The 71,417-nt window shown below is 38.4% G+C and overlaps 6 protein-coding genes and 2 long non-coding RNA genes across 12 annotated transcripts; 2 read left to right on the top strand and 6 right to left on the bottom strand.

Annotated features, from left to right (window-relative positions):
- Positions 1–20,511: 20,511 nt before the first annotated feature.
- Positions 20,512–21,135, bottom strand: LOC142172852 (uncharacterized). Its single transcript, XR_012701815.1, has 2 exons — positions 20,998–21,135; positions 20,512–20,912 (listed from the first exon to the last, which is right to left on the bottom strand). It is a non-coding gene; the product is annotated as an uncharacterized LOC142172852 (long non-coding RNA).
- A 1,723-nt stretch (positions 21,136–22,858) lies between these two features.
- LOC142172778 (uncharacterized) lies at positions 22,859–23,614 on the top strand. Its single transcript, XM_075236461.1, has 2 exons — positions 22,859–23,294; positions 23,337–23,614. Exons 1-2 carry the CDS (start codon positions 22,859–22,861, stop codon positions 23,612–23,614), a joined length of 714 nt encoding a protein of 237 aa, XP_075092562.1.
- Positions 23,615–25,116: 1,502 nt separating this feature from the next.
- On the bottom strand, positions 25,117–25,740 carry LOC142172851 (uncharacterized). The gene is made up of 2 exons (XR_012701814.1): positions 25,603–25,740; positions 25,117–25,517 (listed from the first exon to the last, which is right to left on the bottom strand). It is a non-coding gene; the product is annotated as an uncharacterized LOC142172851 (long non-coding RNA).
- Positions 25,741–27,462: 1,722 nt separating this feature from the next.
- On the top strand, positions 27,463–28,218 carry LOC142172777 (uncharacterized). Its single transcript, XM_075236459.1, has 2 exons — positions 27,463–27,898; positions 27,941–28,218. Exons 1-2 carry the CDS (start codon positions 27,463–27,465, stop codon positions 28,216–28,218), a joined length of 714 nt encoding a protein of 237 aa, XP_075092560.1.
- Positions 28,219–29,722: 1,504 nt separating this feature from the next.
- LOC107825753 (metal tolerance protein 4) lies at positions 29,723–34,436 on the bottom strand. Of its 2 annotated transcripts, none has more exons than XM_075237555.1 (7): positions 34,080–34,436; positions 32,372–32,541; positions 31,559–31,757; positions 31,236–31,414; positions 31,004–31,154; positions 30,207–30,337; positions 29,723–30,121 (listed from the first exon to the last, which is right to left on the bottom strand). In XM_075237555.1, the coding sequence occupies exons 1-7, from the start codon at positions 34,312–34,314 to the stop codon at positions 29,942–29,944; spliced, it is 1,245 nt and encodes a 414-aa protein (XP_075093656.1). In that variant the 5' UTR covers positions 34,315–34,436; the 3' UTR covers positions 29,723–29,941. The 2 variants fall into 2 exon arrangements, with proteins under 2 accessions (XP_075093656.1, XP_075093657.1); XM_075237556.1 differs by having other exon boundaries at positions 31,236–31,309; positions 34,080–34,425.
- Positions 34,437–37,342: 2,906 nt separating this feature from the next.
- LOC107825752 (large ribosomal subunit protein P1-like) lies at positions 37,343–39,514 on the bottom strand. The gene is made up of 4 exons (XM_016652664.2): positions 39,377–39,514; positions 38,955–39,036; positions 38,140–38,355; positions 37,343–37,567 (listed from the first exon to the last, which is right to left on the bottom strand). Exons 2-4 carry the CDS (start codon positions 39,021–39,023, stop codon positions 37,514–37,516), a joined length of 339 nt encoding a protein of 112 aa, XP_016508150.2. The 5' UTR covers positions 39,024–39,036; positions 39,377–39,514; the 3' UTR covers positions 37,343–37,513.
- Positions 39,515–40,399: 885 nt separating this feature from the next.
- LOC107825751 (GTP-binding protein BRASSINAZOLE INSENSITIVE PALE GREEN 2, chloroplastic) lies at positions 40,400–45,525 on the bottom strand. Of its 2 annotated transcripts, none has more exons than XM_016652662.2 (3): positions 44,171–45,525; positions 43,305–43,472; positions 40,400–41,277 (listed from the first exon to the last, which is right to left on the bottom strand). In XM_016652662.2, exons 1-3 carry the CDS (start codon positions 45,386–45,388, stop codon positions 40,897–40,899), a joined length of 1,767 nt encoding a protein of 588 aa, XP_016508148.1. In that variant the 5' UTR covers positions 45,389–45,525; the 3' UTR covers positions 40,400–40,896. The 2 variants fall into 2 exon arrangements, with proteins under 2 accessions (XP_016508148.1, XP_016508149.1); XM_016652663.2 differs by having other exon boundaries at positions 40,400–41,027.
- A 1,768-nt stretch (positions 45,526–47,293) lies between these two features.
- LOC107825750 (putative E3 ubiquitin-protein ligase SINAT1) lies at positions 47,294–55,264 on the bottom strand. 3 transcript variants are annotated; one of them, XM_016652659.2, is made up of 4 exons: positions 54,671–55,264; positions 51,960–52,262; positions 49,921–50,304; positions 47,294–48,094 (listed from the first exon to the last, which is right to left on the bottom strand). In XM_016652659.2, the coding sequence occupies exons 2-4, from the start codon at positions 52,176–52,178 to the stop codon at positions 47,771–47,773; spliced, it is 927 nt and encodes a 308-aa protein (XP_016508145.1). In that variant the 5' UTR covers positions 52,179–52,262; positions 54,671–55,264; the 3' UTR covers positions 47,294–47,770. The 3 variants fall into 3 exon arrangements, with proteins under 3 accessions (XP_016508145.1, XP_016508147.1, XP_016508146.1); XM_016652661.2 differs by having other exon boundaries at positions 55,131–55,241; XM_016652660.2 differs by having other exon boundaries at positions 54,704–54,842.
- Positions 55,265–71,417: the final 16,153 nt, after the last annotated feature.

Here is a 71,417-nt window from a genome sequence, read left to right as displayed (position 1 = left end):
AAGACTATCACGAACGAATCCAAATAAGGCCTGAACACTCGGTTCATCAAATCCATAAAACCTGCTAGGGTATTTGTGAACCCGAATGACATAACCAAGAACTCATAATGCATGTACCGAATGCGGAAAGATGTCTTAGGGACATCAGATGCCCTAATCCTCAACTGATAGTGGCCAGATCTCAAGTCAATTGTCACGACCCAAACTGGAGGGCCATGACTAGCACCCGACCATACTTACCGAGCACCAACGTACATTTTACCTAACCTTCTTTATTATCTTTTACGGCTGACGAGATCAATATAAATGGTAGACATGGATCACGGACAACCAACAATAAAAACTGATGGCATGAACATATATAATATGGGATGACCAGATAATCAAGAAACTATATATAAGGTATGAGCTACCACGCTACCATGAAAGACTATACAACAAAAACTAGCCGACAAGGCATACCAAACTATACATGAGTCGACACCTGTCTATGAGCCTCTAAAGGAACATAAGTGCTGCAACATAGCCGGAACAGGGCCCCGACATACCCATAATGTCTATAACAAAAATGCATACCAAGACCAAGGCAAGTCCGGAGAAGGGATCTCGCCAATCACCGCTGAACTGGACAGCCTACTGTGGTGGGGGAGCTGCACCTGCCTGTCTATCAGGACCTGCAGCACGACATGCAGCGTCCACAAATAAAAGGACGTCAGTACGAATAAAGTACTGAGTATGTAAGGCAGGGAACAATAAATACGATCAGTAATGTAAGCAAGGATAGAGAATATACAACCTGTAACATCTTAGTACCTCTGAAGGCTACTGACATGAAATGCATGATACATATGTATAAATACATAAACCTTTAAAACATTTACCTCTGTGGGCATCATCATCATCATATCGTACCCGGCCATAATAGGCTCAGTAAAAAACGTACTCGGCCATCATAAGGATTGATAGAATCGTACCCGGCCACGTGGAGCTCGGTAAAACCCAACTGATCAGTGGTTGCACAATAGGTGTCGTACCCGGCCAACTATAGCGTGGCTCGGTAGAGTAAAATAGATACATATATATAATGCATGCTCGACTCATTGAATCACATTCTAAACCTTTCGGAGTGACGTAAGGTCGGTATCCTCTGTACACATTATTAGGACCAACTCTTCATTACGAACCTTATAAGAATCAGGAAGTACCAACAACATTGATAACATAAGAATAAGAGAAGCAACATTAACATCAATCATTCCATAAGAGGGAAAATAATGTAAGTACTGCTAGCTTCTAAGAGTAGAGTATCTTGGAAGCTCGTTCATTACATTATGTACAATCGGAGTCATGCAAAAGAAGGAAAGGGATAGCCTCACATACCTTGTATATACTTCCCCAATCTCAAGCTATGCAATTGTCAAAACTCCTTAGTCTACAATAAGAGAAACGATACTATCATTATCATTTAAGCGTCATAACTATTATGTATCGACCACAACCTATTTTACGATAAAATGGACAATACCTCCCCTATATATATGACTTCACATTATTCAAAACAATCACCAAACAGCGCAAACAACATCAATAATAAACATATTGAGCCTCCTAAAATAGTCCACGCACAGCCTAATCACTCCATACATACAACGACCACCGTAGTCGTGTCAAACGACCCAGAAATATTACGAATAACTATCATACCACAACCCTACATATATATTGTGTTTCTACACACCCTTCCTCCTCCAAAACTCCACAAAACAGTAGTAAAATACTCAGCCCAGCAGCAACGCAAAATAGTCCACAAAACAATAACATTACTACCAAGCTTTTCGATATATATTTCACAAGTTCTAGCTTCAATGGCTTAGCCGCAACTTGGATAATCTTAAATAAATATAGAGTAAGAGGTTCATTACCTTTATACAGAAATAACAACTCCAATATGACCTTAAATTTCCATGAAATATCCCTCCAATGCTGCAACAACAACAAAAAAGCGAAACTAGCGATCAATTAGTGTTTTTCGGCACTAGAATCACTTTAGAAGGCTTGAAATCACCTAGGATTGATATTAAGAACATGAGGGAGTATTTACAAAACATAAACCCTTTAAAACAACCTCCCACACGAGCTGGAACAACACAAAAATGAGCAACAATAAGAAGAACAAGAGACTTACTAGCGCCACGGAATTCCCGACACTTGATTTGTGTTGTTTGCCCTTTTTTGGGTCTTGAATCTTGAGAGAACCTTGAGAGGATGTTCCTAGGGTTCTAAGGTCTGAAAATAGTGAGAAGAAATGACTTAAAACGGGTTGGAGGCATCCTATATAGGTCCAAATATCTTAAACCGCCTTAGTGGGCTCCATAGAGAGGTGCTTGGCGCAGTCTCGCAAAAATGCGAATATCTCTCTACACCGAGATCGTATCGATGAACGGTTTAATGCGTTGGAAACTAGACTCATAGATCTTTAATTTTGTTGGTAGATCACCCCGTAATTCCTTGTAAATTAGGAGAAAAGATTATAAACATTTTACCTAATGTTTAAGTAAAATTATGAACCTAAGTTGCAACAACTTTTGTCGACTTTTGTTTCATAACTCGTTTGACTTCAAGACTTATGATACGGATATTATATGATTAAAATACCTTAATACATGACCTCTTGAGTGTATTAATCACCGCTAGATTTACCTGAAAATACGAGTCACAACATCCTTGATTCATTTAACTTCTAATACTTGTTAATCACCCTTATACACTCTTGTATCACTTAAGACCAATAGGATTGACTTCTTATCATCTCAAAGCTATTTCCTTATTGGATTTATGTTAACTAATATATGGCATGAACTAACACATGTGGATATGGGTTGTAACACCCTCCCCCTTTAGGAACATTCGTCCTCGAATGTAAGGGTTCATGGGGAGTTTAAATCATCGTGGATTCCAATGGAAATTTCCGATCAATTTTCCCCAATAAAATGGTCACTAGAAAAACTTGAAAGCAATTAAACCCAACATATGGCTTCACAAGGATACACAAATCATTATGCATATTTACATTATCTACATATCGCCATTTTGTATTAAGGAGGAGTATTCTCAAATTATTGCTTACCTCATAGAGCCGTTTCACCTTCCAATGTATCCTGTCTTCCACCAACATCCTTGTTATCTTCATTCTGGAATAGGTAAGAGTATTTAGACTTCATCTCCTCTTCTGCTTCCCGTGTCATTTCTTCCATATTTTTGTTCCTCCACAATACTTTGACGGAAGCTACATCTTTTGTTCTCAACTTGCGGACTTGTCGATCTAATATCGCCACTGGCACTTCTTCATATGATAGGTCCTCTGTAACTTGTACATCTTTGATAGGGACGACTCGAGAAGGGTCTCCAATACATTTCCTCAACATAGATACATGGAATACCGGGTGGACAAATTTCAATTCGGATGGCAATTCTAACTCATAAGCAACCTGTCCAATCCGTCGAAGAATTTAATATGGCCCGATATACCTTGGACTCAGCTTACCTTTCTTCCCAAAACGCATAATACCCTTCATTGGTGAGATCCTCAGGAAAACCCAATCACCAACCTCAAACTTCCAGATCACGACGTCGTACATCGGAATAAGATTTTTGCCTGATTTGTGTCGTCCTCAATCGCTCCTGTATCACTTTCACCTTCTCAATAGCTTGGTGAATCAATTCTGGCCCATATAATTCTGTTTCACCGACTTCGAACCATCCAACTGGTGATCTACATCTTCTCCCGTATAGTGCCTCGTATGGGGCCATTTTAATACTGGAATGGTAGTTATTATTGTAGGCGAATTCTATGAGTGGAAGATGGTCATCCCAATTTCCCTTAAAATCTAGAACACATGCTCGTAGCATATCTTCCAGTGTCTGAATGGTACGTTCAGCCTGTCCGTCAGTCTGCGAATGAAATGCAGTGCTGAGATTCACTTTTGTGCCTAAATCTTTCTGAAAAGACCTCCAAAAGTTATCTATAAATTGAGCTCCTCGGTCTGATATAATAGATACCGGCACACCATGAAGCCTAACAATCTCCTTGATATACAACTTCGCATAATCTTCAACTGTGTAAGTTGTCTTAACTGGCAGAAAATGGGCACATTTTGTAAGTCGATCAATTACCACCCAGATGGAGTCAAACTTATGATAATAACGAGGTAATCTAATAATGAAGTTCATATTAATCACCTCCCATTTCCAGGTCGGAATCTCTATATTCTGAAGCAATCCACCAGGTTTCTGATGTTCTATTTTTACTTGTTGACAATTGGGTCATTGGGCTACAAATTCTGCAATAAACTTCTTCATGTTATCCTACCAATACTGCTCCTTGACATCATGATACATCTTTGTCGAGCCGGGATGGATGGAATATCGGGATTGATGAATCTCATTCATAATCTTCTCTCGCAACCCTGCCACATTAGGCACACATAATCGGCCCTGGTATCTCAGTGCCTCATCTCTTCCGATCTTAAAAGCCATACTTTTACACTACTGAATGCTCTCTCTTAATCGTACTAAGATAGGATCTTCATATTGCCGTGCTTTTACCTCGGCTACCAAAGATGATTCTGATGTATTTTGTACAGTAACACCTCCATCATCAGGGTCTAACAATCTGATTCTCATATTGGCTAGCTGATGAAGCTCTTTAGTCAACCCCCATCTACCTGCCTCAATATGTACTAAGCTTTCCATTGATTTACGGCTGAGAGCGTCTGCCACAACATTGGCTTTACCGGGATGATACAATATCTCGACGTCGTAGTCTTTCAATAATTCAAGCCACCTATGCTGCCTCAAATTCAACTCTTTCTGCTTGAAGATGTATTGTAAACTCTTGTGATCTGTGTAGATGTCAACGTGGACGCCGTATAAGTAGTGCCGCCATATCTTCAAAGCATATATTACTGCAGCCAATTCCAAATCATGGGTTGGATAATTCTTTTCATGCTTCTTCAATTGTCTTGATGCATAAGCAATCACCTTCCCACGTTGCATCAATACGTACCCCAAACCTATACCTGAGGCATCACAATATACCACATAACCTTCTGTTCCTTCAGGGAGAGTGAGCACTGGTGCGGATATTAATCGATTCTTCAACTCCTGAAAACTACGTTCACAAGTGTCAGACCACTTGAACTTGGTAGCTTTCTGTGTTAACTTAGTCAATGGTGATGATATAGAGGAAAACCCTTCCACAAACCGCATATAATATCCTGCTAGCCCTAGGAAGCTACGGACTTCTGATGGTGTTGTAGGTCTCGGCCAATTCTTTACTGCGTCGATCTTTTGAGTGTCGACACTAATACCCTCATCAGATATCACATGGCCAAGGAATGCTACTGAGTTCAGCCAGAATTTACATTTGGAGAGCTTAGCATATAACTTACGATCCTGAAGCGTCTATAATACTATCCGCAAGTGGCCCGCATGTTCCGCCTCCGAACGAGAATATACTAGAATGTCATCAATGAATACAATCACGAACACATCAAGATATGGCCTAAATATAGTATTCATGAGATCCATAAAAGCTGTTGGGGCATTTGTTAGCCCGAACGACATCACCAAGAACTCAAAGTGCCCATATCTTGTCCGGAAGGCCGTCTTTGGAATATCCTTCTCCTTAACTCTCACCTGATGATACCCTGAACGTAAATCAATCTTGGAGAAATACTTGGCACCCTGGAGTTTGTCAAACAGGTCATCAATTTTTGGAAGTGGATACTTGTTCTTTATAGTAGACTTATTCAACTGTCGATAGTCGATACACATCCGTAACGACCCGTCTTTCTTCCGCACGAATAGGAATGGCACACCCCAAGGTGAAGTGTTAGGCCTAATGAAGCCCTTATCCAGCAAGTCCTTCAACTGCACCTTCAACTCTCGCAACTCTGCCGGGGCCATTCTGTATGGAGGGATAGAGATCGGTTGAGTGTCAGGCAACACATCAATGCTAAACTCAATCTCCCTTTCAGGAGGAAGGCCTGGGAGTTCATCTGGGAAAACATCTGGAAATTTGTTGACCACGGGGATTGATTGTAGAGTAGGCGGCTTCGCCTCCGCATCCCTAACGTGAACGAGATGATAAATGTAACCTTTTGAGATCATTTTCCTTGCCTTAAGATAGGAAATAAACCTACCTTTCAGTGTAGCAATGTTCCCTTTCCATTCAATGACGGGTTCACCGGGAAATTGGAACCTAACCATCTTCGTACGACAATCAACATTTGCATAGCATGAGGCCAACCAGTCCATTCCCATTATCACATCAAAATCAACCATTTCTAACTCAAATAAATTTGCCGAGGTTTGACGACTACAAATCATCACAGTGCAACCTCTATATACCCTTCTAGCAATCACAGAATCTCCTATCGGAGTAGATACCGCAAGGGGTTTACTTATCAATTCAGGTTCAATGCCAAACTTATTAGCCACAAAGGGCGTAACATATGATAATGTAGATCCCGGATCAATCAGCGCATATACATCATAAGAAAACACAGATATAATACCTATAACAACATCTGGAGACGACTCGAAATCCTGTCGACCTACTAGAGCATAGGTTCGATTTTGAGCACCACTCGAACTCGGCACTGCACATCTACCCCTACCACGACCTGTCGACTGCTGAAAACCCCGTGCTGGAGGTCGAACTGATGAGGAAGAACCAGACACAGATCCAGTTGGCTGAGCCATACCATCACCTCCTCTATTAGGACAATCCCACATCATATGGCCAGGCTGCCCGCACGAATAGCATGCATCAGAACCTCGACGACATAGTCCAAAGTGGGCCTTTCCGCACTGATCACAATGTGGTGTTGGGGGTCTCATCTGACTAGTATCCCTGTGATGTTGCGAGCCAGATGCCCGCGAACTCTGACCTGGACCATAATAGGATCGATCATATCGAGGCCTCTGAAACTGTAGAGGAGCACTAGCTACAGGTGGTGCCGAACTCCTCAAAAATTGTGGCCTGACGCTACCTCTGAAGTCATCAGAATACCCTGCAAATCTCGCCCTCTTATGCTGGCCCCTATCCTGCTTCCTAACTGCCCTTTGCTGGCACTTACGATCCTCTAGGGTCTGGGCATAAGCTTGAATACGGGAAATATCCATGCCCTCCATCAAGGAGGCTGTCGTACACTCATTTATCAGATGTGGTCCCAACCCATTCATGAACATATGCACCCTATCACTCATCTCGGCCACCATATGGGGAGCATACCTTGCCAAAGAATCAAACTGCATACTGTACTCTCGCACACTCATATTACCTTGTCTAAGGTTCAAGAACTTATCAGCTCTAGCTCGTTGTATCTCAACTGGCAAGTAGTGACGAAGAAAGGCCTCAGAAAATTCCTTCCACATAGCTGGATGAGCGTTCAAACCCCTGTATCTCTCCCAACTATCATACCAGAGAACCGCTAAATCCTGTAGCCAATAAGAAGCCAACTCTACTGCCTCTGTATCACTAACATGCATAACCCGAAGTGTACGATGAACCTGGTCAATAAAAGTCTGCGGGTCCTCCTTGGGGTCTGATCCGGTAAACACTGGAGGGTCTAAATTAATAAAATCACGAACTCTCGTACTAACTGGTTTCTCAGCAGCACCTGTATTCTGCCTCTGAGCCTGAGCAGCTACCAAGCTAGTCAATAACTGCAAAGCACTCCGCATATCCTGGTCTGTAGTGCCAGACGGAGGAACTGGAGGTGCTGGGTGCCTCCTAATATCCTCTGGAGGACACGGGGTAGATGAGGTATGAGACGGCATCTCACTCTGAGCCTCACTTTTGCCTGATCTAGCTTGGGGCACCTGACTGGTACCCTCTCCTGCAGCTGTATCAAGCCATCTACTAATTGTTTGCTTCCTAGTCGAAGGCATCGCTGAAAGAAAATAAGGTGAATATTAGAGACAAATACTTACGACTCAACTCTACACACGATCTAGATTCAGGAAGAAGGTAACAACCCTAGATGTCATGTAGCCTCCTAATTATAAATGTGGCGCGCTACACATCCATAATCAAGACTCTACTAGACATGGCTCATAGACAATCCCTAGGACAGACTTGCTCTGATACCAAGTTTGTCACGACCCAAAATGGAGGGCCATGACTAGCACCCGACCATACTTGCCGAGCACCAACGTACATTTTACCTAACCTTCTTTATTATATTTTACGACTGACGAGATCAATATAAATGGTAGACATTGATCATGGACAACCAACAATAAAAACTGATGGCATGAACATATATATATAGGATGACCAGACAATCAAGAAACTATATATAAGGTATGAGCTACCACGCTACCATGAAAGACTATACAATAAAAACTAGTCGACAAGGCATACCAAACTATACATGAGTCGACACCTGTGTATGAGCCACTAAAGGAACATAAGTGCTGCAATATAGCTGGAACAGGGCCCCAACATAGCAATAATGTCTATAACAAAAATGCATACCAAGACCAAGGCAAGTCCGGAGAAGGGATCTCGCCAATCACCGCTGAACTGGACAGCCTATTGTGGTGGGGGAGCTGCACCTGCCTGTCTATCAGGACCTGCAGCACGACATGCAGCGTCCACAAATAAAAGGACGTCAGTACGAATAAAGTACTGAGTATGTAAGGCAGGGAACAATAAATACGATCAGTAATGTAAGCAAGGATAGAGAACATACAACCTGTAACATCTTAGTACCTCTGAGGGCTACTGACATGAAATGCATGATACATATGTATAAATACATAAACCTTTAAAACATTCGCCTCTGTGGGCATCATCATCATCATATCGTACCCTGCCATAATAGGCTGGGTAAAAAATGTACTCGGCCATCATAAGGCTCGGTAGAATCGTACCCGGCCACGTGAAGCTCGGTAAAACCCAACTGATCAGTGGTTACACAATAGGTGCCGTACCCGGCCAACTATAGCGTGGCTCGGTAGAGTAAAATAGATACATATATATAATGCATGCTCGACTCATGGAATCACATTCTAAACCTTTTGGAGTGACATAAGGTCGGTATCCTCTGTACACGTTATTAGGACCAACTCTTCATTACGAACCTTATAAGAATCAGGAAGTACAAACAACATTGATAACATAAGAATAAGAGAAGCAACATTAACATCAATCGTTCCATAAGAGGGAAAACAATGTAAGTACTGCTAGCTTCTAAGAGTAGAGTATCTTGGAAGCTCGTTCATTACATTATGTACAATCGGAGTCGTGCAAAAGAAGGAAAGGGATAGCCTCACATACCTTGTATATACTGCCCCAATCTCAAGCTATGCAATTGTCAAAACTCCTTAGTCTACAATAAGAGAAACGATACTATCATTATCATTTAAGTGTCATAACTATTATGTATCGACCACAACCTATTTTACGATAAAACTGACAGCACATCCCCTATATATATGACTTCACACCATTCAAAACAATCACCAAACAACATCAATGATAAACATATTGAGCCTCCTAAAATAGTCCACGCACAGCCTAATCACTCCATACATACAACGACCACTGTAGTCGTGTCAAACGACCAGAAATATTACGAATAACTATCATCCCACAACCCTACATATATATGGTGTTTATCTACACCCTTCATCCTCCAAAACTCCACAAAACAGTAGTAAAATACGCAGCCCAAGCAACGCAAAACAGTCCACAAAACAATAACATTACTACCAAGCCTTTCGATATATATTTCACAAGTTCTAGCTTCAATGGCTTAGCCGCAACTTGGATAATCTTAAATGCATATAGAGTAAGAGGTTCCTTACCTTTATACAGAAAGAACAACTCCAATTTGACCTTAAAGTTCCATGAAATATCCCTCCATTGCTGCCACAACAACAAAAAAGCGAAACTAGCGATCAATTAGTGTTTTTCGGCACTAGAATCACTTTAGAAGGCTTGAAATCACCTAGGATTGATATTAAGAACATGAGGGAGTATTTACAGAACATAAACCCTTTAAAACAACCTCCCACACGAGCTGGAACAACACAAAAATGAGCAACAACAAGAAGAACAAGAGACTTACTAGCGCCACGGAATTCCCGACACTTGATTTGTGTTGTTTGCCCTTTTTTTGGGTCTTGAATCTTGAGAGAACCTTGAGAGGATGTTCCTAGGGTTCTAAGGTCTGAAAATAGTGGGAAGTAATGACTTAAAACGGGTTGGAGGCATCCTATATAGGTCCAAATATCTTAAACCGCCTTAGTGGGCCCCATAGAGAGGTGCTTGGCGCAGTCTCGCAAAAATGCGAATATCTCTCTACTACAAGATCGTATCGATGAACAGTTTAATGCGTTGGAAACTAGACTCATAGATCTTTAATTTTGTTGGTATATCACCCCGTAATTCCTTGTAAATTAGGAGAAAAGATTAGAAACATTTTACCTAATGTTTAAGTAAAATTATGAACCTAAGTTGCGATAACTTTTGTCGACTTTTGTTTCATAAATCGTTTGACTTCAAGACTTATGATACGGATATTATATGATTAAAATACCTTAATACATGAACTCTCGAGTGTATTAAGGACCGCTAGATTTACCTGAAAATACGAGTTACAACATCCTTGATTCATTTAACTTCTAAAACTTGCTAATCACCCTTATACACTCTTGTATCACTTAAGACCAATAGGATTGACTTCTTATCATCTCAAAGATAATTCCTTCTTGGATTTATGTTAACTAATATATGGCATGAACTAACACATGTGGATATGGGTTGTAACATCAATCTTCGAAAATACCTTAGCACCCTGAAGCTAATCAAAAAACTCATCAATCCTCGGCAATGGATACTTATTCTTGATTGTAACCTTGTTCAACTGCCGGTAATCAATACACATTCTCATTGATCCGTCCTTCTTCTTAATAAACAACACCGACGCACCCCAAGGCGAAACACTCGGCCTAATGAAACCCTTCTCAAGAAAGTCTTGCAACTGCTCATTCAACTCTTTCAACTCAGTCGGGGCCATACGATACGGCGGGATAGAAATGGGCTGAGTGCCCGGAGCCAAATCAATGCAAAAGTCAATATCCCTTTCGGGTGGCATACCCGGAAGGTCTGAAGTAAAAACCTCAGGAAACTCACGAATGGGCACATAATCAATAGAAGGAACCTCAGCACTAAAATCATGAACATATGCTAAATAGGCCAAAAACCCCTTCTCGGCCATATGCCGAGCCTTCACATAAGATATAACACTACGGGTAGAATGACCAGGAGTCCCTCTCCACTCTAAACGAGGTAAACCTGGTAAGGCTAAGGTCACAGTCTTGGCATGACAGTCCAAGATAGCGTGGTAAGGTGATAACCAATCCATCCCCAATATGACATCAAAATCAAATATATGTCCAGAAAAAGCAAATCTATACGAGTCTCAAGACCTCCAATAACCACTATACATGAACAATGGATGCGATCCACCACAATAGAATCACCCACCGGTGTAGACACATAAACAGGGGCACTCAAAGAATAACTATGTGTGGCTAGATACAGTGCAAAATAAAATTGAAGCTTCTCTACCACAAACTAGAACAGTACCTGTACCTCCACCTCTAATACCTCCACCTCCACCTCCAGCTAACTGAGCGAGCTGGACGAGTCCCTCAATGAACCTCCACACTCTCTCTCACAGTGGGAAGTATGATAAGAGCATGACAAGCCAAGTCGATGAATCTGATCTCGTACTGAGTAATAGTCATAGAACCCTGCTGGAGACACTCAAACTGCGTCCGATAGACCTCTCCCAGAGTGATGGGGAGAAACTTCTCCAGAAATAGCTGAGTAAATTGCTTCCAAGTCAAAGCTGGCGATCCGACTGGTCTAGCCAAACAGAAATCCCTCCACCAAGTCTTGGCGGATCTAGACAAGCAAAAAGTGGCAAAATCAACCCTATTGGTCTCATCTATCCCCATGTTTCTGAGAACCTCGTGACATCGGTCTAGAAAATCCTGGAAATCCTCAGAAGATGCACCGCCAAAAGTAGTAGTGAAGAGCTTGGTGAAACCCATCCAACCTCCACAAAGCCTCCGAAGACGTAGCTGATCTATCACCGGTTTGTGCTGCTGTTCGGCTAAAAAAATGGTATGTGACCTCACCATTCACGAAAGGACAAGAGTAGGGGTTTCAATTTAGCATTGAGAGAACAAAATCGCACGATAGGAAAGAATGAACGTGAAATTTTTCCTAAATCTGTAGCCTCTGGGGATAAATACAGACGTCTCTGTACCGATCCCTCAAACTCTACTAAGCTTGTTAGTGAACTGTGAGACCCGTGTAACCTAGAGCTATGATACCAACTTGTCATGACCCAGATTCCCCACACTCAGGAGTCGTGATGGCGCCTACTAATATGAGCTAGGCAAGCCAATTATTGAACCATCTACCTTTTCACCAATTTTATTCTCTTTAACAATTACGAAGAAATAACGTTTAAACAACGAAATATAACATAAGCGGAAGAAAAACAATAACCTATCTGAACATGACTATCTGGTACAACTATTTGAGTCTCGACTACCCAGAACTGGTGTCATAGTTTCACAGACGGTCTAAGAATACTACAATTAAAGGTCTGAAAGAATTAAATACGACACTGTCTCTAGAAATACATGTAAGAAATAGGAAAATGGATAGAAGGAGATGCCAAGGCCTACGGACACCTGCAGGGCTACCTCGGGTCGCCTGATGAACAAGGATCAGCAATCTTACTACGGTCCAAAGTCTACAACACTAGGGTCTGCACAAAAGAGCGCATAGTGTAGTATCAGCGCAATCGACCCCATGTGCTGGTAAGTGCCTAGCCTAACCTCGGTGAAGTAGTGATGAGGCTAGGGCCAGACTACCAAATAAACTTGTGCAGTTCAAATATGTATATATACAGCGGAAAGGAAATACATAAATGAACAAATAAAGATAGGAGGGGGAAACATGTTTCAGGGAATAACAGGTAAAAACAGAATAACAAGAGAATTATAAAGGAATCAAAATCAACTGCTACAAGAATAAGGAAAAACAAAGGCAGATTTCACTTTCTTTTCACATCTTGTGGTAGTCATTCCACTCGCTCCCATTACATTATATCTTGTGGTAGGCGTACCACCCGCTCCCATTTCATTATATCCTGTGATAGGCATACCACCCGCTCCCATTTCATTATATCTTGTGGTAGGCATACCACCCGCTCCCATTTTATTATATCTTGTGGTAGGCGTACCACCCGCTCCCCTTTCAATATATCTGTGTTGCGCCGTGCAACCCGATCCATATATAATATTGTTGTGACGTGCAACCCAATCCATATATAATATTGTTGCGGCGTGCAACCCAATCCATATATAATATTGTTACGGCGTGCAACCCGATCCATATATAATATTGTTACGATGTGTAACCCGATCCATATATAATATTTATAATTATAACGAGAGTCCCAACAAGGGATCAATAAGGTTTACACTATCCCGGCAAGGGATTCGAGAGCATAAGTAAATACGTCCCGGCAAGGGAGAAACAGCTATAACCAAACTGATTACAACATCCAACTACCTTAGTTATAATCAAACTCGTTACCACACCTAACTACCTCCGCTACAACCAAACTTGTTACAATACCTAACTGCCTCAGCTATAACCAAACTTGTTACAACACCTAACTGCCTCAGCTATAACCAAACTTGTTCCGACACCTAACTACCTCAATTATAACTATAATCCCTACCCAACACAAAGAATCATCAACCTAAGCATCTATAATATCCATTAAGAACACAATGCAAGGGAACCACAACCCAACAGTAGCCCGGCAAGGGGGCAACATAATGATCTCTTCTCTTTCTCACTTTTACTTCACAATTTACTTCACAACTAGAGCCAATACTCTAGAGTTTCAATTATCACTTATACTTTCACAATTCGTTATACAACTGGAGCCAACGCTCTTCAATGTTCATAGGTCACAATTCTTTCCACAACTTTACACAACAACTAGAAATCTTTACCAAGGCATGAATAACACAACAAAATTATGAAAATCACAATATAAGACTCACGGTCATGCTTGACACCAACGTATAGATACTCGTCACCATGCCTATATGTCGTACTCAATAAGAAACAAATAGCAAATAGGTAAGGTTAGACCAAACACTTACCTCGATGCCACAAACACAATTCACGATTCAATTATAGCTTTATCATTTGATTCCACCACCAATTCGCTCGTATCTAGTCACAAATTATTTAATTACATCAATAAATGCTAAATGAATCAACCCCAATGCATGAAAATAAATTTTCTAAAGTTTTACCCAAAAAGTCAAAAATCGCCCCCGGGCCCACATGGTCAAAACCCGAGGTTCGAACCAAAACCCGATTACCCATTCTCCCACAAACTCAACTATATAATTTGTTTTAAAATCGGACCTCAAATCGAGGTCCAAACCCCCAATTTTTGAAAAACCTAGGTTCTACCCAAAACACCCAATTTCCCCCATGAAAATCATTGATTTTGAGTTGAAATCATGTGAAAAGATGTTAATGATTGAAGAAAAACGAGTTAGAAATCACTTACCAATATTTTGGAGAAGGAAGGTTATTTGAATAATCGCCTCTTATATTTTTGGGGTTTTGAAAAATGAAAAATAACTGAAAATCCCGTTTTAATATACCCCTCTCTGACCCCCTGTGCGGACCGCACAAAATGGAGTGCGGCCGCACAGCTCTTCCTGTGGACTGCAGTGACATGCTTTAGTATTTTGGTCATAACGTTCTCTACAGATGTCCAAATTGTGATTTCTTTATCTTTCTAGAAACTAAACACGAAGGGCTACAACTTTCGTTTTTGAATCATCCTAAAATTCCAAGTAAATCAAACGATATAGGCTTCCGAAGTCGAACCAGTGAAATGCTCTTCACCGAGAACCGCACAGAATCTAGTGCGGCCGCAAAGCCCTCACCGCGGTCTGCAAAAAATTCAGTGCGGCCGCACAAGCCCCTCCGCGGCAGCATTCCTCTTTTTGCGGACCACACTGGTCTGTTCAGAGGCCTTCCACTTCTCTGAACCTGCAACAACTATGTTTTTAAGCCTAACACATCCCGGAACCTACCTGAAACTCACCCGAGCCCTCGGAACTCCAAACCAAGTGTGCATACTAACTCAAAAACATCATATGAACATACTCGTGCGATCACATCATCAAAATAACATGTAAAATCATGAATTAAACCTCAAAACTCAACATTTTCATCAAGAACTCTCAAATTTCATAACTCTTCAACCGGAAGTCCAACTTGCGTCAAATAAATTCCATTTTTCACCAAATTTCACAGTTATCTTTAAAATACTATAACAAATTTGTACCGCGCTCCGAAACCAAAATACGGGCCCGATAATAATGTTTTCAAACATTAACTCTTTTCTTTATTTCTTAGATAATTCAGTAAAATAATTTCTTTCAAAAATTGATTTCTAAGGCTTGGGACATCGGAATTCATTTCCGGGCATACGCCCAAGTCCCATATTTTATTGCGGACCTCCCGGGATTGTCAGAACACGGATCCGGGTCCGTTTTCTCAAAATGTTAACCAAAGTCAACCATAATTAGATTTTAACTCTGGAATTTCTATTTCTCATATTTTCACATAAAAGGCTTTTCAGATATAGGTACGGACTACGCACGTAAATCAAAGTGATGCTAAATGAGGTTTTCAAGGCCTCGGAATGTAGAATTTTATCACACATTTGAAGTTTTTATCTGCTGGTGGAAGAGCAGTCCTCATAAGGCATGTACTACAAGCTATTAATATTCACACTTTAGCAGCTGGTCACCCTCCTAAGGGGACTCTTGAGCAAATTCAAAAATTTATAGTTAGATTTTTCTGGTCAGGTAATGAAACTGGTGATAAACACCACTGGGTTTCCTGGAAGAATCTTTGTTATCCATACGAAGAAGGAGGCTCTATATTCAGAAGCCTGGAGGACACTTGCAAAACCTTCAATGCTAAGCAACGGTGGAAATTCAGAACCACCAATTCACTGTGGTCTCAATTTTTAAAGGACAAATATTGCACAAATGTGCACCCTACCAATGTCCAATGGAGACCTGGTAAATCACATTGTTGGAAAGCTATGTGTGAGGTGAGGCATAAAATGGAAGAACATATTTGGTGGAAGGTAGGAAGAGGGGATGCTAATTTTTGGTTTGATAATTGGACTAAACAAGGCCCTTTATGCAATAAATTGGAAGGTGTGATGGTTCAGCAAAATATTCAAGTTTTTGAGGTGTATAGAGATGGACAATGGGAATGGTCCAAACTCATACCTCATCCTCCCAATTTTATCAAAGAGATGGTATTCAATACCACATTGAATGTTTCCCAGCAAGCACATGATATACCAATTTGGACTTGCTCAGAGAATGGAAAATTTTCTACTGTTTTTGCATGGAACCTTTTTAGACAAAAAAGACATATATCCCAATTTGATAAAAGAATATGGAATAATGATATTCCATATAAGATGGCATTTCTTACATGGAAAGCATCCCATGGCAGAATCCCAACTGATGACAAGATTTCAAAATTTGGTATTCATATTGTTTCTAAGTGTTGTTGTTGTATTGGTGCAGGTATGGTTCCTGAAGTGGAGACAGTTGAACACCTCTTTTCCAATGGCCGATATGCTCAACAAGTATGGGGCTTCTTTGCAGGAAATATTGGTATCCCATACAAAAATACATCCCTCAGAACTTTGTTGTTCAATTGTTGGAATTTCAGAACCAGCAACTCCATCACCTCTTATGTCACTAAAATTATGCCTCCAATTATTCTATGGGAGCTGTGGAGATCAAGATGCAGCTCCAAGTATGAATCAGAAAATTCAGCACTCAATAGATCCATCTCATTGATTACTTTCAACATTAGCAGCCTTGTTAAATCATGCTTTAGAAAACTACTTGTGCAAACTACTAGAGCACCGATTTTCGGAAAGATCAACTATTCTGGTAAATTGGAGCAAGCCTCCACCCTCTATATGTGAAACTTAGTACTGATGGATCGTGCATTCATGGTACATGTGGAGGAGGAGGAGGAGTTGTTAGAGATGCACTTGGCAGATTTATTATGGCTTTCACTATGCCATTGGAACAAGGTACCAGTAATAGTGCTGAAGCTTCCTCATTTCTGTTTGGACTAGAATGGCGCATAAGGATGGGGTACAATTTAGTCATTGGAGAGGCTGACTCAATGCTCCTTCAAAATTGCATCAACGATACAGTTTCTACACCATGGAGATTGGAAGAGACGGTGAATAATATTAAGAAAATTGTGGAAGATCATGGTATCCAAACTAGACACTGTTTTAGAGAAGCCAATAAAGTTGCTGATAGATTGGCCTCTCTAAGTCACACCACTGATGAAGTACACATATACACTCACTTTAATAGCTTACCAAGACAAATTAGAGGTTTCTTGAACATTGATAGATGGCAGCTACCATCCTTTCGAGTCAAGAAGAGAAAGCCCAGTGGACTTATCTACGAGCCACCTTGAAGTACCCGCTTTATTTTTATTTTTATTGGCATTTTTGGGAACATGTAATTTGCTCATAGGTCATTAACCTGGTTCCCCAGGTTAACATTGTTATAATGAAGGCAAGGCCTAGCCCTCTTTCAACAAATATAATTTGTCTTCAAGTGGCAATAAAATCGTTATAAAAAAAGAATAGTTGAGCAAAAAAAACGCGCAGTTTTATCGAAAGATGATTCGACGTCATGATGCAAAGGCTGACCGATTCTGGATTTGTTACGCGCGATATGCCGATGACTTACTACTGGGAATCGTGGGTTCCGTCGATCTTCTCATAGAAACACAAAAACGGCCTTCTATATCGAAATCCCAGTTGAACAAATAATAGGAAAATTCCTGGATCACCCATAGAGAAGAACCAAAACAGAATGGTTCCGCCTACTCAAAACTAAGAGGGGATGCACTGTGGCCTTACCCAAGTCTAGTTTCGATTCTAGTCTGCTGCAGTAAGTAGTCTTGTCCGAAAGCCTCAAGCTGCACCGTCTACTGTAACACTCCTAAAACATATAAAAGTTTCAAGACACGCGAAATATGGAATTTAATTATTTATTTTTTTATAATCTTAAATTCTACTTCTATTACGGACTAAAACCCTTGTGATTAAATTTGAGTTACTCCTCTATTTATAAATAATTGGATGTACAGTTAGGGAAATATTAATAATTTTAATGTTATTAATTATTAAAAGTATGTATAAGTTAATACTAATTAAGTCAAAACCAAAAAAAAATGAAAAACAAAACAAAAATAAGGCTCACATGCCTTAGCCCATAAAGGGCTGGGTAAACTAATAAGAAGCACATTGCTTAGCCCTTATACAAGAAACAGAGAGCTATTCTGTTTACGCAGCAAGCGCAAGGCAGCAGGAGCGAAAAGAAAATTTTAGGGTTCTTTACAAACAACTAATTCTTGAACTTAGGTATATAAAATTTTCTTTGTCAATTACCCTAAAGTAGTAGTATGTAAGAATTAGATAGTTAATTCCCTTCTTTCTCTATAACAACAATAAATTTCATGTTTAGGTGTGAAACTTTAAAATTGATTAAAATGCACTGGTTATTGTAGAATCGATTGTTTAACTGGTGTCAATTGGACTGAGGCCTACGTATTGGCTTGAGAAGTTTTGAGGTGAGTTGATATAACCCTTTACTAAAGTGGTTTAACTCACAAAAGCACACACACAAAGTGTTTGATGAATTGCATAAAAGAGTTAATATATACTTAATGGGAGTAGTAAGTACCTATTAGCTTAGAACTATTTTCTAGCTAAAGTTTAGATGATTATTTGGATATATGCGCATAAATTTCAGATTTTCATGTTATTCTTATATGCCATTTTCATGTTGAAAATTCATGAAGGACCAAGAACCTTTATAAATATTTTTTGAATGTTTATTTCATTCTTATGTCATGTCTTACATTTAAGGATACCAGTATAAGTATGTATAAAAGATTTAGACTTGAAAAGTCACAAGAAAAAGTTTTAGAAACAAAAGATTTTTGGGGAGTATCCTTTATTCTGAGAAGGGGTCATCGTCCAGGCCTAGAGTCCTGATCAAGGCGTTGACTTCCTGAAACTACTTGTGCCAAAGTAGGGAGCACACGAGCCGAGGGTCTCGTTGCTGAGAATTTACTTATCCATGCTAAGGTATGAGACATGAGCGCTGAGAACTATGAAGCGAGTGGCACCTCATGGATTGGGCCTATTCGATCAGGTTGGGATCGAACCTGTGCCGATCACATGGTGACTGAGATAGAATTAAGTCAGGATAGTTGGAATTCCCAAAGTATAAAGTGAAGTATTTTTTTTATAAGTAAGAAAAAGAAAAGAGTTTCTTTTAGAATATTCATGAACTGCTATTATGCAATTATTTTAGAATTATTCTTATAAGCTTTATGTTTTACATGCATTTAGAACCTTTGTTCATAATGTATATGTTATTAAAGTTTCGCCCCTATTGTTGAGACTCACTGAATACAATGGATGGTACTGACGTTCTCTTTTGGGAACCTACGTTGGTCGGTACAACGTAGGAACCGGATTTGCAGGCGAGCAGGCTACGAGTTAGGACTTCCTTCTCTTCCAGTGCTATTGGTGAGCTCCGTTTTTGTTCGTGGAGTATTCCTTAGAGTCATCTTTATTTAGTTATTTCTTTGTTACTTAGAGAACTGGCCAGGAAAATTTCATGTCCTGAGCAGTGCGTCAGTTTATCAATAGAGGCTTCGTAGACATAGTCGTTGGGCTAAGATTCAGATATTTTTGATAATAACTTTGCAGCATTTTATTAGTTACTACGAATAAAGTTTTGAAGTTGGCTTATTTTAGATATTTAAATTATTTAAAAGTGTTTGGTTACAGTAGCGCCTTGTGGCATATAAAGTTTGAGGTTATAATAGATTTGATAAGCAGAGATGGTCCGCTCGGTCATGTTTAGTGATCGAGTGTCGGTCCCGGCTTGTTCAGAAAATGGGTCGTGACATCTACTCAGACTGTCACACCGGCAACGAGAGCTGAGCAGCTAGTGGAACAGAACTAGCAGCAGATAGGCATTCAGTTAGCTTGAAAACGGTAATACTATTTTCCTGTCTTATCTTCATCACTAACTACTCATTCCCCATATTACTTCCCAAGAGTTTTGGAAATGCTATCATTATTATAGGTAAAATTTTAAAATACATATCTCATTTTTGTTTCTTAATGGGCGTGAAAAGTCTAAAGTGGACAACTAAAAGTGAACGGAGGGAGTATTACAAAAGGATCTACAAGATGATCAATAGGGGTGAACCTGCAACCTTACATAAATGACACAAATACTTCTCGCACTGAAATTAAAATCAAGTTCACTATATCTCTTTCAAGAATCCACTGTGCTGAATCATATGAATATACACTTACACCACCAGTTAAATGATTGTGTCCACAGCAACTGAACCGGAAACCAATATCATTCCAACTCTCCTCTGTATATCCACATCTCTTAGTACTTCGTACACGTTTTTCTGGAATAACATCACTGTAAAGCTAAGTTTCAGTGTTCGGTAGCCTGCTGAGGACGGAATGCTCTGGTTTGTGTTCACATTCAAAATCAAGATGAACGAATGCTCGTTCAACATCAGGGAGTTTCTCGAGGTTTATTTGTAGAGTTTCTCCAATAGTATGTGCTTCTTTCAATGGCAAATCTTCTGGAAGTTCGATATCAACCTGTTGTGAGAGAAGCTGAAAACTTTTAAATTTGACTGACAGAAATATCATTATATATGCTACTAGAGATATTCAGGAGACTGACCTCTACGAAGTACAAAACACCAAATGTGTATGCCCGAACTGTATCAACGCGCTTCACTTGGGGGTGTCTTATAACAAGATATGTTAGCTTTTGCAAATATTCCGGAGGCGCTGACTGTCCCACCAATGACGCTACATGAGAAAACCTTGTTCAGGTTAGCATCGGACATTCTTCGGTCCATAACAACATTTTGACAATATTTTGTGAAATTCTTTAGTAATAGAATTTCACGATGGAAAGAACGAACTTCTTCAGTAAATTCGAGCTCCAATATCTCAACTGGGCTATCAAACAATAGGATTGCAAGCATAAAATTTTGCAGCACTTACTATCATTTGGTGATATTTCCTTATTTATGTTAGTAATAGTTTATGGATTCGATTAAGAAAAACAACTTATACAAGATATTGAAGGGGAGCCTTGGCGTAACTGGTAAAGTTGTTGCCATGTGACCAGAAGGTCACGGGTTCAAACCGTGGAAACAGCCTCTGGCAGAAATATAGGATAAGGCTGTGTGCAATAGACCCTTGAATCATCTCAAAATTACTAGTAGATCAAAAGATATAGGCTTTAGAAGTCGGACCAGTGAAATGTTCTTCACCGCGGACCGCACAGAATCTAGTGCGGCCGCAGAGCCCTCACCGCGGTCCGCATAAAATCCAGTGCGGCCGCACAAACCCCTCCATGGCAGCATTCCTCTTTGTGCGGACCGCACTGGTCTGTTCAGAGGCCTTCCACTTCTCTGAACCTGCAACAACTATGTTTCTAAGCCTAAGACATCCCGGAACCTATCTGAAACTCACCCGAGCCCTCGGAACTCCAAACCAAGTGTGCATACTAACTCAAAAACATCATATGAATATACTCGTGCGATCACATCATCAAAATAACATGTAAAATTATGAATTAAACCTCAAAACTCAATATTTTCATCAAGAACTCTCAAATTTCATAACTCTTCAACCGGAAGTCCAACTCACGTCAAATAAATCCCGTTTTTCACCAAATTTCAAAGTTATCTTCCAAATACTAGAACAAGTTTGTACCGGGATCCGAAACCAAAATACGGGCCTGATAATAATGGTTTCAAACATTAACTCTTTTCTTTATTTCTTAGATAATTCAGTAAAATAATTTCTTTCAAAAATTGATTTCTAAGGCTTGGGACCTCGAAATTCATTTCCGGGCATACGCCCAAATTCCATATTTTATTGTGGACCTCCCGGGATTGTCAGAACATGGATCCGGGTCCGTTTGCTCAAAATATTGACCAAAGTCAACCATAATCAGATTTTAACTCTAGAATTTCTATTTCTCATATTTTCACATAGAAGGCTTTCCGGATATAGGTCCGGACCACGCACGCAAATCAAGGTGATGCTAAATGAGGTTTTCAAGGCCTCGGAAAGTAGAATTTTATTTTAAAACAAGTGATGACCTTTTGGGTCTCACACATTTGAAATTTTTATCTGCTGGTGGAAGAGCAGTCCTCATAAGATATGTACTACAAGCTATTAATATTCACACTTTAGCAGCTGTTCACCCTCCTAAGGGGACTCTTGAGCAAATTCAAAAATTTATAGTTAGATTTTTTTGGTTAGGTAATGAAACAGGTGATAAACACCATTGTATTTCCTGGAAGAATCTTTGTTATCCATACGAAGGAGGCTCTATGTTCAGAAGCCTGGAGGACACTTGCAAAGCCTTCAATGCTAAGCAACGATGGAAATTCAGAACCACCAATTCACTGTGGTCTCAATTTTTAAAGGCCAAATATTGCACAAATGTGCACCCTACCAATGTCCGATGGAGACCTGGTCAATCACATTGTTGGAAAGCCATGTGTGAGGTGAGGCATAAAATGGAAGAACATATCTGGTGGAAGGTAGGAAGAGGGGGTGTTAATTTTTGGTTTGATAATTGGACTAAACAAGGCCCTTTATGCAGCAAATTGGAAGGTGTGATGGTTCAGCAAAATATTCAAGTTTTTGAGGTGTATAGAAATGGACAATGGGACTGGTCCAAACTCATACCTCACCCTCCCAATTTTATCAAAGAGATGGTATTCAGTACCACATTGAATGTTTCCCAGCAAGCACATGATACACCAATCTGGACTTGCTCAGAGAATGGAAAATTTTCTACTGTTTTTGCATGGAACCTTTTTAGACAAAAAAGACATATATCCCAATTTGATAAAAGAATATGGCATAATGATGTTCCATATAATATGGCCTTTCTTACATGGAAAGCAACCCATGGCAGAATCCCAACTGATGACAAGGTTTCAAAATTTGGTATTCATATTGTTTCTAAATGTTGTTGTTGTATTGGTGCAGGTATGGTTCCTGAAGTGGAGACAGTTGAACACCTCTTTTCCAATGGCCGATATGCTCAACAAGTATGGGGCTTCTTTGCAGGAAAGATTGGTATCCCATACAAAAATACATCCCTCGGAACTTTGTTGTCAACTGTTGGAATTTCAGAACCAGCAACTCCATCACCTCTTATGTCACTAAAATTATGCCTCCAATTATTCTATGGGAGTTGTGGAGATCAAGATGCAGCTCCAAGTATGAATCAGAAAATCCAGCACTCAATAGATCCATCTCATTGATTACTTTCAACATTAGCAACCTTGTTAAATCATGCTTTAGAAAAGTTAAAGTACCAGATGATTGGGACAACTTGTGCAAACTACTAGAGCACCGATTTTCGGAAAGATCAACTATTCTGGTAAATTGGAGCAAGCCTCCACCTCCTATATGTGAAACTTAATATTGATGGATCGTGCATTCATGGTACATGTGGAGGAGGAGGAAGAGTTGTTAGAGATGCACTTGGCAGATTTATTATGGCTTTCACTATGCCATTGGGACAAGGTACCAGTAATAGTGTTGAAGCTTCCTCATTTCTGTTTGGACTAGAATGGTGCATAAGGATGGGGTACAATCTAGTCATTGGAGAGACTGGCTCAATGCTCCTTCAAAATTGCGTCAACGATACAGTTTCTACACCATGGAGATTGGAAGGGACGGTGAATAATATCAAGAAAATTGTGGAAGATCATGATATCCAAACTAGACACTATTTTAGAGAAGCCAATAAAGTTGCTGATAGATTGGCCTCTCTAAGTCACACCACTGATGAAGTACACATATACACTCACTTTAATAGCTTACCAAGACAAATTAGAGGTTTCTTGAACATTGATAGATGGCAGCTACCATCCTTTCGAGTCAAGAAGAGAAAGCCTAGTGGACTTATCTATGAGCCACCTTGAAGTACCCGCTTTATTTTTATTGGCATTTTTGGGAACATGTAATTTGCTCATAGGTCATTAACCTGGTTCCCCAGGTTAACATTGTTATAATGAAGGCGAGGCCTAGCCCTCCTTCAACAAATGTAATTTGTTTTCAAGTGGCAATAAAATCATTATAAAAAAAAAAAGTTGAGCAAAAAAAACGCGCAGTTTCATCGAAAGATGATTCGGCGTCATGATGCAAAGGCTGACCGATTCTGGATTTGTTACGCGCGATATGCCGACGACTTACTACTGAGAATCGTGGGTTCCGTCGATCTTCTCATAGAAACACAAAAACGGCCTTCTATATCGAAATCTCAGTTGAAAAAATAATAGGAAAATTCCTGGATCACCCATGGAGAAGAACCAAAACAGAATGGTTCCGCCTACTCAAAACTAAGAGGGGATGCCCTGTGGCCTTACCTAAGTCTAGTTTCGAATCTAGTCTACTGCAGTAAGTAGTCTTGTCCGAAAGCCTCAAACTGCACCGTCTACTCAGACTGTCACACCGGCAACGAGAGCAGTAAGAGCAGATAGTGGAACAGAACTAGCAGCAGATAGGCATTCAGTTAGCTTGAAAACGGTAATACTATTTTTCTGTCTTATCTTCATCATTAACTACTTATTCCCCAGATTACTTCCCAAGAGTTTTGGAAATGCTATCATTATTATAGGTAAAATTTTAAAATACATATCTCATTTTTGTTTCTTAATGGGCGTGAAAAGTCTAAAGTGGACAACTAAAAGTGAACGGAGGGAGTATTACAAAAGGATCTACAAGATGATCAATAGGGGTGAACCTGCAACCTTACATAAATGACACAAATACTTCTCGCACTGAAATTAAAATCAAGTTCACTATATCTCTTTCAAGAATCCACTGTGCTGAATCATATGAATATACACTTACACCACCAGTTAAATGATTGTGTCCACAGCAACTGAACCGGAAACCAATATCATTCCAACTCTCCTCTGTATATCCACATCTCTTAGTACTTCGTACACGTTTTTCTGGAATAACATCACTGTAAAGCTAAGTTTCAGTGTTCGGTAGCCTGCTGAGGACGGAATGCTCTGGTTTGTGTTCACATTCAAAATCAAGATGAACGAATGCTCGTTCAACATCAGGGAGTTTCTCGAGGTTTATTTGTAGAGTTTCTCCAATAGTATGTGCTTCTTTCAATGGCAAATCTTCTGGAAGTTCGATATCAACCTGTTGTGAGAGAAGCTGAAAACTTTTAAATTTGACTGACAGAAATATCATTATATATGCTACTAGAGATATTCAGGAGACTGACCTCTACGAAGTACAAAACACCAAATGTGTATGCCCGAACTGTATCAACGCGCTTCACTTGGGGGTGTCTTATAACAAGATATGTTAGCTTTTGCAAATATTCCGGAGGCGCTGACTGTCCCACCAATGACGCTACATGAGAAAACCTTGTTCAGGTTAGCATCGGACATTCTTCGGTCCATAACAACATTTTGACAATATTTTGTGAAATTCTTTAGTAATAGAATTTCACGATGGAAAGAACGAACTTCTTCAGTAAATTCGAGCTCCAATATCTCAACTGGGCTATCAAACAATAGGATTGCAAGCATAAAATTTTGCAGCACTTACTATCATTTGGTGATATTTCCTTATTTATGTTAGTAATAGTTTATGGATTCGATTAAGAAAAACAACTTATACAAGATATTGAAGGGGAGCCTTGGCGTAACTGGTAAAGTTGTTGCCATGTGACCAGAAGGTCACGGGTTCAAACCGTGGAAACAGCCTCTGGCAGAAATATAGGATAAGGCTGTGTGCAATAGACCCTTGAATCATCTCAAAATTACTAGTAGATCAAAAGATATAGGCTTTAGAAGTCGGACCAGTGAAATGTTCTTCACCGCGGACCGCACAGAATCTAGTGCGGCCGCAGAGCCCTCACCGCGGTCCGCATAAAATCCAGTGCGGCCGCACAAACCCCTCCATGGCAGCATTCCTCTTTGTGCGGACCGCACTGGTCTGTTCAGAGGCCTTCCACTTCTCTGAACCTGCAACAACTATGTTTCTAAGCCTAAGACATCCCGGAACCTATCTGAAACTCACCCGAGCCCTCGGAACTCCAAACCAAGTGTGCATACTAACTCAAAAACATCATATGAATATACTCGTGCGATCACATCATCAAAATAACATGTAAAATTATGAATTAAACCTCAAAACTCAATATTTTCATCAAGAACTCTCAAATTTCATAACTCTTCAACCGGAAGTCCAACTCACGTCAAATAAATCCCGTTTTTCACCAAATTTCAAAGTTATCTTCCAAATACTAGAACAAGTTTGTACCGGGATCCGAAACCAAAATACGGGCCTGATAATAATGGTTTCAAACATTAACTCTTTTCTTATTTCTTAGATAATTCAGTAAAATAATTTCTTTCAAAAATTGATTTCTAAGGCTTGGGACCTCGAAATTCATTTCCGGGCATACGCCCAAATTCCATATTTTATTGTGGACCTCCCGGGATTGTCAGAACATGGATCCGGGTCCGTTTGCTCAAAATATTGACCAAAGTCAACCATAATCAGATTTTAACTCTAGAATTTCTATTTCTCATATTTTCACATAGAAGGCTTTCCGGATATAGGTCCGGACCACGCACGCAAATCAAGGTGATGCTAAATGAGGTTTTCAAGGCCTCGGAAAGTAGAATTTTATTTTAAAACAAGTGATGACCTTTTGGGTCTCACACATTTGAAATTTTTATCTGCTGGTGGAAGAGCAGTCCTCATAAGATATGTACTACAAGCTATTAATATTCACACTTTAGCAGCTGTTCACCCTCCTAAGGGGACTCTTGAGCAAATTCAAAAATTTATAGTTAGATTTTTTTGGTTAGGTAATGAAACAGGTGATAAACACCATTGTATTTCCTGGAAGAATCTTTGTTATCCATACGAAGGAGGCTCTATGTTCAGAAGCCTGGAGGACACTTGCAAAGCCTTCAATGCTAAGCAACGATGGAAATTCAGAACCACCAATTCACTGTGGTCTCAATTTTTAAAGGCCAAATATTGCACAAATGTGCACCCTACCAATGTCCGATGGAGACCTGGTCAATCACATTGTTGGAAAGCCATGTGTGAGGTGAGGCATAAAATGGAAGAACATATCTGGTGGAAGGTAGGAAGAGGGGGTGTTAATTTTTGGTTTGATAATTGGACTAAACAAGGCCCTTTATGCAGCAAATTGGAAGGTGTGATGGTTCAGCAAAATATTCAAGTTTTTGAGGTGTATAGAAATGGACAATGGGACTGGTCCAAACTCATACCTCACCCTCCCAATTTTATCAAAGAGATGGTATTCAGTACCACATTGAATGTTTCCCAGCAAGCACATGATACACCAATCTGGACTTGCTCAGAGAATGGAAAATTTTCTACTGTTTTTGCATGGAACCTTTTTAGACAAAAAAGACATATATCCCAATTTGATAAAAGAATATGGCATAATGATGTTCCATATAATATGGCCTTTCTTACATGGAAAGCAACCCATGGCAGAATCCCAACTGATGACAAGGTTTCAAAATTTGGTATTCATATTGTTTCTAAATGTTGTTGTTGTATTGGTGCAGGTATGGTTCCTGAAGTGGAGACAGTTGAACACCTCTTTTCCAATGGCCGATATGCTCAACAAGTATGGGGATTCTTTGCAGGAAGGATTGGTATCCCATACAAAAATACATCCCTCGGAACTTTGTTGTCAACTGTTGGAATTTCAGAACCAGCAACTCCATCACCTCTTATGTCACTAAAATTATGCCTCCAATTATTCTATGGGAGTTGTGGAGATCAAGATGCAGCTCCAAGTATGAATCAGAAAATCCAGCACTCAATAGATCCATCTCATTGATTACTTTCAACATTAGCAACCTTGTTAAATCATGCTTTAGAAAAGTTAAAGTACCAGATGATTGGGACAACTTGTGCAAACTACTAGAGCACCGATTTTCGGAAAGATCAACTATTCTGGTAAATTGGAGCAAGCCTCCACCTCCTATATGTGAAACTTAATATTGATGGATCGTGCATTCATGGTACATGTGGAGGAGGAGGAAGAGTTGTTAGAGATGCACTTGGCAGATTTATTATGGCTTTCACTATGCCATTGGGACAAGGTACCAGTAATAGTGTTGAAGCTTCCTCATTTCTGTTTGGACTAGAATGGTGCATAAGGATGGGGTACAATCTAGTCATTGGAGAGACTGGCTCAATGCTCCTTCAAAATTGCGTCAACGATACAGTTTCTACACCATGGAGATTGGAAGGGACGGTGAATAATATCAAGAAAATTGTGGAAGATCATGATATCCAAACTAGACACTATTTTAGAGAAGCCAATAAAGTTGCTGATAGATTGGCCTCTCTAAGTCACACCACTGATGAAGTACACATATACACTCACTTTAATAGCTTACCAAGACAAATTAGAGGTTTCTTGAACATTGATAGATGGCAGCTACCATCCTTTCGAGTCAAGAAGAGAAAGCCTAGTGGACTTATCTATGAGCCACCTTGAAGTACCCGCTTTATTTTTATTGGCATTTTTGGGAACATGTAATTTGCTCATAGGTCATTAACCTGGTTCCCCAGGTTAACATTGTTATAATGAAGGCGAGGCCTAGCCCTCCTTCAACAAATGTAATTTGTTTTCAAGTGGCAATAAAATCATTATAAAAAAAAAAAGTTGAGCAAAAAAAACGCGCAGTTTCATCGAAAGATGATTCGGCGTCATGATGCAAAGGCTGACCGATTCTGGATTTGTTACGCGCGATATGCCGACGACTTACTACTGAGAATCGTGGGTTCCGTCGATCTTCTCATAGAAACACAAAAACGGCCTTCTATATCGAAATCTCAGTTGAAAAAATAATAGGAAAATTCCTGGATCACCCATGGAGAAGAACCAAAACAGAATGGTTCCGCCTACTCAAAACTAAGAGGGGATGCCCTGTGGCCTTACCTAAGTCTAGTTTCGAATCTAGTCTACTGCAGTAAGTAGTCTTGTCCGAAAGCCTCAAACTGCACCGTCTACTCAGACTGTCACACCGGCAACGAGAGCAGTAAGAGCAGATAGTGGAACAGAACTAGCAGCAGATAGGCATTCAGTTAGCTTGAAAACGGTAATACTATTTTTCTGTCTTATCTTCATCATTAACTACTTATTCCCCAGATTACTTCCCAAGAGTTTTGGAAATGCTATCATTATTATAGGTAAAATTTTAAAATACATATCTCATTTTTGTTTCTTAATGGGCGTGAAAAGTCTAAAGTGGACAACTAAAAGTGAACGGAGGGAGTATTACAAAAGGATCTACAAGATGATCAATAGGGGTGAACCTGCAACCTTACATAAATGACACAAATACTTCTCGCACTGAAATTAAAATCAAGTTCACTATATCTCTTTCAAGAATCCACTGTGCTGAATCATATGAATATACACTTACACCACCAGTTAAATGATTGTGTCCACAGCAACTGAACCGGAAACCAATATCATTCCAACTCTCCTCTGTATATCCACATCTCTTAGTACTTCGTACACGTTTTTCTGGAATAACATCACTGTAAAGCTAAGTTTCAGTGTTCGGTAGCCTGCTGAGGACGGAATGCTCTGGTTTGTGTTCACATTCAAAATCAAGATGAACGAATGCTCGTTCAACATCAGGGAGTTTCTCGAGGTTTATTTGTAGAGTTTCTCCAATAGTATGTGCTTCTTTCAATGGCAAATCTTCTGGAAGTTCGATATCAACCTGTTGTGAGAGAAGCTGAAAACTTTTAAATTTGACTGACAGAAATATCATTATATATGCTACTAGAGATATTCAGGAGACTGACCTCTACGAAGTACAAAACACCAAATGTGTATGCCCGAACTGTATCAACGCGCTTCACTTGGGGGTGTCTTATAACAAGATATGTTAGCTTTTGCAAATATTCCGGAGGCGCTGACTGTCCCACCAATGACGCTACATGAGAAAACCTTGTTCAGGTTAGCATCGGACATTCTTCGGTCCATAACAACATTTTGACAATATTTTGTGAAATTCTTTAGTAATAGAATTTCACGATGGAAAGAACGAACTTCTTCAGTAAATTCGAGCTCCAATATCTCAACTGGGCTATCAAACAATAGGATTGCAAGCATAAAATTTTGCAGCACTTACTATCATTTGGTGATATTTCCTTATTTATGTTAGTAATAGTTTATGGATTCGATTAAGAAAAACAACTTATACAAGATATTGAAGGGGAGCCTTGGCGTAACTGGTAAAGTTGTTGCCATGTGACCAGAAGGTCACGGGTTCAAACCGTGGAAACAGCCTCTGGCAGAAATATAGGATAAGGCTGTGTGCAATAGACCCTTGTGGTCCGGCCCTTCCCCAGACCCCACGCATAGCAGAAGCTTAGTGCGTCGGCTGCCCTTTAAACTTATACAAGATATATACAGAAAGAAAAGAGTTCTTCATAACTGTGATTCACTATGATGAAGTGATGTTCCATCAGGTGAGAAGGGCAGCAGAAGCCCGCCCTCATTACCAATTTTTCTTCTTCTTTCACTCTCGCCATTAACTAACTAATATGTGTGTCCCGAATAACCAGAAAACCACCGCGTTGAAAGGAACAAGAATTACCTGCATTCTCTAAAACAGTTCCTGACCAATTGGAGATTGTATAAATTGCAAGGATAAGGGCACCAACGGGATCGATCCACCAGTAGAACTTATCACCAAGGACAGCTGCTACCAATCCGACTACATTAGTAACCACGTCAAAATAGTGATCCTGACAAAGGTATCTTCAAGTTAGACAAGTAGACAATCAGGATAAGGACGCAAAGCTAGAATGCGAAGATACTACACACACCTTTGCATAGGCACGTACAATGTTGTTTCCTGAGCTTCTACAGTAGAGCCAAAGAGCAAGTTTTACCACTGTGGCTGTTATCATGATAGCATACAACCAGACAAGCTCATCAGAGGTCATCTTTTCGGGAGATTTATTTTCAACTAGTTGTTCTACAGCCTGAACCAACACCTGAAAGCCTAAAATGGACGTAACTTGAGCACAATATCAATAGAATTCTCACGGATAATTTTCTTAACATAGCTCCCCCAAAAAATCTAACGACTCAATAGATTCTAATGCAAATAGGATGAAATGGTTAGCATGTCAAAGAGATCGCATACCAAGTGTAGCCATAACAGCAGCAAATATAATAATTCCTACTGGCTGCACTCGCAACTTCCCTATAGGATATTTGTAGATGTTGATATTTTTCATTGATAGGTGAGTCAACCACAGTATGGCACCAGCCATGAGATCAAGTAAGGAATCCAATGTAGATGCAGCAATAGCCAGAGAACCACTCTTCACCGTGGCATAGATCTGCAAGGTGCAAGATGGTTATTACTGCCATTATAGAAAAATACATAAAACATCACTAATACTGGCTTTGATATCCAAGGTGCAAAATGTGTTACCAGAGCCATTATATGAAATTGCATAATCACCATTTTTGCAAACTAATTTCTTCTGGAGTGCAAGTAGTAGCGAACCTAAGTTCAATTGAATCCCCTTCGTCAAAAAATTGCTCTGTACAGACTGGATAAAAACTTTTTCTATATATATTCAAATCTGCTTGACATAAGAAAGTTTTAAATTTAATGGTAAGGGGGTTCAAAACTTGCTATAGGTCACAAGTTTGAATCCTAGGTGCGGCATTCGTACATTCTTTTTAATCCAATTCCAAGAAATGCACCAATGTCGCACCTAAGATTCGAACTTGTGACCTATAGCAATTTTTGAACCCCTTTACCATTAAATTTAAAACTTCTCGTTATGTCTAGGGGATTCAAAAACTAATATATATATATATATATATATATACAAAAAATTATCTTTATCCTATTTGTACAGAGCAACTTTTTGACGAAGGGGATTTAATTGAACCCCCTTCATTGTACTTAGGTCCGCCACTATAAGTATGTAATTGTTATTACCTTGAGAGCTAGCAATACAACATTTGCATAATTGGAGATCTTCATCGCCCTCTCATGTTGAGCTTGTTCTTCAAGATCCTCAGCATCAATGCAATTAGATGCCACAATGGAATCAACTTCTTCAAATGACTTCAATGTCTCAAATTGTTTTTCATAGTAGTCCTTTTCTCCTATGGTAAAAAAAAAAAAAAAAAAACCGCAAAAATGAAAGAGGGAATGAACAATTCAACAAAGAAAGGGAAACAAGCTAGCTTCATTGTAGGCGGGGTGCAATTTGATATCCTTTCAAACCCTTCAGAGTCTTAATGAAGTTAATGTGCAAGGAATAACAGAAAGAATTTTATCAAGCAGTTGTTCTTGATATACCTACATATCATCAAGACTTATAATCTCCATTTCCAACCACGCACTCAAGTTTGATACTAAAGGAGGAAAGGGAATGGGACGAGAGGTGTAACCAAACACCATACAGGTTTTGAGAGTCCTTAAGATCTAATGGAACATGGTCAAAACACCAAATTTAGCCTAGGATCAGCATCTTCCACTAAATTTCATCATCGCATTATCTCTACCACATAACATAATGTTTCCCCACCCTTCAACAACAACTTGTAAACAAAATTGCAGGTTTCAGCTTGACAAATAGTCGACTAGTATCCTTAATTGTGCTAAAACATCGTCATGTGGACTATGAAAATGCATGCTCAACCATTACCACAAACAATTAAGACAAAAGCCCATTCCACAAAATATTGCAACCCAAAAAACCAAAATAAATGAAACAAAATAGAAAATGACCCAATCAATTTCACAAGGTCTTCTCTACTTCATTCACACAACAGCGTAGCCACATACATTGAAGGATGGTCAACTGAACACCCTTCATCGAAAAATTATACTGTATATATAGAAACATATATTATATATAGGTCAAAAAGTATTTTTTATATGTATATATTAAATTTTGAACACCCTTCACGAAATTCCAGGCTTCGCCCTTGCCTTCACAAATAGAACACATGTATACTTTATGCTAGTCCATATACTTGAAATGTGCTAGGAAGTAGTAGCTTAGACAGCAATTTCAACACAACATATATTTCCAATCTCCTCATACTTTCTCCAATAAACACAACAGATAGACACAAAAAATATACATGTCAGCTGCTTGATATACACAGAATATCAAAGATAGAACTAAAAAAAAAAAAAACAGAAAACCAGTCCCTCTCTGTAACAGAAGTTTGGCACTTTTCTTTCTCAAGACTCAAACTAAGAAACTTTTACTAACATTGTGTTCTTTCACCATTTTGTGATTAAAGATGATATAACCTAGTTCAATATAATACCAAAAGTTAGCAAAAATGACTCGTTTTTGTTTTCTTTAAAATTGACTCTTGACAAGCAAAAGGGGAAAGGGAGCCTTAGCGTAGTTACTGCCATGTGATCTCATGTGACCAGGGTGCAAACCGCGGAAATAGCACGGTAAGACCGCGTACGATAGATCTTTGTGGTCGGCCCTTCCCGGACCCAGTGCATAGCGGAAGCTTAGTACACCGAGCTGCCCGCCCCTTCTCGGACGCCGCATAAAACGGGAGCTTAGTGCACCGAGCTGTCCAGCCCTTTCCCAAACCATGCATAGCGAAAGCTTAGTACACCGCTTTCTCTTATAAGCAAAAGGGGAATTGAGGGAGGAGAAAGAGAGAACCTTTAGTTAAGCAAGAGGATTTGGAAAGGTCAATATTGGAGCAAGATTCAACATCACCATTATCATTAACACAAGACTTGACCTTTTCAGGTAATCTTGCCAAGAAATCACCCCTCAGAGATGTTACTGAGTTCCGGCGACTTATCCGGTGGCTGCTCCGCCGTCCACTTCCACTAAGCTTCCACCCTTCTAACAATGGCGTTTTGTTTTCATTCTCTACTTCTTCTCCCTCCATTTTTTCACCACACCCCACAATTCAAAGCTTAAGTTTCAATTCTGTTACAACACCATTGACATATATATAGCTGCTCTCTATATAGAGGTTTTGGTCTTTTGTCTTTATTTTAGTTTGATTTTAATATGTGATGAGAATTTGTCTGGTGACAAAAAATAGTTGGACTTTTCCAGAAAAATGTTTTTTTTACATTTGGATAAAAGAATTTCTTTTTTATATTTTAAAAGTAGTGAATCTTTTTGACAAGATTTTCTAGAAAAATTTTTTTTTGCGCGTCACGTGACAAACACTAATTGTGTGAGGCCTTTTTTTTTGTCTCTCAATTTCGTGGACCCAAAATTTTATGGAGCAAAAATATAAAATATGGGTCCATAAATTTATGAAAATACCTTACACAACTAATTTTATTTGTGTTAGACACACCCATAAAACTTTTCATCATTGTGACCTTCCCCGGTAGTTCTCGTACTTCCTAAATTTAGCTGGTACAGGCTTGTTTATATTTGGCAACTTCAGCTTCTTCTTTTTTCTAAATTGTCTTTTTTTTTTAATACTTTTTCTTTTGCTTTTTTCCTTTTGTATTGAGAAATAACAAAATTTCCCAAGTAATAATACATTTCTCTTCCAATACTTTACGGTTTTATTTAATAACTCCTATTTGTTGCAATATCAGCATAATTCACTCAAAAATAAAATGCGTGGCAGTATACTTAGGGTGTGTTTGGTACGAAGAAAAATATTTTTTCATGAAAAATAAATGGTTTTATCACTTATTTTTTCTTGTTTGGTTGGTAGTGAAAAACTTTTTTTTTTTTTAATATTTTCTAGTGTTTGGTTAGAGAGTATAAAATATTTTTAGGAAAATAATTTTTTATGTTACTCTCCTCAACCCACCTTTCCCAAAATCCTCATATTTGTTTTACTCCCCCTCCCCAACCCGGACTCCATTTTATTCAAGAATTTAATTTTTTTCAAAATTTACACAAACCCAAAGGAACTAATGTGCTATTTTACTTTTTCACATAAACGTTGAAATTTGAGCTCAATAACTAAAAAGAAAATACTTTTTTGTTGAAAAAGAAAGAATGCTTTCTACAAATGAAAAGAAATTACTTGTTTTGTTGGATGAAAGAAAATATTTTTTCTACATCATGAAACGAAACAAAATACGTTTTCTATGTCATGAAAAGAAAGTACTAGTTTTGTTAAAATGAAAGAAAATATTTTTTTCTATATCAGGAAAAGAAAAACCCACTTAATTTGTTGAAATGAAAGAAAATTTCTTTTTTATATCATGAAAAGAAAGTACTCATTTTGTTGTAATAATAGAAAATACTTTTCTACATCATAAAAAAAAGTACTCTTAATAATATTTCTATTTAGGGTGGGTGATGGGCGAGGTTGGGGTAGATAGGGTGTGGTTGGGGTAGTTGGGGGTGGGTTGGGTTGCTTTGGGGATGGGATGGATGGGGTGGGTTAGTGGGGTTGATGGGGATATGGAAGATAGCGGAGAAGGTTGAAAAAGAGTTTTGGAAAAGGTTCTCCCTTCTTTTGATAGAGAAAATAATTGAAAGAAAATAAGTTCATGAGAAAAAGTATTTTCCAAAACATTTAAGTCAGCGTACCAAACACACCCTTAGTTCAGTACTTTCTCTTTGTTCTTGAAAATGTTGGCTTTTGACCTTTTAGCTGTTCAGTAATTTAATCATTTAAATATTGAAACTAGAAATTTTTTAAGCTTACTTATTAATTTAATGTTGATAAACTTAGTTTATGTGTTTTCCTAAGGGAGGGACAAGAAGGCTTCGTTCGAAATACCAAGTTCATGCCACTGAGAGAATATTGATTGGTTGAGGAAAAACATAATTAATATAAATTCATGATTTATAATGGCTCTTTTTCTCATGAGCAGTTGTTTATATGTACAGTGTTTTTGACATTTTCATGCCTTAGACAAACAATGATAATGCCACTATCATTGAAAATGAACAACCAAATGAACATAAACTTGGACTGGTTGGTTTACGACATATTGTTTAGTTCATTTTACAATTTTATCACATTGAAATGTATGCTTATGAATAACCTTGACTTGCCACTTCTATCGTACTAATTTCTTTCCACTTTGAGACGTTTGGCTCTTCTGTTTCAACAAAATAATTAACAAGTGCTATAATAGGAGATCGAAATCCAAAACCTCAAGGGTTAAAAACTCATCAAATGTTGTCTAATTCCACGAATACTAATATGGCTATAGATAGCATGAATCTGTTCTTATCTTAAGCTGCTAGAGCAGGAGTAAGCAGAGGACACAAGTAAAACATATGTAACCTGTTCTCAGGATATGTACAGAGATGTTTTGATCACGAAAATGTATACAGAGATGTTATAATGTCCAATAGCAAAAGTTGACAATTAGATTAAGATCTATATCAGCTCCTTACATCCTGCCTACATCACGAAACATAACCCGGTTGGAAGTAGAGATAAGCATTGGCTAGAGCGCACACTGGAGATATCAATCCAAACATGTAGGTGTCGTTTGGTTGGAAAACAAGTCATCACATGATTATCCTGGGATTAGTTATCCCACCCTCCCATAGGGATAAAAAACACTACAATCCTGGGATAACTAATCCCAGGGTTAGTTATACCACTATTTTATCCCAAACCAAACATTGGATAAACTCATCAAGCACATACAGTAAATAGTGCTGTTAAAATGCTGAGCGGCAGAAGATAGTAACAGAAAACTTTAGCTTCTGGTGTAGATATCACAAGTCTAATCACGGCAAGTGATATCAAGTAACTATCTCCCATGAGTTCCAGATAAACTAGTCATGAATGAACTCATTCCCAACCACATATCCTACCATCCAGCTATACAATACAGGACCACACAAATAGGGGGATTGAAGTTTGGGAAAAGGGTAGGAATGGTTTTCTCCTCGCCAGTACTTACTATAAGAATACAGTAATACAAATGCACATGGAAACTTCAAAATGTCACAGCAATAAAGGGACATAATTGGAGACAGCAATAAGTAACAATTACTGACATAACAGATGTTCATAAATCGTAACCTCAAGATTACATTTAACTGTGACAAACAGATCAAAAATCTCCTTAACAAGGGTGCTATTACCAAGTTTCATCAATTCTCTAAAAAAGAACCAAATATCATACTGAAAGGAGCTCCTAATCAAACAGACTGAATCCCATGTCGTCATCACTTTCTTCCTTGGGCTCTTCCTGTTCCACATTTCAACAAAATCAAACAAAAAGGTTAGAGAAAGGCCATGAAAATAATCTACTCTTACTTTTAGAAAAGAAAGAATAAAACTTATACAAGTTTAACTTCATGGTTGAGAGAATCCAACCAACCATTAATTATTCTTTTGCTTAGATAATTTCTACTGTCGTAATTCATGATTAAGAAAATGTTACCATTTTTCTAAAACTATTATTCATTACAGAAGCATGTTAGAATTCCCAATTAAGGAGATTATACCAATTCCACATGCAACAATACCAAATCACCCTTTTCATAATAAGTTCAATATCCAACCATAACATAAGATGATATTCATCATTAAAAGTATCCCAATAACTTTTCTAAATCAATTATTTCACAACCTCTCTGCCAAAACGTATAATTCTTTTCATTGTTTTATGTTTTTCATATTGTTTCCATCAACCAGTGTAGATAACAACCAAACATATGTTTGAAAGAAGATTGCAGGATCTACTCAATCACTTTTTCAACAAAATCAGTTTTTCTTCATTTTTATTGTCGCAGAAGTAACTACAAAACATTCCATTACCTTCTTTTCCTCCGCAGCAGGGGCAGCAGCTGCAGCACCGGCACTGGCACCACCAGTGGGAGCAGCAACAGCAACTGCAGCACCACCGCCACCAGTACCAACATTCATGATGAGATCCCCAAGGTTTCTCTTCTCAGCAAGCTTAGCAAACAGCAGAGGCCAGTAAGGCTCGACTGTCACATTAGCTGCTTTCACTAAAGCAGAAATTTTCTCTGCCTATTACCACATAAACACAACAAAAATACAATCAATACAACAACAAAACCCAAATATTAGAAAATGTTACACATCAAACAAAATACCATTTTTTAAGACAAAATACACATCAAAACCCTGGGATTAGAAATCCTACTCACGCAAAGCACAATCAAAATACATCGAGATAATAGAACTAGAAAAATATCACATATTAATGTGTATGTTACAAGGGAAAATGACTTCCAAGAAAATGTTTTCCATGACAGAGTCATTTTGCGATGTTCGGTAAACAGAAGTATTTTCCATAGAAACATTTACAAACATAACGTTATGCGCCCCCTTGTGCTCAAATCCCGGGTCCGCCTCTGATGGGCATAAGTCATTTTCCGTACAATAATCTTCACTTTTACGTTATTATTAATCTTTAGCATTTGATAATTTCATCAAAACACTCTCCGATTGCTAATATTATTAAAAATCTTTTGTATTTATTTCACTCCCAATCAAACCCCGGAAAATATTTCCAAGAAAAATGACTTCTGTCACACCAAATACATTTAAACACACAATCATGGTACAATAAATACAACATCGATAACCGTACAAGAGACTCTTACAGTGATTGGAATGTCCTCATCGTTGAGGATCAAACAAGCGTAAGTGCAAGCTATTTCTCCGATCGACATTTTATTAACGTTACTGTAATTTCAAAGAATACGAGTCAGAAAGTGATGAAAATGCTCAATCGTTTTGAAAACATCAGAAATAAATGAAAATGCTAAAGAAATGGTGAAAATATATGGAAATGTTTAATCGCACTCAGAAAAAATGGCGAAAATATATGAATATGCTTATTAACTATGAAAATGGAAAAAATAAATGAACATGCTAATACACGGTGAAAATTACAAGTAAATGTTTAATCGTAATCAGAAATGAAGAAATAAATTGATGAAAAAGCTCAGAAAATGGTAAAAACTATATGAATATGCTTAATTGCATTCAAAATTGGAGAAGATTGATGAAAATATTCTCATACCTTCGAGAAGACGGCGAAGGAGTTTACGGAGGTTCGGGAGCGATTGCAAGTCTTCTCTACTAGGGTTAGGGTTTGGAAAATGGTGGTGGTTATAAGGGGATAGACTTATGAGTGAGAAGAAGTTATGGACCCAATTTTGTTAATGAAGCCCAATAAAGATCAAATCCCATGCCATGAAGAGAATAATACTGGAATTTTACACAAATAGCCGGCTAGATTCACTATTTACTTTTTCTAGCCGGTATACATAAATAATAAGAAAAATGATACTTTATAATCGTTCTCAAAATAATAGTCAAAAAATATATAGTATTTGTATATATATATACATTCTGTATGTTATATACAAAAATTATATAAATTTTATACACTTTGTCGGCTACCCAATGTACATAGCGTCTGGTGCGGGCTAAAAGTGAAAAAAATCCTAAATTATATACTGATTATACATAGTTATGCATATATAATACATGAATTACACATATATTATATATTCGCCGGCTATTTTTAGTTTAAGCGATTATGTGAACGGCTATTTGGGTCAATTCTTCAAAAATCCTCTACCTCAATGGCTAGAAAATGGCAAAAATGAGATGCAATAAGGGGTAGTCTTTAACTTTTGACCTTTGGGGCAAGTCATCTACCAATCGGCAAAACTTTAAGTTTGGCTAAGCTTGTTAAACTTGAAGTTTTATCCATATGGACAAATGACTCGTCCAAAAGGTCAAAAGTTTAAGATCAGCTCCTTTTTAAAATGCAATTCAAAATTGGTCAAGTTCACCCGCTTGATACCATAAGAGAGTCAAGTTTCATATTAAAACTGTAGTCAAGTTTCATATTAAAACTGTAGCATATTCAACTCTCCCAAACTTAAGTTGATCAAGTTTCAGAAAGAAAAATTTTAAGTTATCAAGTTGGAGTGTGACTTGTTGTTCAACTCATTTTGATCCAAGCAAACGTTAAATACGAACTTGCACATAACGATTAACTATGTCCCAATTCCAAATTAATTAAGATCGACTATATGAAACTTTTATGTTAATAGGTATAAATAACACTTGAAATGTTCTTGTTTTGTAGTTACACAATCTTTGAACAAAATGATTGCAATAATGCCTATTTATACAACTCATTATCAGCCAGAGAGAGCCTCCATGCAAACAACTTCTAACCTGGAGAGCTAAACATGACATCTATAGCAGTACAAAATTGATCATATGGTAGAGCAGAAATCATATAGTATATGGTTTGTGCTACATGCATATATCAGTTACCATTGAACTTCATTTACGTAACAGAGACATTTTGGCATCAAAGAACACCCGGTTTGTAGGCTGCAACCACCGTCAGAAAACGGGTTCCCAATGCAATTGTCAACCCTGAATGCCTCTGGTTAATGCATTTCTCTGGTTTTGATGCTCTATTTCTTCTTTGAGAGGTAACACGGGTGATTCTTCCCACATTCGATCTGCCTTCAAGCGATGGGACAAGATTCCGCCAGATAGTAAATGCTTCCAGTATTAGCAAGTAGTTGATACCACATCGACAGTTGATGGTTCTGCAATTTTTTCTGCAGTAGAGTCGTTTAATTTCCTCTTCTTCTCACTATGGCGCTGCTTATTTGAAGAACGGTCAGCTTTGGAAACAATTTCTGAAACAGTAAAGCCAGCAACTTCAAAATTATATGATTTGTTTGGAAGTAATGCATTACGAACTATGACATCAACGCCATCATATGTCCAGACACCTATTTTAGCCTCTCCCTTAAGTCCAATGGCAAACCAACCAAGACCTGAAGCAGCAACATCAACAGAACTTGAATCCCATGAGTTCCCGCTCACATGAAATTCCCTCTTCAACCATTTCCCTAGCTCCTCAAGTCGCCCCTCTCCAATCGGCGGCTGACAAAACAGAAGAGACAATGGAATGTTTAATCATATCATATCAATCAGCCAAAAGGTCAAAGCACGAAAGTAAGTACATGAGGTTGCTGCATGTACAGAAGAGTTTTGAATTTTACAAATAGGAGGTGTCATGGTGTATGTTATTTGCTAATGACATAGTTCTGATTGACGAGACGTGGGGTGATGTTAATGAGAGGCTGGAGGTTTGGAGGCAGACCCTAAAGTCTAAGGGTTTCAAGTTGAGCAGGACCAAGACAGAATACTTGGAGTGCAAGTTCAACAACGTTACCCAGGAAGCGGACATGGAGGTGAAGCTTGATACACAAGTCATCCCCAAGAGAGGTAGTTTCAAGTACCTTGAATCTATAATACAAGGTTATGGGGAGATTGATGAAGATGTCACGCACAGTATCAGAGCTGGATGGATAAAGTGGAGGCTCGCTTCCGATGTCTTGTGTGATAAAAATGTGCCACTGAGACTAAAAGGTAGGTTCTACAAGGTTGTAGTTAGACCGACTATGTTGTATGGCGCAGAGTGTTGGCCTGTCAAGAACACTCATGACCAGAAGATAAAAGTAGTTGAGATGAGGATGTTAAGGTGGATGTGTGGGCATACCAGGTTCGATAAGATTAGGAATGAAGTTATTCGGGATACGGTGGGAGTGGCTTCCGTGGAGGAAAAGATGCGGGAGGCGAGGTTGAGATGATTCGGACATGTTAAGAGGAGAAGTATAGAAGCCCGAGTCAGAAGATGCGAGAGGTTAGCCTCAGTGGGTATCAGGAGGGCTAAAGGTAGGCCTAAAAAGTCTTGGGGCGAGGTTATTAGGGGGGACATGGCGCAGCTGGAGCTGACTGAGGACATGGCCCTAGATAGGAGGGTGTGGAGGTCGAGGATTAGGGTAGAAGGCTAGTAGGTAGTCAAACGTATCTCTTTGTCTTTCCCAATTCGCTAGCATTAGTGTTAGTATGATATCCTTTTATTCATAGATTGCTATTACTACCAAGAGTTTAACTGCTTTTTTGGCTTCGGTATTTTTTTATCTTGCTGTTATTCCTTCTTGTTGCCATTACTTTTGTCATCCGTTCTCCCGCCGAGGGTCTATCGGAAATCGTCTTTCTTTCCTTCTAGGCTAAGGGTAAGGCTGCGTACATCTTACCCTCCCCAAACCCCATTTGTGTTGTTGTTGTTGTCGTTGTTGTTATATTGAAGTATGTGAAGAACCAGACAACTAAATGAAGGATTCAGCAGATAAATCTGGAGAAACCATGATAGTTCAACTCTGATTCCATATACTTTGACACCTCGAAAAGATTTAACACACAGAGCGGAAATGATGTAGAAACAGAGATGCATGTGGAATTTTAAAATTTTGCTAATGTTGATTATTGTTCATTTAATTACTGGTCAAGAAATGTTATCCCATATTTTCTTGCCTCACAGTCTCACACAGTTCCAAATATAGCATCAGTGTGAAGAAGCGCAGAAAGTTGACCTAAGTTCTAAAAATGTTGACACCCTGAATTCCTGACCAGGGTACGTTTCGGTACCTAAGATTTCTATTACAAAGAGCATAGCTTTAATGCCATCACCCAAGAGCCCCACACAGTTCCAAACGTAGCGTCAGACTGTTGCACTTTTACTTCAAACTCAAGAGCCCATTTCCATAACCCCCCCCCCCCCCCAAAAAAATACTGCTATTGGGTTGCCCAGACCTTCAGCAAAACTTTCAAGTTCTTTCACCCTATCACTCAAAATCGGGGACAGAATCCAGGTTGCTTCAAGCTTTAGGTGATACCGCACACTCTCAAAATCAGAAACACAACAAATTTACCATCTGCTGTTGACAATAGTATTTTTTTCTACTTAACTAAATTTACAATATTAGTATCAAACTGCTTGCAAACAAAACAAAAAATAAAAATTGCAATACCGAAAGCTTCAGCCAAAATAATAATGTTAGAAATAAAGATTTGAAATTAGAAAGAGACATAGGAGGAAATTCAATTCCTAAAGCAAATAATACCTGCAGCTGACGCCCAAAATGTTCTTCCAGCATTGTGCTGACATTCTCTGTCCTCCCCATATGAAGTGGAATCAGCGGAGATGCCCAAACTGTAACATACACAGAATCAACAGATAATTCTTCCACATCCAACCGCATGAGCCCGCCTATATGAACTGAATGTCCTCCCTGTCCACAGAAAGTAATGAAATCATTAGATTTCAAAGTGGATGGCGCAAGCTAAACTAGAGAAAGCAGGTCTTCAAGTAAAGTTCTGACTATAAGCATAGGCAGACACATCTGATGGAGGTAGGTAAAAAGAAATGATAAATGTCACATATCCACGTGCATTTCAAAGGTTAATAATCTAATCTCGGTTAATATCTTTCCTGAGCATACCTGCCATTAGATTCTTTTTTCAATGCAGTGAAGCTTCAGACAGAGCATTTCCGTTGAACAAATTCTTTTACAAAAGGGAAAAGAGAAACAAACATTTTTGTTAAGTAAGTTTAGAAGAAACGATCATAAGGCAATCATAAATATTCGACTGAAACATATTACAAGTACTGAAATGCATTATGCAGGAGAGAAATTGAGCCACTATACCTGCTCAAAAATGAGAAAGAAATAGGAGTAACAAATTTTAGCAAATGTTGATTCCTTTTTAACTACGCAAGGAAAACTAAAGGAGCTTTAAGTGATAAAGATCCAAGTTCCTCTTCCAATACTTGTATGATAGAAGTCTCAGGAAGAAGGATCCACACAAAGTCAACAAATTGCAGAGGAGATATTTGCAATTAGACACTCAAATTGAAGATGAAGTGCAATAGAAAGCTTTTGCAGAAAAATAACACATTTTTTATGGAGCCAGGAAAAGAATTATGAACCTTGATCCTATATGTCCTTGGCCTCAACTCTTTACTTATATGAACTAGCTTCTGCTCATCCCTCGTCAACCTCGTCGAAATCTGATGAGGATGTAAAAGCCCCGGGGTATCGAACAACTTGGCATTCCCTGGAAGTACCCCTTCCACTCTCAAAATCCCCAATGTAGTCCCTGGCACCGGAGCCTCCGTTAAATGAGTTACCTTCCCACCAAAACACTTTCCTATTGCATTAATCAATGTACTTTTCCCAGCATTTTGTGCCCCTACTGCCCAAATATGCCCTCTTGGCCCAGCCAATCCCACTACGTCATCGACCAAATTCTTCACTCCCCAATCCCTCACTGCACTAACCATATGCACACTCGTCAACTTAACCGCCCCGCCCTCTCTCGCCCTTGTTCTAACCCAATGTTCAAGCCTAGTAGGTGACAATGAGCTAGGTAAAAGATCAATCTTTGTAACTACCAACACCATTCTAGGTACATTCCCTGATTTTCCCTCCTTCCACGCCCGGGAATTCTCTTCAATTGTCCTAGAAACTAACTGAGCTACTTTCCTAGGAAATGATCCATCAAAATCTGATGCATCAACTACCATTAAAACAACAGCCCTCGCCCCCGTACTCCACATCAACCTCCTCCCAACAGTATGATCAAAATCGAAATCAGGCAACAAATTCTCTACACTAGGGTCCTTAACTTTCCCATAATGCCTTAAACTATGACACCTAGCACAAACTACTGGCTTTTCAATTTTCTCAGATGGGGTTTCAAGATTCTCTTGATTTTCACATTCTACAACCTCATTAAGCAAACCCCTTTTTAGAGAAACTGATATTTCTGGCTCATCAACAATTGGATTCTTGTTAATGCGTTCTCTATAATTTGGGCTTTTAATTGAAGGTTTAATGAAATACCCTGGTTGTTTTGGGTCAGAATCTTGCATAGTGACACCACAACCACGGCAAATGACATTAGAAGTAACTTCCTCAAAATTCCCATCTCTAGAAAGTGGTAAAGATTGGATTTTTGAGGGTGTAGAGAAGTTTCTGAACAAGAAATGAGGGAATAGGGTTTTAGCAGGGTTTTGGGTATAAAGAGTTTTTTCAAGAATTGGAGGTATTGAGTTGGGTATAGGAGCTGTGTGTGTAGATGGTGAGAGAGAAAGTGGTAGAAGGAGTTTCTTCAGCTTTGATGGAGAAAGTGATCGGATTAGCATTGTACTATGATTTTGTTCTTTCTGTTAATCTAAGGTTGTCGTGAGAGTTGTAGAGGTATTTCTCTACCTTTTGAGTTTTGAGGTTGGAATTTGTATCTTTGTGCTGTCTGCACTGGCTAGGGTTGAAAATCATTTTATTTTCATTACATTCTGAGACTATTGGCCTCTCTATTTTTAATTTAGTGGAATATGTTTAGATGATTAAAAAGGGATAAAAACTAAATTTAAACCTCTTCTTTTCGGAATATGAGCTTGACTTGATTCAAGCTTACAGCTTGTTTGGAGGGTTGTCACGTGTCGCTTTATAATGTATCGTATTGTAATGTAGTATATTGTATTGTATTGTTTGATGAATACAATGTTTGGATAAACTGTATCATTTGCCGTCATTTTATGATGTTACGCACAAACAATATGAAGATTGCAATATGACTAAGAAAAAATAGGACACGAAGCGAAATTATTATATAAAAAGGTAGAATAAATGATAAAATATGATTATTTAATAATAAGAAAGGGCAAGGTGAGAGAAAAAAATCAAGATAACGATGCCACCACACCAAATCCGTCGTTACATAAAGTGACACTTTTCGTCGTTACGTAACGACGAATTTAACGATACGATACAATAAAATTTATGTAACAATCAAAATAAATATTGTATTTAAAGTAACAATACGATACAATATAACATGTAACAACCATCCAAACACACTGTTAACCTCCTATTTATTAGTGTCTCTCAAAAATTAGAAGTTGAATTAGATAATGTCTATTTGCTTAACATATACTCCATCAGAGTGTCTAGTAGTATCTCTTGATAGGAAAGTACAAATTTTAGTATCTACATCTATTATATATAAGAGGAGATTTTTTTTTCGTAAAAATATCTACATCTCCAAGTATACAACAACAATAACAAATTCAGTAGTTTTCCACAAGTGCAATTTGGGAAGGTTAGATGTACACAGCCTTAGCCCTACCCCTGGAAGGGCTACATCTCTAAGTATACTTACCTAAATAGTGATATTATAATATCCTTAGTAGTGATTAAGAAAAAGAGATTTCCTATAGTTTGATAGTAGAATGGTATTTCTTCCTCCTTGTTTTTCTTTCTTTTGTTATTAGTTAGAAGTTGCAACAAGCATGGTTGAGAAGGGAAGATAGATAGATAGAATTTTCTTGGAAGCATATGTATTTGTGAAAAACATTTCTAAATTTTCAGATGTAATAGTCACTGTCATATCTGCCAAATAGAAAGTCATGGGTCATTTATGCGCAGTGAGACAAGAAAAGGCCTTTGGCAAAATATTACTTCTTACACCCAATGAACTAGAACTAGTGATTTGCATGCTTATTAGTAGTTACTACTATATAATGTTGGAACAAAATTACTACATTGACTGATGGACAAGCAACTCCGCCCGTGTGAGCTTAGTCACAATGCTGGTCTCAAGCCCGGATAAAAAAGGAAGATTGCAGTATGCTCGGGCGAGCTTAATCACAATGCTGGTCTCAAGCCCGGATAAAAAAGGAAGATTGCAGTGTGCTGACAACCAGCGCAAAACTTACCCATTAATGATAAATCCTCATAATATAGAGATAGATGATATGAGTTGAGCGGAAAGAAAGTGAGGATTCATACAGTCGACCTCAACTTGTTTGAAACTTGGGCATAAAGAAAGTGAGGATTCATACAACAGATCCCAACTTGTTTGAAACTTGAGCATAATTGTTGTACTAATGGATAAGCATATGTACCATATGATTTTGCCCACCAAGGCTACTGAAGGTCATTATAGGCTTTCCCATATGACCATTTGTCTACACATTGTTCACTGAGTTGGTTCAAAATTTAAAGGACTATAAGATTAAAGACAAATAAAAAACTCAAGAGGCAATAGATAAGAGACTAACTACTACATAGATTATCATATGGCTGGTCAAAAAAGCCTAAATGCCTCACAACTTTAGATACAAGGCCAGCAATAACCATAACATGGGTCCATAGTTGAGCTACACTACACTCGTTACAAATCGATTGATCGATCCAAAAACCAGGAACTGTATAGAACCATCTGCAGATTTTCTAGTAACCATTTACAAGAAATGCAAAAAATAAGCCACCAACCAATCAGGAATGTCTAACTATACTTTCAGGGGTTCCTGCAGCGGGGTTCCTGCAGCAAAAGGAGTATATCTAGTCGGATTATTTTGCACCAAACGGCCTTCTAAGAGGCCACTCTTTAAATTCAGTCTCTGTTATCCCAATGAACTAAATTTCGCCTTTTTGCCAACAAATTTAGCCCACTGAACTAACAGGGGCACAATTTAAATAGTGGTCTCAACAATGGCCATTTGCGCAAAATGCCCCTATCTAGTTTATAATGGTTCTCTCCAAATGCGGCCAGCTATCTTTAGCTTCAGCTCCTTCCTGTCACCACCAGAGAAGAAGAGTGCCATGCTCCTTTGAATAATCAGGCCATCTAAACTGTCTCGAACAGTTTTATGACTATCACGGATGCTCCTCGGTACTCCTTGCCATGTTAACTTTCTGCTAAATCCACCTACTTCAAGACTATAACTAAATCTTTTTGCATCATCATCGTCACCCATAAAACGAAGGAATGCCATGTACACTGGTGCCAATCCAAGGTTGAAAGCCTCGAAGTGCAGGCAAAACTGGTGACCAAAACAGTTGAAAACCTATTCCAGAGAATAGCAAAAGAACTATTACCAACATGACCTTTTCAAGCAGCACAGAAGGAAAAAATCAACAGAAAAGGAACTCCTTCCTCAGCACCAAATGCTAGTCGGAAGATTAATTAATAAGCAAAGAACAAAACAACTTCATGCTTTTTGTCTGCTTTCACTTTCAACCACAAAAGATAAAGCTGAACATAACTACAGGAGCAAATACGAGCCTCCTAGCAGTAACTACAATGCAAACATGACGATGAATGATGAACCTGAAAGTTTTATTTTATTTTAAATGGTAACATGGTGACTCGAACCCACAACTGTAAGGTGGAGGTGGAGAGGGATTTTCATTAGAGCTACCTTTCTTGTCAATGATGAACCTAAAGTTTAAGACGTAACAAAATATTTTTCCTTCTTTCTTTGGAAAAGGTTAATAATAGCAGATTTTCCTCAAGTATCTAATAGGAGGCCAAGATCTTACAACTTTTAAGAAAGTAAAGTAACAGAAACAGCCATCAGTTTCTCTATTTCATAGACAACAGCTTCAGAATTTCACTCTTCAACTGACTTATTGCTAGAGAGCAATATGAATTAGCTGTTTGTAGAACAACTTGAATTTGTTGTTTCTCTCATTAGTCCAGATCTTCCTGGAAGGTTTACAGTGATTTCTAAAAAAATCTTTCACTGATGACTTAAAAGGTCTAATGTTATTATTGTTATTACTATTATTTATATATATACACACCTTATTGTTCACTTTCACTTTTATCAACTAATAAAATCATCATTACCAAAAATAAAATGAAAGTGAAAGGAGGAATAGCAGCTCAACTTTCACCTTGTTGGTGAGGAGGATTCAATTCCCCACCTTGTAATCCCCTCCTTGATTTACCTTTCAACAAAATAAAAGGTGGGGAATTGAATCCTCCTCACCAACAAGGTGAAAGTTGAGCTGCTATTCCTCCTTTCACTTTCATTTTATTTTTGGTAATGATGATTTTATTAGTTGAGTTTAAAGAATGAAGTGAAGACTCATATCGCCGACCCCAACTTTGGTTGACGCTGAGGCATAGTTGTTGTTGATGATGATTTAGAAGGGTATGCGAATGTTATTGGGATTTCGCCATCTTCCAAGAAAGGTTGTTTAACTTTAGGTTGTTGACAAAAAGAGCAAAAACAGACTGGAAGTTTTCCTTATGCAGGAAAGCTGCATAATTATACTGCTATATTTCGAGCTTCCCGCTTAAACACATAATGACACATACAAACCATGGATTATATGTTGATTTGGAGATTGAAACCCTCAAACAACTCCCACTTGCATTATACCTAAAATGTTCAATGACCTATCATTCCACAAGACTGAGGACATATGGAAAGACTGAAGCCGCCAAATATAAATTGGTTGTCTACTTGAGGGATGACACCGCTCACACATTCAATGGAAAGAGCGACCAAACCAACACTCTCAACTCTCATGATAGACATTCTTTTTTCAGATAGGTATCATTAAGGCAATTTTAACCTGCAATTTTCAGATCTGGAAGTAAAATATCTTTTCACTAAGTTTGATCTCTGTTTAGACCTTCAATCTATATTATATTGTTTTTTTTATAAAGGAAATTGTTTGCATGCATGACGATTCGCAATTGTATCAAGGTAAACAAAAAAAACATATAAACATTATAGTATAGAACACCCGCAATATGTGCAATGAATGATAAATAATACCCTCGCTGCCCAACCCCTACATTCCCTTAGCTCCCTAAACAAAGGTAGAGAGCGATAGAGAGAGAGCGATAGAGAGAGAGAGAGAGAGAGAGAGAGCTCACTGTCAACATCCATGTAGCATTCTCAACTTCTTGAGGATTAGATTTGACATAACGATGATTGAAGGTACACCCATCATGCATGTCAACCTTGTGATCATCTTTTAGGTGTGTAACGAGGTACTGAATATCACCAGTAACAGCGCATTCAGATCCTGCATACGGGCAATTGTATGGTCGAAATCTGCAGTTCTGCTCATGTAGAAGCCTAGTCTGATAGGTGAATATGTCTTGACAGCCAAAAATTTGGTATCGGCATGGCAATTCCAGCGATTCAGCAATTTTCTCCAGCGCTAGACATCTTATGTTTCCAAGCTCATGGCGGCAAATTGGGCATACATGTACTTTTTTCTTGCATTTGTGGCATAACGTGTGGCCGTTTGGACACTTACAAGAAAAAGGTCGACAAGCTTAGTAAACTCCTAAGAAATCCTTCTAATGTCTTGAAGAATAAGATCACAAGCTTAACAAAAAGAAGGAAAACGAAAAAAGAAACATAAAATCAGTCGGCCAACTTCCTTTTTTTTTTGGAAGGCATTAATGATCCCTTTGTTTTTAAAGGCATTGGTCATTCAACTACTTTTTCTTTCCATTGAGCCACAAAAAACACTCTGTACGCCAAAAGTTGAGTGTCTAACATTCCAATTTGGTTCATCCAAACTATCAGTGACTACCTTACAAAGGGAAGTATTTATTACATAAAAGCTACACAGGAAAACCGCGTACTGTTCTATCCCAAAAAGTTCAAATTCTTCTAATAATGTTGAATTATATGCTTTACCAACGTTATTGTGGTAATTCTTTTAAATAGACCATATAACTAAGAGGTGCATAAGGTATGTAGAGTTTATAGTCCATAAATACATTTATCTTGTTGGAAACTAGGTGCCCTCTTATTGTTAACTAGCAACAACAATCATCAAATTTTCATTGTTATATTCTCTATTACAGCTTGTAGAGTTTACTGTCCATAACATGAGATGTTTATCCTTTAGGGAACCAGGAGCTCTTTTATTGTTAACAAGCGATGAGAATCATAAACTTTACTATCATTTCTTCTCGTACACCTTATTTGAAGGAACGAAGAAACACTCGAACTCCAAGGAAGAAAGATGAGAAGCCTCTTTAAGCCATGCCCAAATGACTTGAAAGCTACTAAACTTGACCTCTTTCCTCAAATGAAAACTTTTTCCCCCTCCAGCAATTCAAACAAATATAAACGACCACCACTTTACATCGTTGGAAACTTATTAACATCTTGCTAACTTACTAATTTCTTTTATATCACATCACTAATTCAGAACACCATTTTGTCAAACTCTTTATATAATCTATTCTAACATACCACACAGGTCAAACTAGGACCTGTATATGGAGGGAATATATTTAAATCGGCCAACGCTTGCTATGAAGGAAAGATCATTATTCACGCGTTGTGTTTATCATACTCTAAGAGTCAGACATTTCTTTAAAAATATGGTTCATTTCATAACGTATATGGTACACTTAACCCCCCCCCCCCAACAAACCCACCCCCACCTAGGACTAGATATCTGGAGCATGAATAACATAACATGGGGCCCATCATTGGGTAAACCAAAATTTGGGATGGGCAAAACTTATTTCTAGTAAGTTGAGGTACTCTAGGAAATTGCGGACCTTTTTACGAAGAATGGGGAGAGCGCTATTTCATCTCTGCTGAACAGACAAATAGACGTTTTCTCCCTATAATAGCTCGAATTGATTATATAATGCTGCAACTCTATCAAGATGCGACACTTTAAGTTAAAGACTCATTAGTAAAAATAATTGACTACTTATGAAGAAATTGCACCATTCTTTTTCAAACTTTTCAAGTCATCTTAAAGAATTTCTATGTACTTGTAATTTTACAAACTTCATCACATGTATACATCTGCATCCCTGTCAAGTTCAACTGCAAGTACCAAAAATCTCCTCCACCTCGTACCACTATGTCAAGAGATCTCAAACCATACTCATTACAAATCTGTTATTCCAATGTAAGTTACATTAGAACCTACCTGGTGAATGGGCGGGTACATTGGATTCATACAAACAGGGCATTCAAGTAGCTCATGAACAGCGCTATTAGATCCCGCTCCCTGCTTCCCACCAATAATAGCTGAAGATTTTCTAAAAGGGGAGCTTTTGAATTCAGAGCTTTCTGGTGCAATACCATAATCAGCATATCCACTTCGGGAATCGCCAATATCCTGGTAATTGCTGCCTCCGGGAGCCATGATATCTGTATTAACTGCCAAGCGTTGATAACAATATATATCCTCCTCAAATCTGATCTTCTAGCTCTCTTGACGGTCCTGGTCCTGTCACCAAAGAGAGTGTAAACATAAATTGGAAAAAAGGATAAAGAAATCAACCTATCAAACAAAATAGGAAAAAGATCTAGATAAAATGAAAACCTTTACTAGTTAGCGGAGCCTAGTTAAGGCTAGTTAATGCAGGTAATCTACACCAAACATTTACATGGAAATTTATCAGCCAAGTCTTCGATGGCAAACCAGCGTGCAATTTTTAAAAATATGCATTTCGCAAGCAAAATTAACAAGAGAAGGGGAAAAGGGAAAGGAAAAATTATGTACAGCATAAGAGAAATTTAGTGAAACTAGTTAGTATGCCTATCACAAATAATGAGATAACTAGTCTATGAAGTTTTTGATAGTCAACATTCAAGATTAGCTAGTTGCGCACCAAGTGTAGAACAGAAAATCTATTTAATATATTGTCCTTCAATAACTAGGTCTTATGACAAAAATTTTGCTAAGATAAAAATTATATCATTTGTAATTGTTTTGAACAAGCACTTATTTAACCAATAAAAAAAAATGAACAAACACATCTAATGCCCGAAAGCAATTGCAATTGGTAATTTGGCAACTGCATGAACTAAAATTCAGATATAAATAATAGTACTACAAAGTCCTTGTAGTTCAGATAGAGCGAAGCTATGTTACTCTCCGGGCAAATCATCCAGAAAAGTGTAGTTCACAACTAATGGCTGGGAACGAGCGTTTGTATTGGAAACCAAGTTGTTACATAACTAGTTCAAGTTTTGAAATTCCTTTATAGGCATCATTTAGACAAAGTCCATTGAGGTCAAATTTGAAAGATGGATGTAAATAGATACTGGAAAAAGGCTACCACTCTACTGCAGAACAAAGTGACATTTTATCCAGAATGATTTCTCATCTGCAGCTGAGTTCCGCGGTATGTTGAACAACCTATCCAAGAAAAACTCTACTTTTTTGGATAAGTCCAAGAAAACTACTCTCTAAAATTTGTCCATTTGCGTATCCAAAGAGCCAAAGAAAAAATCCTCGACTAAGATTTTCAAGTATGTTATGCCGTCTAAAATGGAAAAGATCATAACTTAAAAAGATTTTTTATAAGTTTCTAAATATCTAAACTTATTTCAAAGTTTTTATAAGTAATAATACCTTATAAGTATTTGGCATTGTAAATGTATCTAACTTGTACCTAAAGTTTCTTACTAAGAGCTATTATATTAACTGTTCCTCAAAGTTTCTTTGGGAAAGAATCATGTGTACTTCATTACTTAGAAGTGCCTTCATCGTTACTCTTTAGAAATTTTCCTCTGCTTCTCTCTTCTTTAGGAAAGTGAGAGTGATATGCTCAAAAGTTGTTTCAATGCTAAGTACAAGGCTTTAGTGATTTTTATTTACATTAAAGAGACAAATGAGAACTTCTTGCTCATAGTGGTTGAGGGAGTCCTCTCCACGCCACTAGGTCAAGAGTTCAAGGCTGGTACGAGAAGAAGATAAACAGACAAGGGAGAACTAAGTAGGCTATCCTAAAAGTCTCAGCAAAGTATCACCTCAAAACGAAGAAAGATAGACAGCATAGCAAATAAGGGATCTACTTATTTCCAACATCAAACTGAAAAAGGAAAAATCTTTGGAAAGAATTTGCTTACACAAGAAGCAAATGAATTGTCTACAACAACAAGAATTACTATGCCTCTCTCTCCTTACTCGGAAGTCATAACTTTTTTATTGGACAGAAATGAGAACAACTACAAATCCATTATAATCGCACAAGTGGGGTCTGGGAGGGTAGCATGTACCCCTATCTTGAAGGCAGAGGGGTTGTTTTCGATAGACACTTGATGGACAACAATGAGAAGAAAAAGAAAAAAACCGAGAATTCAAACCAATTCTATGACACAAAGGTCCAAACTTTATGAGCTCATAACAACTCCCAGAAACAAGAAAGCATTAAAAGAAAAGGGGGGGGGGGGGGAGATGAAGTAAATTCAGCATACAACAAAGTTTGCTGATCAACAAAAAATTTAGGAGCCAAGATCAGAACAAACATTCAAAGATCCAAACTTTATTATTAGTTTAGAAGGAAAAAAACTCAATCCTTCTCCCCAACATTCTTAATTTATCTTCCAAGACAACAAAAATAACCTAGCAAAAGCAATTCAAAAATTAAATCTGTCAATTTCCTCAAAAGCACAAAAAGACCTAAAATGCTACCACATATGCTTCTTCACATTTATCTTCCCCATTTTAACCTTGAATTCCTTAAACTCAAACAAAAGAAAAACACTAAATCTTCAACTTTCCAGCACCCCACAAACATAAGATTTCAAACCACAAAGATTATCAGCACCCCACAAACATAAGCTTCAATCCAAGAAAAACTACCACAACAAAAAACAAAATCCAAGAGGAAAGAGAGCAAAACTAACCAAGAAAAGCTAAACCAAGATGAGATTTTGTACCAAAAAGTCTGATTAATTCATCCCATTCTTCAAAAAACAACCAATAACTGGGTCTTCCTGTTAAGACTCATCAAAAAAAAAAAGAACAAGACAAACCAAGAAGAGAAATTTAAGGGTCTGAATAAAGGGTGTATGAGTGAGTGGTTGAAATGAAGCAAAAATCCTTAAAAGCTTTCTCCTTGATTTACGTGTCCTAAGTCTCCTCTAAAGCAAAGCTTCTTTCCTTTTTTTGTCTAACAGTAAATCTGAGTAATCAAAACAAAATCTTGTAACAAGAGTCAAAGATTTGAAAAAAATGTCACAATCGAATTCACATAATAATGGAACTATAATTGACACCACGTTACATATGACTAGCTCGTAAAATAAGTCGAGATATGCTAAACTAAGTAGAACATTAAAATTATAAGAAAATAGCTGATATCACCTTATAATATACAATTTTTTTTATGGCACACACATGTGTGTGTACAAATAGACAAAAAATGAAGAGGGGTTAGGTGTTTTTGAAAGGGTCTGGTAAATTTAGTACAAGACAGCAATTTTTGTGGAAAATTGTCTAAACAGATAACCATTAATGGTGGACTTTGAAGTTTGAAGTTGTGGGGTTGGCTTTTTCTGCAAAGGGGAGTGGTGGGGTCAGTTCTTTTTTATTGATTTTCTCGTAAGGATAGAAAAAAGAAAAAGGTGGCATTTCGCGTACGCAACGTTTGAAATTTTTTATTACTACTATGATTATATTAAACGATTCAAGATTTTGAAGGGTCTTATATTATTTTTCTATAGACTCGTTCGGCACAAGGGATAAGAAATAATTAATCTCTAAGATTAAATTTAAGAAGAATTTATCCCATGTTTGGTTGTTAGAAAATCACAGTATAATTAATCTCGAGACTAGTTATCCCAGAATTGTAATATTTTTTATTCCTATAGAAAGGTGGAATAACTAATCTCGAAATAATTAATTTTAGGATAATTAATTCTGGGATAACTTCTTTCCAACCAAACGACCCCTTAATGTGTTATTCGTGTCAGCTTTGTTACTTTTACTAACATAAGAATTGAAGATGTTTCTATTTATCGGATTCTTATTACTTTTCGTCAGCATAGACGGAATCAATATTTCAACTTTATAGGTTCTGAATTTTGGGACAACGACTTCAAGTATTAATGACTGAGTTATAAATTTAATATTAACACATATTTCATGATGTTTTCTTTTTGCAGGTTGCGACAATGATCAAAACACCAAATACATTGTTTGAGCAAAAGTTATTGGGTTCCGCCGAATCCGTAGAGCGTCATATGCCTCCGCCCATGTTCGTCAGCGTAAGTATTAATTAACGTTATCGGATCGTAATTTTGTATAAAAGCTATCGTCCTCCATCAGCGTAAATACAAAATTATTTTGTTCATCAAGACTTAGAGTCTTAGACAAATAAAAAAATCATCTAATTTTTTAGATTATGGTTGTATAGATCGAAATTTGGACGACCACGACCGTTACCAAGTGTAGCAAAGAGAGAGGTCCTTACGATGTCTCGTCCTTAGATCGTTATGAAGGGTGACAAGTAACAGTGGCTAGAGAATGCACGACGTCTGTGGTCGTGTTAACATAATAGGAAACAATGGGAATATGTCTTTCGAATATTCCTTGTGTTGTACCTTTTTTAGGGTAAAAAGGGGGATTGTCCCCTATAAAGGGGGAGAGAACACTGTGTAATGGGGGACTTTTGGCTTATTACAAAAAGAGATCCTAACATCACCCTTGGTCTTGACTAATTGCATTCATTGTTACATTCTCTTGCATCTGAAATTCTCGCATTTATGAGTAATCATTTGGTTCCAATATGCTAAGAAGCATCGTTCATCGTGTATTTCTCTAACACTATTCAATCTAGATTTTATTACACTTAGCTGAGATTTACCTCTTCATCTTTATCAATTGATTTAATAAAAAAGGTTTCAATATCTTTTAGATCAAACAATATGGCGCCGTCTGTGGGAATTTCTTTAGCTAAGATTTTAGTTTCCTCTAGCTTTCCATAAACTAACCCTTGAAAGAGATAATCGCCTCTTCCTAGCTTTGCACAAGTTAACAATGACAGGAAAAGGAGATACAAGGCTGAAAGCAATAGCAGGTGTCTCAACCAACCTCCTAAACGTCATCGACGAAGACAGCAGAGGGGAGAATGAAAACGGAACACCAAATGCTACACCTAGAGGAGAAGTTTCACCTCCCCCACATGAGAGTGCCACTTCGCGCGAGAAAGAGGCCTCCACATCCGCAACAGGAGAAGCATCACCAGCTATGAAAAGGCTATTGGAAGAGTGGCTGACAAACACTCTGAGCAACATACATGATAAACCCATTCAAAGGGACATCGGAGGCACAATATACGCAGACGCCTTAACAGTCGCCGGCGAACTAGAAACTCCACGCGGATGCAACACTCATATTATTGTTGATGCAGGTAACGACGCATTCGCAGTCATCCTAAAGAAAATGGAGGAAATGGAAAATGAGAACAAGGCGCTTCGTGATCAGATGAAGGAGCACCACGAAAGGGTTGATAAAATATCAGGCGCTCCGAAGTTGCTACCAAAATGGGACGTCGGTCGATTCGTCGAGCAACCATGCAATGAAGGGTCATCCCCACACGCCATTCCAAAAATCTTCAAAATTCCACCATACTTGAAAATATATGATGGTACTTCGGACCCAAAAGATCATATAATCCACTACGTCACAGCCGTAAAAGGCAACGATCTGCCAAAAGAACAAGTGTCATTGGTGCTGCTAAAAAAGTTCGGCAAAACCCTGACAGGGGGAGCGCTGACTTGGTACTCACAATTGCCGGCACGATCAATCTCAACGTTCGAAGAAATGGCAGACAAATTCGGCACCGCTCATGCAAGAGTGAAAAAGGCAGAAGCCAGGGTAAACGACATCTTCGTTGTTAGACAGACGGCGGGCGAGGGACTTCCTAGCCAGATTCAACAGTGTAAGAATGAGCCTACCAAACGTATCAGAGGGGATGGTTGTAGCAGCCTTCCAAAATGGGTTAAGCAGGAATGGGTCGAAAGCGACCAAAAAGCTGTTAAATAGGCTCAATGAAATACCCTCCCACCACTTGGGAAGAAATCCACAACACCTACTACGCCGAGGTAAGGGCCGACGAGGACAACCTCAATGGTCTGATCCAACGGCTAACATCCATCCAAATTGAAACAAGGAAAGATCACGGCAACGATGGCCATGGGATCCACTACCCCATTTTAGTCGAGAGAGGCATCAACCTTACATCCGGACATCCATCCTACCTCCTTCACGACACCAGACATCATTCCTCGACACGACATGCCACTCCGAAACGAAAGAGGTATGCCTCCACTATTATCTGCTCTTAATTTTTGCGTTTCTCCTTCAAAAATAGTGCGTGTACTAGAGAAGCTCGGCATAAAGGTGCAATGGCCGCAAAAGATGAAATCCGACTCGAGCACCCAGAAATCGAATGTTTTGTGCGAATTCCATCAGGAAAGGGGGCATAAGACCGAAGGATACATAGGCCTGCGGCAGGAAGTAGTAAGAATGCTAAACCAGGGACACCTAAAAGAACTGTTAAGCATCGAGGACGGGCTAACTTTGCTCGAGGGCGCGATCAACTGCAGGGACCCCCAAAACCACTTTCACCCGCTCGTACTATACAAATGGTCATTGGCGGTGGTGATGATACGACAATCAACCACGTAAAGTGCACCACTAGACACAAACTCAAATTATTAATCGCTTACTAACGGTACGACGACTCGAATATAGTATCATCTTCGATAAGTTAGATGCCGACGATTTATCTTTCCCTCACTATGATGATCTGGTTATAACTTTACGTATCGTGGATACCGATGTAAAAAGAATAATGGTGGATGACAAAAGCGGCGCATGTATTATTCATCCCCGAGTCCTCGTATATATGAGACTCGAGGATAAAATAATAGTGCATTGCATAACACTAACGAGTTTTAATAATGCAGTTGAATGAACCTCTAGAGAGATAGTGTTACCCGTTCTGGTCGGAGGAGCCACTCTAGAAACAACATTTCATGTTATGAACCAAGAAACAACCTACAATGCTATCATAGGGCGCCCATGGATACACGTCATGTGGCCCATCCCATCAAGTTTCTATCAAGTAATCAAATTTCTTACTTCATGGGGAATATTCAGCATCTGGGGCAAGCAACGCACCACCTAAGAATACTACCGAATCACCCAGGATTGTGCACACACCCAGCAACTAAAGGGAGCAAGTGCGGAAGCATAGCAGTCAGCCATATCCAAAACCAAACCCGACGTACAAATAAAGGCTATCAAAGACCTAGACGTTGTAGAAGCCTGCAAGGCAACTGTAGAGGACCTCGATCCCGTCCAACTGGACAATAACGACAGCACGAAAAAAGCTTATATCGGTCACAATCTCTTAGAACCAGGTAAGTTCCATAAATTCTTAACTAACAATGTCGATTTGTTTTCCTTATCCCTTTCAGATATGCCGGGCATCCCAAGAGACATTGCTACGCACAATTTGAATGCCGACCCCATCTACCCGCATGTGCGGCAAATAAGGAGAAAGTTCAACGCCGCAATCAACGACGCAGTTAGCGAAGAAGTCGATAAGCTGCTCACTAATGGCTCCGTCCGAGAATCAAAGTATCCTCAGTGGGTCTCCAATGTGGTCATAGTGAAAAAGAAAAATGGAAAGTGGCAGATGTGTGTCGCCTTTACCGACCTAAACAAAGCATGCTCAGAAGATTCCTTTCCGTTACCACACATCGACCATCTCATCGATGCAACAGCGGGGCATGAGTTGTTGAGCTTCTTATATGCCTATTCTGGCTACAACCAAATTCTAATGGCAGAATAAGACCAAGAAAAAACTACTTTTATCACTCATCGGGGAACCTACTGCTACAGAGTCATGCCATTCGGACTCAAGAACGCGGGGCAACATACCAAAGGTTAGTCACTAAAATGTTCAAAGATCAACTCGGTAAGACCATGGAGGTCTAAAACGACGACATGCTAGTAAAGTCGAAAAGGAAAGAAGATCACATCGATCATCTAAAGGAAGCCTTTGGCATACTGAGGCAATACAACATGAAATTAAATCCCGAAAAATGTGCCTTCGGCGTAATCTCGGGTAAGTTCCTCGGCTTTTGGTGTCGCAAAGAGGCATCGAGGTCAACCCAGATCAAATCAAGGCCATCGAAGGAATATCGGAGACATTAACTAGCAAAAAGTAGGTACAAACACTAACAGAATAGCCACTCTGTCGAGGTTCATCTCACGGTCATCAGATAAATGCCATAAATTTTTAATGTATTAAGAAAGGATAACGGACTTCAGTGGAATTCAGAATGCGTTGACGCCCTAAGAAAACTAAAAGCGTACATGTCCTCACCGCCATTACTCGTCAAAACAAATCCAGGCGAGTGTCTCCTGGTATACCTAGCAGTCTCCGAAGTCGCAGTAAGTGCTGTTTTAGTTCGCGAAAACAAAGGTACGCAATATCCAATTTACTATATCAACAAAACCTTAATTGATGCCGAAACGAGGTACCCCCACTTTGAAAAATTGGCTCTGGCGTTAGTGGTAGCTTTACGAAAGCTTAGACTATATTTTCAATGCCACCCCATAAAAGTGGTAACATCCTTCCTCCTCAGGAGCATCTTGCACAAACCCGAGCTATCGAGTAGGTTGGTCAAATGGGACATAGAATTGAACGAGCATGACATAATATATCAACCGCGAACTGCAATAAAGTCGCAAGTGCTCGCCGATTTTGTCGCTGATTTCAGTGCAGAAATACTACATGAGGTTGAACAAAAAGCTCTTCTCACCTCTGCATGATCCGACCTCTGGGTTCTCTACACCAACGGCGCATCTAATTCGTCGGTATGGGGACTGGGACTCGTCCTCAAAGTCCCTACGGGCGAAATGATTCGCCAATCCATACTGTGTCCTGAAATGACTAACAACAATGCCGAGTATGAGGTCGTAATTGCAGGATTGAAATTAGCTCTCAAGTATGGAGCTCGACGACTCGTCCTTCACTGTGACTCCCAACTCGTAGTAAATCAATTCACTAGGACTTTCCAAATCAAGGAACAGAGATTGTAGAAGTACCAGACAGAAATTCACAAACTACTACCATAATTCGACGAATGCCGCCTCGACCAGGTACCCCGGGCGCAGAACATCGAAGCAGACGGTCTAGCCAAACTAGCGGCAGCTACCAAAAATATCAGCAAAGAAAATGTGGTCACCCTCCTTCATTCCTCAATAGAACAGGTCGAGGTACATTCTATAAATTTAACTTGGGACTGGCACATCCGTATCATAACATATTTACAGGAAGGGACGCTCTCGCGAGATAAGAAAGAAGCTAAAAGCTTTGAATGCAAGCGGCCAGGTACAACCTCGTAAACCACGACCTTTACAAAAGGACATTCGGCGGTCCACTGGCCAAATGCCATGGGCCAAGTCAAACAAGGCAGGTGCTAGAAGAAGTGTACGAGGGTCACTGCGGTGCCCATACAAGAAACCGAACCCTCGTCAGATGCCTCGTCCGTGCAAGATACTACTGGCCTACCATGAAAAAAGAAGCTATGGATTACGTCAAGAAATGTGAGCAACACCAAAAATACGCCCCTGTGATACACCAAGTAGGAGAACTCCTACATTCCGTCACTTCACCATGTCCATTCATAAAGTGGGGAATGGATAATGTCGGTCCCCTCCTAGCAGACCGAGGTAAGGTACGTTTCATTTTGGTTTTAACTAATTATTTTTCCAAATGGGTGGAAGCAGGTGCGTATACCCAAATACGCGAGCAAGAAGTCATCGCATTCATATGGAAAAATGTAATATGTCGTTTCGACATTCCCAAAGAAATCAGCTGCGATAACGCACCTCAGTTCTTCGGGAAGAAAACGACCGATTTTTTTTGAAAAATGGCGCATTAAACGGATACTTTCCACGCCAAACCATCCCGCCGGTAACGGCCAAGATGGATCCTCCAACAAAACAATATTAAATATATTGAAAAAGAAGCTCGAGGACTCCAAGGGGCTATGGCCAGAACTGTTACCAGAGGTACTATGGGCATACCGTACCACGCCAAAAACCAGCACAGGTGAGACGCCGTATTCGTTAGTCTACGGGACTGTCGCAGTTATACCCGTCGAGGTCGGAGAACCTAGTTTGAGATACTCCAGCGAGAGTGGACCAAGCAACGACGGAAGCAGATTACAAGACCTGGATGAAGTCGAAGAGCGAAGGGATATGGATCACATAAGAATGATATCCCAAAAACAACAAGAAGAAAGGTACTATAACAAGAAGGCCAAAGTACGACCACTCAGAGTCGGGGACTATGTTCTCAAAGCCAAAACACAAGTAGTGAAAGACCCGAATGAAGGAAAATTGGGATGGGCCATATAAAATCATAGTAGCATCAAATAAAGGAGCATTCCAATTAGAAATAATGGAAGGGAAGCTACTACAAAATAACTAGAATATCGCCCACCTCAAATACTTACACTTCTGAAAAGAGACGCCGCCTAAGTCTTACTCTTTGTCCCTCACCCAGGTTTTGTCCCAACCGGGTTTTCTAGGGGAGGTTTTTAATAGACGACAAGGGAGATGTCTCGAGGTCCGAAGTATTGTTCATTGCCCCGCCTGTTGACATCATCTCCAGGTCGAGCAATGAAGGGACTAGGTATAAAGAATCTCCACTGAATGTATGGAGTTGACATGTATCGCCATTATAGGTATAAAGAATCTCCAATGAATGTACGAAGTCGAAATATATCGCTATTGTAGATATAAAGAATCTCCATTGTATGCACGAAGTCAACATATATTTCCGACAGGAATATAGTCACTCCATTATGTACACGAAATCAATACGCATCTCCAATGCATGAATAAAATCAGCATATGCGACACTCCAACAAATACAATAGAACGCTATCCTCATGACGGGATACTACTTCGACACCAGCTCGAAAGTAACATCCCAATGGCTAAGGACATCATCAAAAATCTGAGTTCGACGTAGTTCGAAACACGAGGGGAAATATGAGTTCGATGTAGTTCGAACCGCGACGGGATACTACTTCGGCACCAGCTCGAAAGTAACATCCCAATGGCTAAGGCCATCGTCAAAAATATGAGTTCGACGCAATTCAAACCACGATAGTATACTACTTCGGCACCGGCCCGAAAGTAACATCCCAATGGCTAAGGCTATCATCAAAAATATGAGTTTGACGCAGTTCGAACCACGACGGGATACTACTTCGGCACCAACCCAAAAGTAACATCCCAATGGCTAAGGCCATCATCAAAGATATAAGTTCGACGTAGTTCAAACCACGACGGGATACTACTTCGGCACCATCCCGAAAGTAACATCCAATAGCTTCAAAAATATGAGTTCGATGCAGTTAGAACCACGACGGGATACTACTTCGGCACCAGCCCAAAAGTAACATCCCAATGGCGAAGGCCATCATCAAAAATATGAGTTAGACGCAGTTCGAACCACGACGGGATACTACTTTGGCACCAGCCCGAAAGTAACATCCCAATGGCTAAGGACATCATCAAAGATATGAGTTTGACGTAGTTCGAACCACGACGAGATACTACTTCGGCACCAACTCGAAAGTAACATCCCAATGGTTGAGGCCATCATCAAAGATATAAGTTCGACATCACTCTAACCACGATGGGATACTACTTCGGTACCAGCTCGAAAGTAACATCCCGAGGGCTAAGGCCATCGTCAAAGAAATTAGTTTGAGTTCACTCGAAACGCAACGAGTTTAATATTTCGGCAAAGGTTCGGAATAACATGAATGCAGCAAAGGTTACCACTGAATCAACAAAACGACTTTTCATTATAACAAATATACTACAAGTACTTGTCTTTACAAAGGGCTCAAATACGCCCTTACAAAAATTGAGAAGCAAAAATAAATACAAACCAACTACTATACATCATTTTCGGTGGCATACATGTCTTCGTACCAAGAGTTGGAGGCAAGTTTGTTCGCATCATCAGAATTAATATCATCCCCGTCAGGCATGCGGGGATCGTACCAGCATGCCTCACGAGCTATACGGGCCTTGGCACGCACATCCCGAAGCTCTACTTCGGACGCCCTCCCATCAACATGAAGAGCCTTATACACATCGAGCTGGGCTTCAGCGTGAACCCACAACTCATACAAATGTTGAGGCACGACGGGATCAGCCAAAACATGAGATGTAGAAGGTTGCGACCATCGTCGTGCATCCTTCGCTTTCAAAGAAGCCACTTGCTCATTTGACGCGGACAATTCCGCCTCCAACCCTTGAATACGCCCCTCAAGTCCCGCTATCTTAAGCGTAGACGCCGCCATCTCCTTGGCCCACTCCAACCTACAAACACGGAGGGCATCCTCTAAAATCACTGTCTCAGAGATGATTGCCGCCCTCTCCCTCTCGGCGTGATCCAATCTATCAACATTCATGCTCAATTCACCCTTAAGATCATCGACCATCGCCGTCTTCATGTCTAGTTTGGCAGTTAGATTGGCCACCTTTGCTTGGAGGTCAGCATTTTCCGTCGACCACTCCCCTACTTAGCTCAAGCTCATCTTCCCTGACTTTAAGGGCTGCCTCAAGCTTACTACTACGGGCAACAACCTTCATAAGGTCCTCGTCTCGTTCCTTCAACTCCTCGACCTTACGCGCCAATTGATCCTCCCTCTGTTTGAGACCTTCGCGGAATAGTTGGAAGTCACAATCCTAATTGTAGATGTCGGCCATCGCACGATTCTTGGTGCGATATTCTTGATACTTAAAAGACATCTTTCCATAGATGGGCGTCCTCCTCCTTTCCCAGCGCTCACGCTCAATCTCCATGATGAGGGTCTGACACGAAAAAAAAGTTAAAACGAAAGGATGGGCCAAGAATAGTAAGACAGATCCAACAACGAAAAGAAAAGAAAGACATTTACCCCAGAGCCATGCCAGAAATGCTCCGTGACAACTCCGCATATTTTGTTAACACCAAAAATATTTTATACGTATACGGAGAGAGCTGCCATGGGCAAACTCGATAAAATTGACAGAATTATTCCGCTAACGGGAGAAGGGGGAAGGAATGACCGATTACAAAAATGTATTCACAAAAAGCACAGTACCCCGGTCTATGGACCTCCACGAGGTCCCTCCCCGCCGGAACCATCTTGATGTGATGGGGAATGTTTTACTTGGTACGTAAGGCATTTATATAGGCCTGCTCAGTTTCAGATATCACCGAGGTGGGAGTAGCAGAGGGGTCCTTGAGAAAGTCACTTTGAGACATGAGGTGTCTCGGTAACAACTCGTCTACGGTGGGAAAATTATCCCCTTCCCTAGCCATCGTGTCATCACCACCAGTGGGAAGCGCCACGGATAACGGAGTGGCGTCAGAAATCACCTCACGTGATCGGTGTGTTCTAGGCATGTCTATGGAGGAAAATGTGCGAATGGAACGAGAGAGAGTAAGAACAATGAACAAGAAAGAGGAAATGAAGAAAATCGCAGAAGCAAAGCTAAAAATGCGAAAGGGAATGATCATAAGAGAAATGACCAAGAGTTTTTGAGAAAACAAACCCTTCCCCTATTTATAGGGTTGGGTGGCACGAGAATCGAAGTGAAAAGGCTTCCCGTGGCAGCAAAACCAAAGCGACAGACCATCAATCTTTGCCTCGGGAAGATGCGCAATGATGACACATGTGGAAGTGACGTCACTTCCCAAATAGAACACATCGCCCAAGGTATAGCGAAGTGCACCGTTCTTCCATCATCAGCCGAAATCGTCATGGTTTGCAGATCAAATTTCTTCGTAAGTATGGGTGACGTCCGCTTATCAAGGATGCCCCAGGTTGTGACCTCGACAAACGGAGGGACTAACTGTATAGGTCAAAATTTAGACGACCACGGCCGTTACCGAGTGTAGCGAAGAGCGATGTCCTTACGATGCCGCGTCCTTAGATCGTTATGAAGGGTGACAACTAACAGTGGCTAGAGAATGCACGACGTCTGTGGTAGTGTTTGTATGATAGGAAACAATGGAAATATGCCTTTCAAATATTCATTGTGTTGTACCTTTTTTAGGGTAAAAGGGGGATTGTCCCCTATAAAAGGGGAGAGAACACTGTGTAAAGGGAGACTTTTGGCTTATTACAAAAACATATCCTTACATCACCCTTGGTCTTGACTAATTGCATTCATTGCTACATTCTCTTGCATCTAAACTCTCGCATTTATGAGTAATCATTTGGTTTCGTTCATCTTGTATTTCTCTTACGCTATTTAATCTAGATTTTATTACATTTAGCTGAGATTTACCTCTTTATCTTTATCAATTAATTTAATCAAAAAGGTTTTAATATTTTTTGGGTCAAACAATGGTGTTTCACATTTGTACGCGTCGATTGACTACTAACGATGCTCTTGAGTGCAAGGGCCTTTATGTTATGTTTATATTATTGGTTTGTTACAGTTTGTACCGGGAAAAATAATCATAGAATTTAGTGGTGGGCATTGTGCGTAAGCACTGAAGCCATGTGTAATCTGAAATCAATCAGCAATTATTAAAATAATTATAGGGGTGATTACTATAACTTTTTTTAACTTTAAGTTAGGCCATGCAAAATTTCTGCTCAAAATATTTGTTTTATTTAATTTTTTCTAAAAATTGCCTTTTGAGAAATAAACACTCTGAAAAGTTCATACAGAAACTATTTTAATAATTGCATTTTTGTTATGTGCAAAGTTTTTCTTGAAAAAATAATTTTATATTTCATATATTCAAGTCTAGATATAATATTTCTTATTATATTGTTATTATACTGTTTGTTCTCTTATTTTCTTGTTATTGTTACTGTTTGTTTTCTTAGGGGTTGTTTAATTGGGAAACAAGTTATCCTGTAATTAATTATTTCGGGATTAGTTATCTCACCCTCCCATAGGGATTAAAAAAATACTACAATCCCGAAATTAATGATACCACATTTTTATCCCAATCAAATATGGGATAAACTCATCTCAAATTTAATCTCAGGATTAATTATCCCTTATTCCTCATACCAAACGAGTCCTTATTATCTTGTTGTTACTACTTTCTTTTTCTTTCCTTGAGTCAGGGATCTATCGAAAATAGTCTCTCTACCTTCAATGTAGGGGTAAAATCTACGTACACACTACCTTCCCCAAACTCCACTCATGAAATTATACTGAATTTGTTGTTGTTAAAGTCTAAATAGATAAAGTTACTCGATACTTGTGTTGGTGGAAAATAACATATATCTAGTAAAATAATCGAGATGCGAACAAAGGTGACCGGAACAAAACGATTATTTAAAAATACTTTTCTAGAAAAGTTATGGTCATGAAGCACATGTTTTCAAACTTGTGACCCCACATGATCTATTGATTCCAGCATATTTACTTTGATCAAGACCATACAAGGTTTTATGATCCAACAACTACCAATCTAGAGACTATCTTCAGCTCTTTAATGATATTTAATGCTATGTTTCAATTTATTTGTCTCATTGTGCATTTCAAAGTGTTTTAAAATGTTCACCAAAAATGAATATTTCTTTCTTATTTTGTAATGTTATAATAGGTAAAGTTTAATTACATTAATGTAATAAAATAATATACTGTAGTAACTTTCTGTATATTAAGTAAAATCTACAACAATTATGTTTTAACGTTATCAAAATAACTTTTCTAGATATTTATTATCAGAGGTGGATCCAGAATTTTAAGTTTATGGGTTCTTATAACAATCTCAAGTTAATCTACATGATAACTGGACCAACGAATTATTTTCCAAGCTAAATATTCTTATACTTTCAATGAATTTTTTAGTACAAATACAACGTCTATGCAAAAGTTATTGAGTTCACGGGAACCCGTAACCTTTGCTCTAAATTCGTCTCTGTTTATTATTAGAAAAAAAAAAAGATGATGATAATGTTACAAATATAGTTTTAAAATCTAGGGAAAAGAACCAAAGATACCCCTTTACTTTAAGATATTGTTTATATTTAACCTTCATTATACTATCTGGCCAAATTTACCCCCTACCGTTATACTATCGGGTCAAATTTACTCCTACACTCAGCAAACTTTTAAAAATTACCCCTCAGTCCGTCAGGTGACCCAAAATCTTCGAAATCATTTTAATTAAGTTACTGATTCTTTTTCTTGGTCCACTATTTTTGAAATAATTGGCATTTACCTACTTTTTGAATTGAATTAAAAAAATAAGAGAAAGGTATTAAATAATACAACTATTAATAAACAAAGTATAGTAAATTGAAAAATCTAAATTAGGTAACTTTTCTAAATTCTAGAAGTAGATATAACATTCCAATTTTAATGAATTTGTTTCACCAAATGTACGGAGACTTTGCAAGTATTAGTGATTGAAGTTGAAGTTCCTCGGAGACTTGACATTGTCGAATTCAACTTTGCTTTAATTAAATGTCTACACATTGTGCACTTTTAAGTTAGTCGATCGAACTCTATACTAACCAGACAATGACAAAATATATTTGAATGTACATGTACATACATGATGATCAGCTGCATATAATGCACAATAAATAGACCCGCTAAATTCTACGGTGTGTATATGATTGAAAATTAAATAAAATTTTAAACCAATTCCAAGCCTATTATTGCAAGAAGAGAAGTGAGTGCATTAATAATTAAAAAAATGTATGAATAATTTGCATAGTCTAGTAACTTTAGCATTTGCATCAATAGTAATTTTTGAAAATAATGGAGCAAGAAGAACATGTGATTTAAACAAAAGGAATTTGATAGATTTTGGATTACTTAACAGATCAAGGAGTAATTTTAAATGTTTGCTGATGATAGGGGTTTGGCCAGACAGTATAATGGTCGGGGTAAATTTGACCGGATAGTAGAACAAAGATTAAATGTAGACAATATTCGAAAGTAAATAGGTATATTTGACCCTTTGTTATACGTATAAGGGACCAAACTCGCATATTAAAAGGCATAAAGGTTAAATACGATAATACGAGTCGTAGGTATCGCTTTATAATCTGTTATAGATAACCATACTCTTACTGAGATTGACATAGATGAATGTAATTTAATTGAAGAAATGTAAACTTACCAAAAGAGACTAATCTCATATAAAAGGATAACTCTTACTATGGTTAGGATGGAGAGGGAAAGGTTAAATATGAAGAAAATTAAATATCATAGAAGTCATAAATGCAGTTTTATAATCTAATAGCATGTTTGGCTAAGCCAGTTTATTTTGAAAAGTGCTTAAAAAAGGTACTTTTGGAGATAACAATTTGTATTTGGCTAAATAATTTGTGTTTGGCCAAGCTTTTCAGAAAGTGCTTTTAAGTATCAAATTACGAATAAGAACATGAATAGATTTACTTAATAGTTAATATTATAAGTAAATAAATAATCTCAAAAAATTGTTATTACAAACAATAATTGAATCTTTTCATTTTATTTAAGTAAATTATGAAAATAAAATTAAAAAATTCTTAATTCTTTTAATATAAGTTAATATTAGAAAATTATCCTAAAAATAAGAAGACATACTTATACATTAATATCCTAAGTATTAGGTTTAACGATTGTTTTGGTATATACCATATTTTGTTAAGGGTATTTTTGATAAGAAGAAAAGTGAAAACTGCTTATGCTTCTGTTTTTTGGAATACACTATTTTTTTCTGCTTCTTAAAAACTTCTTTCTAAAAGCACTTTTTTTTTCTAAAAAAACTTGGCATCTTGATAAGCTTAGCCGGACAAGCTATAAGTTATAAGTAAACATAATATTATTAAGATAGAGAATGAACATAACTTAATTGACGCGAAATCGGGATTAGAGAGAGGAAGGTTAAATACAAATAGAGGTCATAAGCATAGTTGAAAATCTAATTATACTTAAACATAATTTTAATATTGTAGAAACAAGTGAATGTAATGTAATTGACTAAATACAAATTTTCTCAACATATAAAATACAGCACGTACTAACTAAGGTTGGGGCTAAAGGGATGAAGTGCAATACAAAAGAAAGATACTTATAAGCTATAAAGGTCATAACTGTAATTTCAAAATCTTAGTTATAGCTAAAATTGTTGTATTACGATCGGGAGATATAGTTCAATTGACGAAATGCGTAAACTTACCAAATATGACTAAACTCACATACAAACGATGTCTCTCAGCTTGTTTGGATAGTTGTTACATGTCGTTTCATAATGTATCATATCGTATTTTATTGTATTGTTTGATGAATACAATGTTTGGGTGGATTGTATCGTTTTGTCGTCATTTTATAGTATCACACATTAGTAATATGATGAATAAACTTGTAATATTATAAAGAAAAATTATGATATAGTATATAAAAAGCTAGGGTAAATAATAAAATTAAATAATTTAATAATAATGAAGGGTGAGATTGAGAGAAAAAGACAAGGTAACGATGCGACCACACCAAATCGGTCGTTACGTAAAGTTGCACATCTCATCGTTATGTAACGATGAATTTAACGACACGATACAAAATAAAATATAAGTAACAATCAAAACAAACATTGTATTTAAAGTAACAATACGATACAATACAATAGGTAACAACCATCCAAACAAGTTGTTACACTAAGGTTAACTAGAGAGACGAAAGTTAAATACAAAAAGATGAAATTTTAATTTAATTGAAAAATGTAAACTGATTAAAAGAGGCCACCTAAAGGTGTCAAATGGGTTGGGCGGGTCGGGTCGGGTTGAGAAAAAGGTGACCGGTTGGTCACCAATCCAGGTCGGTTACCGGTTTTTCCAAACCGGGCTTAACGGGTCCGGGACCATCCGAGTAAAAATTGAACCGGAGCGGTTACAGGTCTAAGGGCCCGGGCCGGTTTTAAGTTTTTTTAAAAAAATTTTTGTATAGCTATCGTAATTTATATTATTATAAAGTAAAAATATAAAACAAAAAAAAAAATAATTTTATAAAAAGAGCCTTTGAATAAATTTCAAAGGCTTTAAAACCCTTATATTTGAAAAATTCATTACGAATTTAAGGTAATACAATGAACATGAAAAAAATATAACTTAATAATATAAATCTTATACTGGATACTAGAGTGTTATAATAACTTGATATATAAGGATCAAACTTCAAAGACTCTCATAGTTTCATTTCAAAATTTCATTGCATAATAATACTTCAAATTAATCTAACAAACTAAAACATTAAGAATAAATACGTCTAATAATTTTAAAATAACACAAATTGTCTCAAATCAACTTAAATACGATTTTCTGGAGAACACTCAAGACAACTCTTCATATGTCTCCTTAAACAGCCTATGCCCACCCACTTTTAGACGAAGATTTAAGACTCGACCACAATTCTTGCTTTAACTTTGTGAACTTCTTCATTTTCTTCTACCACCTCAAAGTGTTCATAAACATATGAGCGCATTCTATAAGTACAGGGCATGATTTAACTTGAATTGAGAATTTGAGTTTGAGAAATGAGAGATGAGTGAAGAAATGAAGAGGGGGGGGGGGAGGGTAAGTGTATTTATAGTTT

This window comes from Nicotiana tabacum, chromosome 18, assembly GCF_000715075.1.
Source record: "Nicotiana tabacum cultivar K326 chromosome 18, ASM71507v2, whole genome shotgun sequence".
Lineage (NCBI taxonomy): Eukaryota > Viridiplantae > Streptophyta > Magnoliopsida > Solanales > Solanaceae > Nicotiana > Nicotiana tabacum.
This window is presented reverse-complemented; position numbering and strand designations above follow the sequence as displayed.

Excerpts from the sequence above, each read along its gene's own strand:
- LOC142172778 (XM_075236461.1), top strand. The coding sequence starts at position 22,859 with ATGGAAGAACATATCTGGTGGAAGGTAGGAAGAGGGGGTGTTAATTTT. Across the intron at positions 23,295-23,336 it reads TGACAAGGTTTCAAAATTTG|GTATGGTTCCTGAAGTGGAG; the intron begins GTATTCATATTG and ends GTATTGGTGCAG.
- LOC142172777 (XM_075236459.1), top strand. The coding sequence starts at position 27,463 with ATGGAAGAACATATCTGGTGGAAGGTAGGAAGAGGGGGTGTTAATTTT. Across the intron at positions 27,899-27,940 it reads TGACAAGGTTTCAAAATTTG|GTATGGTTCCTGAAGTGGAG; the intron begins GTATTCATATTG and ends GTATTGGTGCAG.
- LOC107825753 (XM_075237555.1), bottom strand. The coding sequence starts at position 34,314 with ATGGAGGGAGAAGAAGTAGAGAATGAAAACAAAACGCCATTGTTAGAA. Across the intron at positions 32,542-34,079 it reads ATCCTCTTGCTTAACTAAAG|GAGAAAAGGACTACTATGAA; the intron begins GTTCTCTCTTTC and ends TTTTTACCATAG. Across the intron at positions 31,415-31,558 it reads TGCTGTTATGGCTACACTTG|GCTTTCAGGTGTTGGTTCAG; the intron begins GTATGCGATCTC and ends CGTCCATTTTAG.
- LOC107825752 (XM_016652664.2), bottom strand. The coding sequence starts at position 39,023 with ATGTCGATCGGAGAAATAGCTTGCACTTACGCTTGTTTGATCCTCAAC. Across the intron at positions 38,356-38,954 it reads ATGAGGACATTCCAATCACT|GCAGAGAAAATTTCTGCTTT; the intron begins GTAAGAGTCTCT and ends ATGTGGTAATAG. Across the intron at positions 37,568-38,139 it reads CTGCTGCGGAGGAAAAGAAG|GAAGAGCCCAAGGAAGAAAG; the intron begins GTAATGGAATGT and ends AATGTGGAACAG.
- LOC107825751 (XM_016652662.2), bottom strand. The coding sequence starts at position 45,388 with ATGCTAATCCGATCACTTTCTCCATCAAAGCTGAAGAAACTCCTTCTA. Across the intron at positions 43,473-44,170 it reads CAAGGACATATAGGATCAAG|GGAGGACATTCAGTTCATAT; the intron begins GTTCATAATTCT and ends TTCTGTGGACAG. Across the intron at positions 41,278-43,304 it reads ATTTTGGGCGTCAGCTGCAG|CCGCCGATTGGAGAGGGGCG; the intron begins GTATTATTTGCT and ends CTGTTTTGTCAG.
- LOC107825750 (XM_016652659.2), bottom strand. The coding sequence starts at position 52,178 with ATGGCTCCCGGAGGCAGCAATTACCAGGATATTGGCGATTCCCGAAGT. Across the intron at positions 50,305-51,959 it reads TGTACCCGCCCATTCACCAG|TGTCCAAACGGCCACACGTT; the intron begins GTAGGTTCTAAT and ends TTTTCTTGTAAG. Across the intron at positions 48,095-49,920 it reads ATGCTACATGGATGTTGACA|GTTTTCAACTGTTTTGGTCA; the intron begins GTGAGCTCTCTC and ends TCTCTGGAATAG.